Source organism: Malania oleifera, chromosome 13, assembly GCF_029873635.1.
Source record: "Malania oleifera isolate guangnan ecotype guangnan chromosome 13, ASM2987363v1, whole genome shotgun sequence".
Classification (NCBI taxonomy): domain Eukaryota; kingdom Viridiplantae; phylum Streptophyta; class Magnoliopsida; order Santalales; family Ximeniaceae; genus Malania; species Malania oleifera.
Genome location: NC_080429.1, coordinates 14,987,649 through 15,059,737, shown reverse-complemented (window position 1 = coordinate 15,059,737; position 72,089 = coordinate 14,987,649). Strand labels below are relative to the sequence as shown.

The 72,089-nt window shown below is 35.1% G+C and overlaps 4 protein-coding genes and 1 long non-coding RNA gene across 6 annotated transcripts; 2 read left to right on the top strand and 3 right to left on the bottom strand.

The window, feature by feature from the left end:
• Nucleotides 1-2,163: 2,163 nt before the first annotated feature.
• LOC131146565 (uncharacterized) lies at nucleotides 2,164-3,053 on the bottom strand. The gene has a single exon (XM_058096233.1). The coding sequence runs from the start codon at nucleotides 2,802-2,804 to the stop codon at nucleotides 2,472-2,474; it is 333 nt and encodes a 110-aa protein (XP_057952216.1). The 5' UTR covers nucleotides 2,805-3,053; the 3' UTR covers nucleotides 2,164-2,471.
• A 28,183-nt stretch (nucleotides 3,054-31,236) lies between these two features.
• Nucleotides 31,237-31,952, bottom strand: LOC131145449 (uncharacterized). The gene is made up of 2 exons (XR_009134156.1): nucleotides 31,655-31,952; nucleotides 31,237-31,511 (listed from the first exon to the last, which is right to left on the bottom strand). It is a non-coding gene; the product is annotated as an uncharacterized LOC131145449 (long non-coding RNA).
• LOC131145446 (pentatricopeptide repeat-containing protein At2g22410, mitochondrial-like) lies at nucleotides 31,438-36,726 on the top strand. 2 transcript variants are annotated; one of them, XM_058094527.1, is made up of 2 exons: nucleotides 31,438-34,675; nucleotides 36,364-36,726. In XM_058094527.1, the coding sequence occupies exon 1, from the start codon at nucleotides 32,032-32,034 to the stop codon at nucleotides 33,820-33,822; it is 1,791 nt and encodes a 596-aa protein (XP_057950510.1). In that variant the 5' UTR covers nucleotides 31,438-32,031; the 3' UTR covers nucleotides 33,823-34,675; nucleotides 36,364-36,726. The 2 variants fall into 2 exon arrangements, with proteins under 2 accessions (XP_057950510.1, XP_057950509.1); XM_058094526.1 differs by lacking the exon at nucleotides 36,364-36,726 and adding an exon at nucleotides 34,771-35,065.
• Nucleotides 35,226-39,125, bottom strand: LOC131145448 (L-idonate 5-dehydrogenase-like). Its single transcript, XM_058094529.1, has 6 exons — nucleotides 38,607-39,125; nucleotides 37,739-37,806; nucleotides 37,351-37,587; nucleotides 36,793-37,083; nucleotides 36,397-36,584; nucleotides 35,226-35,636 (listed from the first exon to the last, which is right to left on the bottom strand). The coding sequence occupies exons 1-6, from the start codon at nucleotides 38,716-38,718 to the stop codon at nucleotides 35,444-35,446; spliced, it is 1,089 nt and encodes a 362-aa protein (XP_057950512.1). The 5' UTR covers nucleotides 38,719-39,125; the 3' UTR covers nucleotides 35,226-35,443.
• On the top strand, nucleotides 39,107-60,948 carry LOC131145447 (sorbitol dehydrogenase-like). The gene is made up of 6 exons (XM_058094528.1): nucleotides 39,107-39,485; nucleotides 39,676-39,743; nucleotides 40,047-40,283; nucleotides 58,267-58,557; nucleotides 58,975-59,162; nucleotides 60,602-60,948. Exons 1-6 carry the CDS (start codon nucleotides 39,359-39,361, stop codon nucleotides 60,792-60,794), a joined length of 1,104 nt encoding a protein of 367 aa, XP_057950511.1. The 5' UTR covers nucleotides 39,107-39,358; the 3' UTR covers nucleotides 60,795-60,948.
• The last annotated feature ends 11,141 nt before the right edge of the window (nucleotides 60,949-72,089 follow it).

Sequence of the window (72,089 nt, the reverse complement as noted above, 5' to 3'; positions counted from 1 at the left end):
CCTCTTAAATAATATTATATTATTATAAGTTAGTGAAGCCAATCGTGGAAGTCGATAATGTGAGATAAAAAAAACCTCTTGCTTTTAGGCCAAATTATATTCACGCATCAAGAATATGACTTACCCACATTTTGATTGCCAGTAGAGTCACCCTTTTACCTTTCCATGGAGTCAAATCATTAGCATTAACTAAGCATAACTGATTTTAATAATTAAAAGTATGCTCGTGAGCAATTTTGAATTGCAAAATTACTTTTTGTTCAAATCTACAGTATACTTGGATAGATTTTAAATTTGAATTTGAATTTAATTTGAATAAAATATAATATAAATTAGATTCAAATTTATCAGAATCTTTTAAAATTTATCGTTATTACTATTATAACTTTTTAAGCGCTTAAAAAAAAATCAAAATCTTTATTTATTTTTTTATTTTGCAAACCTAAACTAAGGCTAATGTGTCGCCAACATGGGAGATGAATTTTTTGCACCGGCTTTACTTGCGGTCCGACTCAGCTTCTCACTAAAAAAACTTCAAAGTGAGATATCCTCAATGTCATCCCCCTCTTAATACCAACCAGAAATATAAAATGCTATATAATATCTCATTGCATTTGGTTCCACTCACAATCTCGCGATTCCCAAAAGCAGAAATTCCTCATGCCTACCAATTTGCTGACTGCCACCGTTGCCATGTTTTCCGCCGCCTCCCCCTTCTTTCCGTCCACGATCTTTTCATCTTCTTCACGATGATGATGATGATTATTATTATTACCAAATATTTTTTTAATAAAAAATCATCTTATTGTTGAAAATAAGAGAGGCAATATAACCTCCATCATAAAATTTTTGAATGCTTAAATTTAAGCTATTTTTTGAAATTTTAATTGTATGAATTATTATTACCCCTCTCAATGTTTATATCCCAACTAGACGCATGATTGAGCGGGCTTTGGCAGTTGAGTGAAACCCACAACCTAGTGTATATTTAGTTGCAGGTACAAATAAGGATGGTAAAACGGGTTAGCGGGTTGAGTTTAAGCGACTTGTAAACGGGTTTGGGTTTGAATTGATTCGTTTACTAACGGATAAGTAACATATAAACACAAACTCGTCCGTTCATAATTAGGTATCCATTAAAAACCTGTTTGAAAAATATAATTTATTTATTTTTAATTTTTTAAAATATTCTATATAAAGTGACAATTTTTTTTAAAAAAAATATCTTAACAAAAAACATAAAATATAGAAATTAGTACATCTCTTTAATTAATATATTTTTAAATATAATGTATGTGTGTATCAAATTAAATAAGTTACGTACCCAACTGAAACTTGCCTAACTTGTTTATTAAAGAGGTTAGGTTCAAGTTCACCCGTTTATAAACGGAATACCTTCTACTAAAGTCAAACTTGATTTAAACGGACGAGTCAAGGGGCACATCTCAACCTGTTTTCATAGACACAAACTTTCAAAATGTCTATCATTTTCCTGAAATATTTAATAATTCAAATTAAATAAACAAGGTTCAAGATGAAGAATTGGTTAGTTATTACTTTTAGTCCAGCTCCATAACTTTTGTTAAATTATTTGAGTCAAAAATAAACTTTATTCTTTATCTTTTCAAATTAAGAATTATGGTCTCTCCTTTACCTATTTATTATATTTTTGATAAAACCATTTTTATTTTCTAATTTGAGCATAAAAATACTAAACTGCTAGAATTATGTCGAGTTTGAATTTGTGTAAATTTAAGTAAAATATAATGTAAAATTATATTAAATTTCATTCAAATTTTAAAAATTTAAAATTTAAAATTTAAATGTAAACTTCCAAATACAATCTCAATTCCTAATAAAATCATCAAAAAATTGTTCTATTCGAGCTATGATACGGAGAAAACCAAAATTCGGATAGGAAAGAACAAAATGACCATATAAAATAAGAATAAAAGCTGGCCATCTGAATTATCCAAAAATAGAAGAAAATTCAAAAACATAAAACCCAATTCTCTCACCAAGGAAAAAAAGATTTCGCATACGTTATATCTCAGATAACTCCACCAAGAACACACCAAACCAGAAAAACAATAAAAAAACCATAAATTATTACCCAAACCATCTCTATGTTCACACAGAGAGCACAGAAAACAGCTCCAATAATTCCAGCGAGAGAAAATTTGATCGAAATATATTATACAGACTACGAAAAATTATTCAAAACATCATCTTCGTCATCTCCTTTATACAGAAGGAAAAGGGTATGGAAGAAAGAAAAAAAAGCTGAAAATCCAAAATTCAAAGAGTTTTTGACTTAATCCAATCTACATATAGGCATAAACATACATATATATATATATATATATATATGTATGTATATGTTATTATATAATACAACCCTGTCCCCGTATCAATCTGTGAAGCCTTTGATCTCTGTGAATATATATATTTATATATATAATCGATCGCGACTACCTCCTCAATAATTTCCTGTGCTTTGAGGGAGTTATTTTGATGACGAGCCCGGGGAAGACATCATCTGGGTCATGGATGTGTGGGTTCTGCTCCACTATGAAGGGGTCGCCGCACTTGTCGCTGATGGTGTGGAGAGTCTCCCCTTCTCCGACGACATAGATTTCGTCGCACGGCCGGTCGAGAAGTTGGGTGCCCTTCACGGGTTCACTCGCCGGAGAACTCTCTCTCAGGGAGCTCACCAGGATCAGGGCCACCAGCGCAATAGCACAGAACCACGAAGCTGCATCGGCCATCACCACTATTGATGTTTTCATGGAAGGCTTCGCCATGTGATAAAAAACAGAGGAAAAAAGAGATGGGTCTTGGATGAACGGAGGGTTTCTGGAGTCCTTAGCGTAGAGACGAAAACAGAGAGAAGCAGAAAGAAGGGTTTTGGGAGAAGAGAAGGGATTTGGGGTTTATATATGGAACGGGTGAGGTGGGGAAGCGGAGGACTCTGTTTCTTTGGCAGTATATATTGGGGGGAGGTTGGGTTCAACGGCACGGCGACGTGTGCTTGGGTATAAAGTATGAAAGTAGGATTGGGTCAGCTGCATCACTTCCCAACAAATTTAAATGACCCAAAAGGCCTTCCTCCGTTTAGATTAGTTTAACTACGATTTTGGAACCCTGGTCATTAATGTTTAGGTGCCATGTCATTATATGTGTTGCTTAATCAAGATGCTTTACTTAATTACACAAAGATTTAAAATGAATTTTCCCCATTTGAGATGATTCCCTTTTGAACCACCCACCTTCCCATTATTTTTTAGGAAAATAAAATCTAAAATGAAGAGAAAATACTTAAAAGTAATTTTTTTTGATTGAAAAAGTTTCACACACACATTTGCTTTTTTGGTTAATGAAATATAAGTTATTTATAATATGAAAGAACTTGTGCTATAAATTGATAATGTTATAAATATATTTATAACGTATTAGTACTTGTGCATTATTAAATGGTATAACTACCATTACATCTAGCTTCAATATAATGTACTAAAGTAGATGGACGTTAAATTAGGTGATGAGAAACTTTTTGAAAATAGTGTTGAAGTCTTTTAAAAATAATTCGGTCCATTAAAACCTTTAAAATGGTTAGTGCCGTTACATTAAGTTTTGTAGATAGCAAATGAATATTTTGAATGATATTTCACTATACAAAGGATATTGCACTGCTCAAAATAGGCCCAAAGCTCTTAAATCAAAATTTTTTTTCTTTTTAACAATTACTTTTTCCATAAATTTTGGAATGTCATTATTGAAAATATGATTCCCTACATTTTAACATATTTTAAATACTGGCTTCCAATTAAAATATTTTGACGAAAAATACAATTTGGTGATGATATAGTATTTGAGACCTAATTAACTTATACAAATTCATTTACAAAAATTGCACCAAAGATATTCGTTAATCGACTAAGCTAAGTCATGGACAACCTTAATTTGAATTGTCAAAATGCCTTCCTAATGGGAGACTAATTTCAAGAAAAAACTACCATTGTATATGAAATTATTCACTTTATTAAAACAAAGGAAGGAGGGATGAAAAGTTTTGGCACTCAAACTTATACAAGAAAAGTGTACAATAAGATTGAGGGACTTTTGATTGAAGATCTACTTAGAAGAATGCATTTTCCAAAGGAGTGGATTACGGAGAATGCATATGACTTGTCTTTTTCTTTGTTTTTCCATTCTTATTAATGAGGCACTAAATTTCACCTTAATAGGACCCAGTTGGATTCCTTATCACCCTACTTTTTTATAATTGCATGAAAGGGTTTTTTCACCCCTTTAACGTAGAGTTGCAAGGACTACCATTGATATATACCACTGTGATATCGCAATTCTATTTAAATGTGCGACATTCTCATCACTCTATATCGTAAGCATATGTCACAAATCTAATCTCAACTAAGTAGAATAGGAATCTTGTGACGACCTGTTTAATTTTTACATTATATTTTTTTCAAAATATAATAAAATAAATATCACCGATCTCAGCAGATCATGTTCCACCTGAACCTGTGAGTACCAAAGATGCATCAGAACACAAAACGAAAGCTTAAGTAGTAGGAAACATACAATCACAATATTATGAATACGGAAACATTCATCACATTACTATAAATACCGTTAGAGTCACTATATCCACTGTATTTCCATATATACATCCCAAAAATAAGATATAGGGACATTTTCCACAAAATTTAACTGTCCTTACAAAAACTTACCATTCAAAAAGGGCAGATAAACAACATTAGATCAGTGGAGCTTTTCTTGCTCTCCTATCTAGAGTTCCTGAAAAGTTTATAAAATTTTGGGGTCAGACACCTCTCAGTAAGGGAAATAAAATAATACTAGTGTGTGGTAACATGAGTATTCTGTATTCTGCATATACCATACATAACATATTCAGTAACTATTTTGTCAAATCTGAGAAAACATATATATCATTAAAACATGGTAGAACATACTGTATTTTCATAATCATATCTCATCTCATATAATAATAATAACAACAAAACATTCCTGGTAGGTTAGTTGGCTATTGTCATGTATTACCCCCACATGACTGGGTTGTGTGGCTCGAAGGCAGGACCTGAAAATGGTTGGCCGACTACTGCCAAGTCAAAAGTACAGTCTGTAAGTTCGATAGGTCTGCCTGACCTAGTCCGTACACTAGGGGCGCTCACACACTTCTTAAAAACCACATCAACCATCTAATCTTACACCACTTCGTACAACGACATTAATACAAATATCATGATCATGATGACCATGGACACATAGCAACGGTACCGTACAAGTGTTAGCCTAGACCAAGCCAACCAAGTTCTGATATCATATAACATATACTGAAACTGTGATACATGAATATCTCATATCATTAATTATAAAATCAATTATGTTATTTTGCATATATACGTATATCATGAAAATCATCAGCTCGTACGCCGGCATTACACATTTCATCATAGCTCGGCCCGTACGCCGGCAAATCATAGCACAGTCCCGTACGCTGGCAAATCACATTCATAGCTCGGCTCGTACACTAGCAAATCATAGCACAGTCTGTACGTTAGCAAATCACATCCATAGCTCGGCTCTTACGCCGGCAAATCATATCATAGTACAACCTGTACGCTGTCAAATTACAACCATAGCTAAGCCTGTACGCCAGCAAAGCATATCATAGTACAGCCCATACGCTGGCAAATCACATTCATAGCACGGCTCGTACGCCGGCAAACATATATAAAAATCTCGACCTGTACGCCAATTTTTCTAGTATAAAAATCCGTATCATAATCACATTTCCAGAAAACAATATTTCATAACATTTTATACTCATACCACACTAACAGATTTTTCACATATTCAACATACCATCATTTTAGTAGAATTTTTCCAAATATAAATCATATATAAATATATTTATTTTCCTAAAATCAAATGTTACATATATATGTATATGCATTTTCTAAAAAAAAAAAAAAAAAAAACTAACTTAGTTTATCCCCTTACCTGATTCTTGAAAAGCCCATAAGAAAATCTGCCCCGCACCCGCAAGGTTCTCAACTCAACACCCTGGAAATAATATTCCCCAAAACTAAAGTTCAATATTTCTAAACGTATAACACTTTTCTCAACTGTCAAAAATCCAAATATTGAGTAGAAAACCTTACCTTAGATTTGAGATGACGATCCGCTCCAGCAGACTTGCAGAAAACTATCCCAGGAGCGTTGTGGTGGTTTTGGATTGTCGATCCGGAGTAAATCTGACTCGAAATCGACGAAAGAGAGAGAGAGAGAGAGAGAGAGAGAGAGAGAGAGAGAGAGAGAGAGAGAGAGAGAGGAGAGAGATTTCTTAATTGGAAAGTAAAATCCGAATTTTTCTATATTTATAGAACTAGATTCATCGACGAGCTACGTCATTCGTCGACGAATCCTTCAATAATTTCGTCGACGAAATTTAGTCCTCGTCGCGAAGCGTTCATCAACGACATCGACTTCCTCCTTCTGTTACTGTCTCCATTTCCTTTCCTCTTTATTATTTAAATCTCATTATTATTCGGGTCGTTAGAAATCTAGCCTACTCCATTGTTCATCAATCCATGCCACATTTTAGCATCCCACAAATTCTAGTACCGTTCATAATGCCCTAAGCCAAACTCAATCACTACCTAAAAACTTTTAAACTAACCAAGTAACTCAAGGTACCATCTAAGTTATTTGATAGTAAGTTTATCCAAACTTTATAAAATAAAACAAAAAAACTACACAAATCTCCTCTTTATTATTGTTGTGAATTGGACTAAGATAACCAGTTTTTGTATCTAACCGTTTCAAACAATATTTTATAACATACCATACACGATAAAAGAAGTTTTAATTTCCTATCTCATATTATTGATATGATCACCGCAACAAAGAAGGGAATTTTATGTTTACTCTCCCTTTCTAGCATCAACTCGTCAACATTGAGATATTTCTTGCAAATTAAACCTTCCCTATCCGTGTATCTGTTTCCTTAATTATACACTTAATAAAAATGAGTTTCTCTTTGATATTAATGAATGTATGACCAACTAGTCTTACATTTTCCTTAATGTTAGAAGACATGTGACAAATTGACTCTACATTCATTAATATAAAAAAGAGACCCATTGTTAGTAAATATATAATTAAGGAAATAGATACACAGACACGTGGAGGGGGAGAACCCCTGTATAATTTCTCATGAAATTGCAATCCAATATGAAGTATTTATGTCTCGTATCATCAAAACAAAGATGAATACTAAGAGCATCATAAGTAAAGGAAGAAAGAAGGTTATCATGAACCGTAGAGGGCGTTGTAGACAATGCGGACAAGGGCGTGGATGAAAATTAAGAGATTGAAAGACGAAAATTAAGAGATTGAAAGACGAGGAAGAGGTAAAGGTGGGGGAAGGTTGTGACTTGTGAGGTGGTGCGGGTCTTGTGGGGAAGTGGCAAATTGCGTGAAGGAATTGGGATTCCGTAGGGACCTTCCTTCTCAGCAACTTTGAAAAAACGTACTGCTGCGTCTCCCCAACCCCACAACCCACCAACTAACCTAACCCCTCCCCCAACGTATCTTATATTGACATTATTAATTTAAAAAAAGGGTTATTATAATTTTCAATTTATTTTCTTTTCTATTTTATTTTTCAAAAAAGTCCTATTTTTTTTTTTATAAATTTTTAATTTTAAAAATAAAAACTTTATTTAATGAGCAATTTAATAGATCTAAACCCTATCCACAGTAGCTCGACCCTATAATAATTACTCTCGTTGATATATATGTTCCATTAATCAACCTTGAGTCTCCTTTTCTTAATACCATGATGACTGCCAAAACTGACAAATGATAAGATAGTTAAGATAAGATGATTATTAATTAAGCAAAGGTAAGATAGCTTTCGACTTGCATTTTTTCCCCTCAACTCATTATTTATAAAATATCTTTCTTCAATAAATCTAAAATTAATATGTATATGTAATTAGTATATATCCCATAAAAACTTTCCACAACATTTTATTATTCCTAATCTTGCACATTGTGTATCTACTTAAAAACTTTAAATTTAGGAACTGGGAAGGCACTTTATTATTTACTTATTAATCAAAAGATAAATTCAAGTTTTGAGAGTTTCGACTTTTTATTTAAGATAATATCTTGATATTTAAATGGAGAAACGTTTAAGGACAAACTTATTATCTCGATGAATTAATGAAACGCCCAAAGGACTTTAGATACAATTTTTTTTTTTTATAATTCGGGGACTCCAGTCATCATTACGCCACTTTGGATAGAGAAGGGAACAAAATAGCAGATGTCTTGACTCGATAAGATGCTATGGAGAGAAATAATTTGTTTACAAATAATAGTCAACTGCCTAGAGTTAGCAATGGTTTGTATAAATTAGAGAAGATGAGTACGGCTTATATGAGTTATGTTTTGCTAATTTCCTTTTGGTTTTAACTTATACTTTATGTTGTTTATCTTTTGTTTTGTTTTGTTGCGTGAAATTTGTTTTGTAGGTCCTGTTTTGTTTTGTTTTTTTTGGACTTGTAACCCGATTTTTGGCTGGATGTGAGTATTATTTTTTGAGAGGTTTTTAACGTGTTATCTTTCGTTATCTCTCATTGATTGTTTTGTAACCACGGTCTTCTTTCGCCAAAAGTGAAGGGTTATTAATAAATAGATGGAGGTGCCGCCCTTCTTATTAAAAAAAAAAAAAAAATTACGCCACTTTGGATGCTATGGTGTAGCACCAAATCCGAAGGGTGAAAGCCGCCCGCCTATTAACGTTTTCTTGATAATTTATCAGGATAAACTCTCAAGGGTCGAGAAATTAAATTCGAAATCTTGTGGTCACTAAAATCACAAGTCATGGCAAAACAAATATCTAAAAGATATATATGCGTGCACGCGCCTGTGCGTGCATGCAAGAGGCCTGTCCATTTTTATTTGGAACCTCCGGGACTGTGCCTGCCCCATTCCTGAAGCTTTGAGAAAAAGACCTGTGACTTGTGAGCCAACTGACCAAGTCTCTTACCACCTTCCCTTAATTTTGGGTTGCATTGAACGCTTCTTATCAGAGCTAAAAAACAGTCATTCTCAGCACTCGATCCAATACAGGCATGCTTGTTAGTATGCGCATGTCCCTGTCTTGCATTTCTATGCTCTTTCAAACTTTAATTGGAGAATGCATGGCCATTGAATCTGCGAAAGTTGGAGAAGGACCCAGTCCACAATTCCTTCTTGGTGGGTTTAAGCCAATCTTTAAAATTTGGGGATATGACAACTACCAAAATTCTATTCATGCATACCTACCGCTGATACACACATACAAAAAATACATACATATATATATTTGTATTTAAGAGCTCTGTTTAGTTGTGGAGATTAAACAATAGTTTTTATTTTTTATTTTTCGTTTGTTACTAAACATGTCCATAGCTTATATATGAGATGTTATCAAAGTTAGAACTCCAAAATTTGATTTGACTAAGCGGGTTTGGAACAAATGGTTACTGAAGAAAATTTCTGTTTGTATGTGGAAGACTGCTTTTGAGTGCCTGAGTGTTGATGAAAAGGTGACAAGGGTGGGGGTTTATTTGGTTTCGACATGTAATTGTTGTGAGATGAGGCAATCCGAAGATTTGGAGCACGTGTTAAATAAGGGAGACCTTACTTCTGAGGTTTGGAGGAAGGTTTCGGTGGAGGTAGGTGTTCCTTTCCTTAGGCAACAAAGTTGGAAAGAAAGAATCAAAATGTGGTTTAATAGGACTTCTAGGTTCTCTCAACTGGGTTTATTGATGTATTTGATTCCTTATTTAATAGTTTGAAGGCTGTGGAGAAGGAGATGTGTGGCTAAAATGAGAGGAAAATTAGAGAGTAGTACTGATGTATGGTTTTCCATTAAGTATTGGGTGAGGGTTTTGAGTAGGAACATGACAGAAATGGTTCAGTTAAAGGATGCTGATTTTCGGGTATTGCAGAATCTGAAAGTGCAAATTGTGAATAAAAGAATTAAAACTATGCAAAGTGTGAGATGGCTAAAACCGAGGCAAGGGAGGTTGAAACTAAATTTGGATGAGAGCAGCCTGGGGAACCTAGGGCTGGCGGGTGGTGGTGGCATCCTTAGAGACCATAGAGGTTCTTTTATATTTGGTTTTTCAAAATATTTTGGTTCTTGTTCAAATAATGAAACTGAATTGAGAGTTGTGTTGGAGGGAATAAAGATTTGCAAACATTTGGGTCATACCTGTATTGATATTGAATGTGATTCGAATATTGTAGTTAATTGGATTAGAGTCAGGAAGTGCTCATTGTGGTATTTGTGAGATTTTTGGGAGCAGCTTATTGGTTTATTGGAGGGAGTGAATTTTTTGATAAATCATTCGTATAGAGAAGGAAACAAAGTGGCAGATACCTTGGCTCGACAATGTGCTATGGGGAGGAATAGTTTGTTTACAAATAGTAGTAAACTCCCTAGAGTTAGCAATAGTTTGTATAAATTGGAGAAAATGGGTACGACTTATATGAGATATGTTTAACTGATTTTCTTTTGGTTTTTACTTATGCTTTTTGCTGTTTATCTTTTATTTTGTTTTGTTGTGTGAGGTTTGTTTTGTCGGTCCTGATTTGTTTCGTTTTATTTAGACTTGTAACCCGATTTTGGTTGGATGTTGGTGTTGTTCTTTGTGAGGTTTTTAACGTTTGTCTTTTATTATCTCCCATTGATTGTCTTGTAACCACGGTATTTCTCTGCCAAAAGTGAGGAGTTATCAATAAATAAATGGAGGTGCCGCCCTTCTTAAAAAAAAAAATGTCCATAGCTTATATGCGTATTCTGACTAAAAGTACATGTACATGCTGTAAATCTTGAAGGATTGTTTAGAATTGAACAAAAATTGAATCCCAAAACCTTCTGGGGTTCTCGATTAAGTCAACACAAGACAAAAGCGTGTGGAATGTGGAGAAAAATCCGCCCCAATTTTTTTTTCCATGCCCGGCATACATAAATTAATTCTTGAATGGAGTTGTTCAATTTAAGTAGGCATTTAATTAAAATATTTTTATTGTGAAATCACATCCTAAAGTAATGTGCCCCTCAAAAATGAAAAATAGAGAAAATCGGAAGAGAAGAAAAAAAAAAAATTTACATGTTTTGACTATGTGCTTATGTCTAGAAAATCTCTACATAATTTTCACTATCATCAAACGAAAACTGTTCTTAGGGTTTGAACCCTTGCCTACAATATGTATATATAACTATTAGGATTGGAGGAGTCTATGGGTGAGCTTGATACACATGGGTGAATACCAATTTGACCTAAAAACTTAAGCCTATTGGACCCAACCATGTATATAAGCACCCATGATTTACTTTAATTTTTCAATATAGGACAAGCTCACAAGTGAAATTTTCAACAATAACTCTATATGAAAATTTTAAAATATTTCATATAATAATATAATTTCATTACGTCCTAATTCAAACATATTACACTATACTGTAGGAGGGAGAAATCCCTCAATGAACCGCAGTTGAGTTTGGTTTAAGTAGACAATTAGGTTTTGCACATGGAGGATTTAAGGACCTTATGGCCCCATGTCCTTTGCGTGAGACCTTCGGACTTGTAAAAAGTTTCGAGTAAATAACCCTATTTAGTCAAAACCTCCCCAAGAATATATGGTGCAGGCAGGTTGACATTTATCCTTCCTTCTCCTTCTTCTTTTCTTTTTCTTTTTCTTTTTCTTTTTGGGAGCTCACAAATGTATATGCACCACATCTCCCATTAATCAATAATATGAAGCACTTGACCTTTCAAAAGTGGGGGTTGCCGTCTTTTATTAATGCCCTCTACTGCATAATAAACAATGTGCAAGAATGTAGGTATGTACATGCACTGCATTGACTTGAGAAAAGCATGAATGAGTATACATATGCATATACATATGTTGGCCTTTATGGGTGGGTGTCTCTCTCGTGCAGCATGGCATGACGATTGGCATTGACTCATTGAGGGAGATGACTCCATTGCCCACCCTCCCTCTTAATGCCCTTTCTTGTTAGGCGTACCCTTCAATTTAGTCCTGCAAAAAGGGCGGCCAGAAGAGTTATGTGGGTGAGAAAAAGGAAGCAAAAGGAAATAAATGTTCCTGCTAGTAGCTTTCTCGCTTCTTCCCATTTGCCCATGTATTTGATAATTACCTAAAACACTAGTCCCTATACCTAATGGGGTTGTTTGGAATAGTAGCATTCAAGGAAAACTTCTGGGATTTAGATATCATTTCATTTTAAAGCTGTTAATTTGATCTTTACCTTCATTATTCATAATCCCCCCACACAGCCTAACGTTGCCATACCAAAAATAAAAATAAAAAATAAAAAAAAGAGAAAAAAAATAATAAATTTATATGGTTCGATAGTGTGCTTACGTCCACCGAACCCCTATGCAATTTCCCCTAAATTATCAAATGAAAATTGTCTTATGATTTCAACCGTCGACTACAATATATACATATTAACCTATATAAAAATTTTAAAAATAATTTCACATGATAATGCTAGTATATTATGTCCATCGTAAGGCCTCTTGATTTAAGCATTTAGGAAGGTTTTACGCATGGAGGACACAGGTATCATACAAACTGCCTCCTTACCCTCCACTTTAATCCTCCTACTTTTAACAAACTTTAAATATATAATTCCTATGAATATATATATATATATATAAACACAGCTCATATAAGGTGGCACACATCTTATGAAGGCCTCACAAATTTCAATACTAATGAATTCTGACTACTTTATTTGAAATAGGAGTATAGGAGAGATCGAATCATTAGATTTAATAACTAATTTTTTAAAAAAATGAATGAATATTTTTAAAACTACCACATTAAACAATTATACAACAAAATCTTACGTAATCCAACTATAAAATCAATAAAAATATTTATAGCATTAGTGACTTTTTTCCCATAACATGTACAGGTCAAGGGTGACAGGCAGGTTAGAGTGAAAACCCTTAATTTTTAAACGTAGATGTTGAGTTGAAGTGGGCAGGGCAGAGCACAGCAGAGCAGAAAGAAGCCCTAGCTGGCCAAGCCTAGCCTCCATAACTTGGCTGTCGCCAAAATCCTAGAAAGCTCTTCTTATTTTTGAAGAACAGGGGACAGCAAGAATCAATATACTCGGCTAGCTGTACTCGTGAACTCCTCTGTATTAAATGCTTGTGTCAACTAATCTGGAATTATTTAAACTAAGAAGTGATTATAATTATTTGATTCACTTAACGGGACTCGATCACCGTGGTCATGAAGACAACGATAATTATTGTTTAGTAACAAAGACAATGTTTCCAGCAGTGTTATTTATTGATATATTATTTCATTTATTCAGCTATGTGATTGTTATTAATGTTATCAGTTCATGCTAGATTCTGATCTTAGCTAAAATTGGTCAAACTAATATTGCTTGGAGGCTTATCTGAGATTTCTCTTCCAAAATTCACCCAATTCCAATCAGTTGAATTCAAATAAGGCAGATAAGATTGAGTCCAAAGAAAGATGTGGGCCCTCTTTCAAGATTGTGCAAAAAATTTTAAAAAATAATTTGCGGAAAATAAATTTTTTTAAAGAAAGGGGTAGGTAATGTATGAGTCTTAGCCCGATTAATCTATTCCAAATAACAAATAATTAGAGATACGATTCAAACATAACAAATATTATATATTTACATGCACGAAGGTGTTATATAGAAAATTGAGATGAAAAATGGATTATTTATATGAAGTCGAACCACCAATAAACCATTAAAAAATTCGTAAAAAATTTTCTTCGACTGAGAATGATGGCTTGGATCAATCCAAGTCATCATCCACTGTCATGGGAAGAATTTCCAATGTTACTAGTAAAAACACATGCCAAACATTTTTCTTATATGAAATGATGTAATGTAAGAATTTTTTTTTTTTTTTTAGAAATAGCCAATGAGACGTCAGGCACTGTCTTAGATTTTTCTCATTTTGAGATTTAGACACATTTTGAACCATATGCATTGCTTCTATGTTTTCTCTGTCTAAATGTCTAGTTAAACTGACATGAAATGGTTGGCCACCTTTGCTTTATTTCTTTCATTTTAAAACAGAATTAATGCTAGGATTCTTAGTTTTAATTTTTTACATGGTAAGAGAGAGAGAGAGAGAGAGAGAAGCGAGCAAAGGTAATTGGACATTGGATACATGACATTTTGTATGTATGTAAATAAAATATAATATACCGATTAGGTCTCGGATATAACACTTTTGTATAAAATATAATATAAAATTATATTAATTTTTTATAAAAAAATGTACACAAAATTAAATTTAAATACTAAAATTTATACTTATAAATACTATATTAATTTTTTTTTGTGAGAAATTTTAAAATTTGAATTTCGTGTTATATATTGTATTTAAACTTTTTCAAATTTACATAAATTTAAATTTAAAATTCAAAATTTATATTGCTAAATACAGGTAAATATATAAAAAATTTTAAAAATAAAATTAGAATCTCAAAATTATAAATATTTTATGAGGATCAAAGATACTAATCTTCTCTTAGATTTTAAAATTTTCCTAAATCTTTTTTGAAATTTTGAAAATCTTACAAACTTCCATGCATATTAAGTTTTGAAACTCTTATAACTCTTGAAAATTTATTTTATTTTTCTTAAATATAAAATGAAATATTTGTCTTTTTGACAATTTTTGTGAGGTTTGTAAAATTTATAAATTTTCAAATAATTACAAAAATGATATCTTATTTTTCAATTTTTAAAATTTTCAAAGTTCCTAAGAGTTTGAAAGATTAGAGATTGTTCGTGAGGTGAAAGTATATAAAATAGCCTAGAGGTCCGTAAAATTTGTAAATTTTTAAAATGAATTTTTATGATTTTTAAAATCTAAAAAAATTATATATATATATATTTTAATTAAATTTCAAAAGAGGTTAACCTCTTTTATTCTTAAAGAGAATAACCTGCAAATGATGGTTATTATAAATATTGTATTAAGATAAAAGATACTGATATTCTCTTCAGCAATATAATTTTTATGTATTACGTGTATTTAGCAATATAAATTTTGAAATTTGAATTTAAATTTGTATAAATTTGAAAAAGCTTCAATACAATTTTAAATAACACAAAATTCAAAATTTAAAATTTCTCACAAAAAAATTTAATATTGTTTTTACAAGTATACATTTTAATATTTAAATTTAATTTTGTGTATATATATATTTTTAAAAATAATATAATTTATATTTTATATATATATATATATATATATACACACACAAAAGTGTCATGTCTCTCATGTCCAATCATTTTTATTTGCTTCTCTCTCTCTCTCTCTCTCTCTCTCTCTCTCCATGCAAAACCTGGCGAGTTTTAGGAAATGGGAAATAAAGTTCACAATGAATATTTATTAAATATTTTAATATAAAATAAAATCAAAAAAAGGAAAAAGCTCTAATTTCTTGTTTTCCTTGGGATATTAATTTCGTCATTATTTAAACAACCCAAAGGGGGGTTTTTTTTTTTTTTTCTAATTAAAAGAGGGCGGTACCTCCATTTATTTATTAATAAACCTCCACTTTTGGCGGAGGAATACGGTGGTTACAAGTTAAAACCAATCAACCAAATTAGGACAGACAAAATTAAACAAAACTAACAAAGAAGATAAACACATAAAAATAATCAAAAACAAAATGAGATACACCAAACGAAAACTCTAGAGATGAACTAACGACGAATGGAAACAAGATCCCACCTATCCATCCGAAGGATACCTTTCAGATAACGTGGTAGAAGATGTTGTTTTTCGTAAATTACATTGTTTCCCATTTCTTATTCTTTAGGAAGAAAATCAACCGCACTATTGCCTTCCCTATACTGATGCATCACCATGACATTCACTACTTCTAACTCTACCACGAGCTCCTCTCAAAATTCCCAAAGATACCACAAAATATATCTACCTTTCCGAAACTAATCAACTACAATTCGCGAGTCACTTTCAATAATCACATTAACATAATGCAAACATTTACACAAACGAATTCCTTTCCTGATTACTTTTAATTCCGAATTATTATTCGTACCATTGCCAAAATAACTTGAAAAAGCCGCTTTTACCATGTTATGACAATCCCAAATAATTCCTCCACCTCCTGAAGTACCCTGATTGTCTCTACAACTTCCATCACAATTAAGTTTTATCTACCCTACTGGAGGTTAACCCATGAAATAATTTTTTCAGGCCTATCGCAAACTTCCTGATGCTTAATTTGAAACTTATTCAAAATCTTAATATCCGACTTCTTCAATTTTTGAAAAGAAATGGTGCTCTCAGCAATAAAACTAACCCAGAATCGAACACTTCTCCACATCTAGAAAGGGTTGAAACAGAGTAAGGTTTAATTAATGGAAAATGAAATTGCCACACCAAACATGCACCAAGTCACCTCTAGTCACCAAGTGACACTTCTCTTCAGCTTAGTAATTTTGTGGTGCTAAAAACGGATCAAAACCCAATGGGTGATCTATGACCCATCTATTTAAATCGAGTTTAGGGTTAGTAAATGATAACCTATTTATAAACGGATCAATCCGAACCCAACCCGTTTAATAAACGAATTAGTCGGTTTTGGGTTGGGTACCCACTGGGTGAGCCATTTAATTTTATATATATATATATATATATATATATATATATTAGATTATATTAAAAAATATTAATTAAAGAGACATACTATTTTCTACATTTTATATTTATTTTCAAGATATTAATAAATAAAATAAAAGAGTTCTGCTTTAAAAAAAAAATGTCACTTTATATGAAATATTTTAAAAAATTTAAAATAAATAAATTACATTTTTAAACGGGTTCTTAACGGGTACTTGGACTCAAACTTGTTTAATCTTGACTTGTTTACGACCCATGCTAAACCCGACCTACTAACCTATTTTGCCACCCCTATGATGGGCCTTGTTGACTACTTACCTCACATTATTTTGTCGAACCTTATCATGTAGGTTTGTGACATTACAAACTTATGTCGTATAACACAATTGTACATTCATTCATGCTTTTGCATGACAAGAAAAAAAAAAAAAAAAAACACACATTTTATTTTTTAAAAATGGAACTTATATATTTTTTAAAAGATATAGAAGGTTGTCTTTGTTTTTTTTTTTTTCTTTTTTTTTTACTTGATAATAAATTAGAGAATTTGTAATTTGTTGGCCTAATATGACTTACTAATTTTATTTTGATAATAACAAATCAAAGGTAATTTAACATGTGTTTGGTGAAAGTGATGATACTTTAGGAATCAAGTTTTTAATCATGAAACTCATTACAAGACTACAAAAGGGAATAAAAGCTTAAAGGACATGAAAGCATAAATTTTAAAGATGACATGATGAAAGTTTAGAGAATTGAAAAAGCTTAGAGAATTGAAGCTCAAAAGTAAGATGAAATAAGCGAATGACAACCATGACGATTTCAAGCTCAGAATATGTTTAAAGTTTTAAAAGAGTCTCTATGTAAATATTTCATTCAAATGATGATATGATTGGATTTGAAGTTTTTCAAGAAACTCATTGACTTAGAGAACATATTTTGAAAAACTCTAGAAAATCTTTTTTAAAAGTCTTAAATTATTTTGAGGAAAACAAAAGAGCAAAAAGAATTGGAAACAAAATGAAAATTCAATTTTTTGGTCTGCCTAGGCGCCTGGCAATGTTGATCCATGCGACTGACAAATAAACAGAATGATTTTAAGAGAACTCAAGAGGACCTAGGCAATGACTTGTAATTACCTAGTCGACTAATTCTGTTGACCTTTTGAGTCAGATCCCTATTTTGATGCTGACAAAGCGTCTGTATCTCATGTGTACATTTAGTGTGTGAACAAGTCTATATTTTAACATACACATGAGGTAAAAGAAAAATGGAAGTCATAAAGGACCTCAAGATCATACATCTTGGCGTATTTCATAAAGCTTGAAGAGCAAGATAGAAGAAGAAGACATCTACTTTCAATTGTATTGCATTTTGTTTTAATTTGGTCTGTAATAATTGCATGACATGCATGGTGTGGATGTAAGCTCAACATGACCGTAGATTGATCATAGAGAACCAAATGACCGTAGGGTACCTTTCGGTCGACCAACGCCGAATTTTTAGGATTAGCTCTCAATGACCATAGATTGACTTTTGGTCCCTAAACACCACATGAAAAAGTCCCTTATAACTTAGAAATTACACTTATGTGAACCGGGGTGACTTCAAATGAAAATTAGGACTTAAATGCACATTTTAAGTGTACTCGGTCGACCGAACCAGAACCTACAAAGAAGCTTCAGTCGACCGAACCTTTCAGATTCAACTTGTTGACTATTTGGTCAACCATTTTAAATGAACTTGAACTATATGGTTGACCGAACTGACACGTGGATGATTCTCAACGCTCTGGTCGACCGAACCCTTAGTTAAAATTTGACCTAGTCGACTGAACATCAGAACATAGTCAACTGAACCTACCCTGGTTGACCGAACATCGGGGGGTTCAAAATCGCCTTAATACAGTAGATTCAAACCTCAGTTAAAAAATGCCACGGTCGACTGAACTTAGTGATTTGGTCGACCGAACCTCAAATATGGTCGATAGAAACTTTCGGATTGCCCAATTTTTATCACGTATTAAACAGGATTAATTTTTATTAAACATAATTAAACAATTCTCAAAATTCCCATTATGTCCCCAACAGTCATATTTTTCCCAATAAATATATGCCCCCTCATTACTCATAATTAATAACTGATTAGCCCAAAAACTCTCTCAAATTTTATACTCAACATATACTCTTTTTATTATTTCTTTTGTAAAATCTTTCAAGAGAGCTTTGCTTTAGACATCCTTGGGCATTTGTTTTACAAATTTAAATCATTTTTTACTTTCATCCTGCATGTATTTTTTATATCTTATCTTGAGAGTATTATTTTAGTTTCTTCCACATATTTCATTTGATAAATATTCTAGGGAGTTAATATTAGTTGCTTGTGAATCTTGCACATCTATTCCAAGATTCAAAGGTTCATTAGCTTATGCTTGCGAAAATATTTTTGAGTCATAAACTCTAAATTCTCCAATACTTTATTTAGAGAAATATTTTTGAAAAAATTTCTTATTTAGGCATAAAATCTTTGAACACTTATCATACACATATTTATTCAAAGATTATATTTGTGAAAATCACATACTCATATTGAACTTATTTCTGTGCTCATTGTGTACACATTTGCTTAATATAGAAGCATTCTGGTTGTACGACAAAAATATTTGATTATCTGTTGTATTCTCGATATATGGTCGGAAGAGGTAGACTAGCCCTGTGAATAGTCCCGGACTGGTTCAGAGCCGGTTACGAGAATTATGTGCCCCATCATGGTAAGGTATTGTATTAGGTGTCGTTCCACCCGTTAAGCAAGACATAGTGGAATCCTTTTACTTGTTAGCTTGAGGCGGGGATGTAGATAATATTGGCGAAACCCCAATAACATTTCTTGTGTCTACTTTTAAATTCATGCACTTTAATTTCCTACACATGTATGCTTAGAGTTAAGTTAATTAATTATGAACGTGTGCATGATTTAAATATTGTGAATAATTGGAAAATATTTAGACAGACTCTAGGTTGTGGTATACTGCTGTTGGATTGGATAAACTTAGGAATAAATTTTTAAATACCTAATTCACCCCTTCTTGGGAATACACTAATTCCAACACTCCTTCTAACCTTTGAAATTCTTAGTATTTTAATGATCCACGCGACTGACTCCTCATACCCAGTTGACTGACTTTTCGAGAATTCAAATTTTAGAAGTAACGGAAAGTTTCCAAATTTGAGTTTTTGAATTCTAAACGTGATGAAAACTTGGGAAACACTCAAAATCACTTGGGGAACACGAAATATTCTTTTCTAACATCTATAAATACCTCCTAAGGTTAAGAATTCAAAACACCACGCAATACACAACAATCAAAGCTCTCTTACTCTCAAAACTCTCAAAGCTCTCTTGCTCTCAAACTCTCTAAAGTTCCTTGCTGAGTTTTTCTGTGAAACTCTCATGAATTTCTGAGCATATTCTGAATTCTTTCAATCAAAAAAGAAAACTCACAATGATATACTTCTAAAACTTCAAATTCTTTCTATTATTATTTTGAATTGAAGTATATAGTCGTACTTTTTTGTTGTACTAATAAGCTCTTGTTGAGAGTGTCTTTGCACACCAAATTTGTTTTGATTTTTGTAGACGGTTTAGGTTTTGAATCGTTGTTGGACCAAGCGTGGGGTATCGTTTGGAGATGCGAACTCTAACCTATTGAAAGAGAAATTGTAAGGTTGCTCCTGCCTGTAAAGGAGTGTGTCAGATTACTCTTACTCATAAAGGAGTGGTATAGTAAAATCCTTAGGTGTGTTGCCTAAGGTGAGGACATAGGTGGGTATAGCCGAACCTCGTAAAACTCGTGGTGTCACTCTCTTCCCTACTCACCTTTAATTTTTTGCTTATATAAATTGTGTGGTTGGATTTTAATTTTCTGCTCATATAAACTACGTGGATTGAATATTAAATAAACTGAAAATTAATTTGACTTTAGGATTGCGAAAACCAAAAAAGGAGTACGTTGATTGATCAATACTTATTGCGGAAATTATAAGGGAGTACATTGATTGATTAATACTCAAAACTCATTACTTGAAAGTTTATTTAAATTTTGAGTTTTGAAAGAGTGTTGGCAATTTCAATTGTGCTTCATATTGAGAAATCTAATTTATTAATACAGGGATTTTTATCAGTTTCATACTTAAACTCTACTTTGAGTTACTCAATTGCTAAATCTTGGAAGCATTGCTAGAATCATTCCTTATTGTGAATCTTGTTTTTGGTTATCTTGGTTGGATTAAATTAAATTGCTGAAAGAGATATTCAAATTGGTATATTAATTTATAAAAGTTTTAACTAAATTAATTTTCTGCTGAACTTATAATTGTAAATCAACTTTGTATGTGTGATTGCTGAACAAAAAAAGAATTAATTAAATAAGGTAATTTTTTTTAAAAAAAATCCCAATTTACCCCCCTTGGGAATACATCTCACTTTTCATAATCATTTCATAAAAGTCTTTTTAATGTAGCGCCTTTGAACTCAAAACTTAAAATGAATTTGAGTTTTATGAAGTTGGACAACATTCAATATGAGTAAAATTTTTCATAAAACTATATTTAATTTACTTAAAGTCACCCACTTTTTGATAATAGTATTATAGTTTCAAATGCAATCTTAAAAGAACAAGCTCGCATGTTAAGGGTCCTCGGACCTACTTAATAATGGGGCCACAAAACATTTTTCTCTTTTTTAATGACTCGGAACTTTTACGTGGACAAGTTCCTTGGACTCATCGGAATGACACCACCCGATGGAAGAAAACATTATCAAACCACTAATTGACGCATTTTTAATAATTTACTAAGCAGACCACAAGTAGGAAATCAAATCTAAGACTTCATAATCACTAAATTTCGCCTTTATCACTTAAGCAAACCCGAGTTGGGAAGACTCAACTCCAACCATGCTAAGGCACCAATCACACAATCCCATCAACTTAGAAACTTACGGCTATATTAAATAAATTGTAAAAATCTCTCAAATCTTTTTGTTATCATTTTAGTGCTAAAAAAGAGAAAAATCATATTTGATGAGTGAATTGCTTCTTTCGACGACAAATGCTATTCATCAAAACTCCATGAAGACCAAAAGTTAATATGACTAGAGGATGGAATCAGAAAGCAAAAGACCTATGTTCTCTCTTCTTATGACGTCAGTTAGTGCAATATCTGCTAATGCGTAATGTTTTTGATTTCTTTCTCTTGGGATGATCCTTCTTGTTCTTGGTTGACTATTATTCAAATGATTAAAATAATAGTGCATTCTTGAAAATAGTAACATTACCCTTATATTCTGGGTTGACAATCAGTGCTACAAATCAACTAGAAGGAAATAGACTTGTGCATAGCTCACCCATTTGTGTTGAAACATATAAAAAATATAGAACTTATTTATTCTGCTTTGTCATGGCTTTGTCATTAACTAGACCTGAGTATTTAAGCGCATGATTATTTGCTCTAGACAGAAAGAAAATGCATACAATAATTTTGTCATGCACTTTTCATTTTCATTTGATAGAATTATTGAATATAAGGTTAAAGATGAGTATACATTTTTTTTTTTTTTTTCAAAAACCTTAAAGAGATAGTGTTAATATTAAGAAGTTTGAGAAAGTTACATAAATTTTAAAAATATATTATTTTCTTATTGATGTTTATTTATAAAAAAAAAAAAATTCTTTAATTTTATCTTGGCTCATCACTTTTGTTGGTGGATAGAGCGAAAGACCCTAACGTTTATTTCGATTTGTTAAAATGATTCAAACCTCTCTTACCATGTCAAAATATAGCAAACCTCCCTTGAGATTTAATTTTTAGAATACTTTTTAGTTCTTTCATTAGTGCAATATAAAGTTGCCAAAGAAAATTTAAATTATGTCATAAAGTAATTTTTTAAATTAATTCTTCCTTCTATGGCCTTCACATATTTATAATTTTTTTTTTTCTTTTGTGCCTTTGACACAGCTATAATTGAAGGGGTGGTCTCTAATAAGGCTTCCTTGAATCCTACTAAGCATTTGGTAGTTGTAGTTAATTTGTGCATTGACCAAATTAATCAAAAATTTTAGTTACACCATTTTCATTAACCAAATTGAGGATCGAACGGGTTACCAATTTAAGTGTAGTCTGTTAATTTCATAAGTTAAAAAGGCTTTTTTGGTATTTTAGTTATTTTTTATTTTTTATTTATACTTCTATACAGTGAAACATATTACAAAGACGCTTTTGTTTATGATGCTAGTTTTCTACTTTTATTGTTGATTTTTTGCTGTTTGTGAAAAAAAATTGAAAATCAGATTTTATGATTTCAATTTTTTTTTAACAACATATTGCTAGAAATTTTAATATGTAAAAAATAGGTCTTTTGAATTAAATCATTCATTTTATACACTTTTAAACTAAAATTAAAATAAAAATGATCATATAAATTTAAATATAATAATAATAAAAATAAAAAAAATATATAAATTTTTTAAAAATAAAAAATAAAGAAATTACAAAATATTTTTACTAATTTTCAATTGTCATGTCTAATAAAATTTTTATTGTAAAGTAAAATTGAAAGTATAACAACTAAGTGATATAATTATAATAATTTTTTATTTTTATTTTATATATTTTTTTAATGTGCATTATTTGTAATTTTATTATTTTAATCATATTTTTTATAATATTATTTGGTTTAACACTACAAAAAATGCTTTTTTTTTTTTTTTAGTATCGAAAGTATTAGTGACTAACCAAAAATCATTACTAATAATGCATTTATAGTGAAAAAAAATCGTCATTAATAGATAAGCTAATAGTGACAAAAACTATCTCTCACTAATAAATGATCATTAGAGGCTAATAATTATTCGTCACTAATAAGTTTGTCACTAAATGAATGTTTTCACGCACTAACCATGACGTCAATATATTAATAACATTTTTTTTCAGTTAATAATGACGAAAATAATTCATCGCTATTACATTTTTAGTGACGCATTTTGGGTGTCACTATAAATACTTAGTGACGGTTTGCTTCCATTACTAATAATTTGACGCATTTTACATTAACAAAAATTTAGCAAATATTTTTAGTGATGGTTTCAAACCATCACACCGTCACTAATAGTTTCAACTATTTATCTAGTGAATGAACTTTGTTTAGACTCTTTAGTGACAATTTTAGAAGTATCACTACTAGTGGTCATAATATAAGAAATGAAAAAACATTTATTAGGGATGAATCCAAAATTCGTCACTAATTTATTCTATAATTATTATTTTGTTGGATCTGAGATATGCGATAATGATGATGATGACAACGACGACGATGGAGACTATTTTACTTTTTTGTATTTTTATTATGCGGGCAGACCATGTATATGATGTATGTTTTAATTATGTACACTCAAATATTGATCGAACATTTATTCTGCATATGTATATATTTTTCATTTTCTTAATAGTTATAGTAATGGACCAAGAATTATGATGTTTGATGAGTATGTATTTACGAAGTTTTTATAGGAATGTGTGATTTTTTTTAACAAAAATTAATTGTCTAATATGAATTCGTCACTAAAGGTTAGACTTAGTGACGGATCTAAATCCGTCACTAATACACTTTCTTTTAATGACAAATCTCAATCTGTCACTAAAAATCCAAGTAATAATGATGGATCCAACTTCCTCACTAAAAGCTTAGTAGTGACGAACTTCTGACTTCAAGATAGTGTGAGTTTTAGTAACATACATAATTCTTTTAGTGATGATTAGCTTCCGTCACTAATATTTGCATAGCAACTACAGTTTTTAAAATCATCACCAATGGCCAATTGACACGACTACTATAGTCACCAATTTGGAATCATCACTACTAAGCAATCACTAATAAGTAATAGTGACAGTTTGACGGTATTAGTGATGATTTCAGTCTATCACTAAAAGTCATTTTTTTTTTGGTAAGAGTAAAGATGAAAATGAAAATTTTTTAGTTAAATTTTAATTTTGTTTTAATATTATAAATAATAACCAAACTTACGGATTATTGATTTCTAATTTTTAATTTCTATTTCTGATATTTAATTTTCATTTCTGGCCTTTATTTCTATAATTTTTTACAATGATACCAAGTGAACCCTAAATAAGACTATGCAAGACAATTCAATCCTGAAAAAACCATGCCCAACATCTCATCTGGGATACATATGTATATATCTATGAATGTGTATCAATTAGATTAAATTAATCAAATTCAATCAAGACATGACCAAACTGATAATTGAATATCACAAATTTTTTAAAACAAAAAAAGGCAAATCATGCAAATTTCATGCCTTAATTGAATTGTCAATTGGGTCAATTAATTAATTAAAACCAAATAATGCTCAGCCCTTATCCTATCATTCTCCCTTCTCTCAATATATTTTACCATTATAGGGGCATATAAATTTTCTCTTGAGCCAAAAATGTTTCCCTGAAAAAGGAAAATTGTGAAGCCACAAATACATTTCGTAGTCACAGATACCATATTAGCCACAAGAACAATTTTCAAAAGTTTAGCTATGATAGTTCACAATCTCTTACCTTTACCTTTCAATATGAATACAAGCCTCTTCCCCATTCACAAGCACCCTTTGCAGCACATTTATTGACCAAAAAAAGGTTATATATATATATATATTCAAATCAATCACCAAATAATTCTTGGAAAACTCTTTCCCTTCCAGAAGAAATCAAATCAATTTAACATAAAGTGACGCTCGTAATTTCCTAAAATTACAAAAATAATTCTCACAGATTAACTATATAGCAAAAGTCAAATCATCGTGTTGTCACACTTGTCTAAGCATTTGAAGCATCCAAAATTAAAGACAAAAGCTTGGTCATATTTATAGAAACAAGATGCAACAAGGCAAACCTAAATGGATCATATGGTTTATCCACAATCTGTTCATAAAAATTACAATAAATCAGTTGTAAATAGCTGGCCTTTTTTTTTTTTTTTCTTTATCTGCAAATTACATAGCATGTCAATAAGTTGTTCACAACTAGAAAACCGATGCAAAGAAAAAAGAAAAATAACAAATGAAAGGCTCACAAAATATATATATGTATATATATTGTATGTATATATATGTGTGTGTGTGTGTGTGTGTGTCGTTAAAGAAAAATATGCAGCGCGAATGCATGACATATTCAAATTGATCCCTTGTTCTCATTCTCCACAATTGCAAGGTAATGAACTCATAATCATCCTAGCCATCCAAACTATCATTGCCTGAATGTGAGCTGAGATGAAATTAGGAACCCATAAATCCCTAATGTTCCAGCTTTGCTACACTCCCCCAAACTTTTCCAATTAAAAATATGGCTCCCCTCACTAGTTTCTTTGATTCTAAATCTTGCCAGGCTATTTTTATGAATTTCAACTCTAATATCCCACGAAGGCATATACTTAGATAGGTCTGCTAGTCAATATTTCTGCGAGAATCATGTAGAAGTCATATTCAGGCTCTTTGTAGCTCAAGTACGTGTATACTCCTGTTGGAATATGTTGATTTTGTACGTCACTTCATTAGGTAATGCGATAGCATGTATGTGCCAAGGGCCATCACTTTAGAATTCACATTTCTATCCCTTCTTAGATCAAACCCTAGCAAAATCCCTTACTGCTTCCCTAAATTCAATGACATTCTTGAAAGACAGGAAACAGCTCTAGCACCTCCTTCCCACTATCATTAGGTGCATTAAGCTGTAAGAACACCAAATAATATTAACAACTATAACAACAACAACAACAATAAATTTATCTGAATTGAACTGTTGTATTATTGTACTAATAGCACTGCTATGATTTTCAAACAACTGGTTGTAAGTCATGTCAGGAGTCAGGCAGAGCCCGCCAAAACACTCAAATGACCATTTTTTTCACTCCCCCTATTTTGAACAAAACAAAGTGCACATGAAGCCTTAATCTAGCAAGAGCAATTTTCCCAGTTAAACCCCTGCAATTTCTTCCTCATTATTCTCCAATATTTCTCCTTGTTGAGGCTTATCCTCCAATCAACCATTATGAAACAAACCTCCTTCCTCTTAGCATCAACAAAGTTGCTCGACAATGGAGCAGCATCTTCCTCTTTTTGGTTTTTTTTTCCTTAAATAAGTAATGCTTGTTTTTTCCCCCTTTGCTGCATGTACCATGAAATCATTGTTCATAATCAATAAACCAAGCTTTAAGTCCCACTAAGTAGGTAAGGATTCATATCATAAGGATGTGACAAGTTTTGCGTTACTAATTGTTCATGCTTTTTCTTTTTTAATTTTTTTTTTCCTTCCCTTTGATACAGTTGTTTAAGTGACCAAAATTTGACATTAAAATGAGGATTTTTCTTTTCTCCCTTCGTACCATGCTTTGTTGCTTTTTTCATGGTTCATTGTATCAATGAATTTATATATCTATTTTATTAATGAATGATATAATGAAAACTAAACAATTTAATAAATACATGAAAGATTTGTGGACTAGGGACGCCCTTCACCTTTTTTAGCAAGTTCCATATGTCCAATGTTTATTAATTATTAAATGGTTACACATACACACACACACACATGAATTCCTTTTTTTTAAAAGTATACATAGGTTTATTTACATAATTGTATTATCATTTGGCTTCGATAGTTTAACTGTTATACAATATCAATATTTTTAATGATCCTTGCTAAATATTAAAAACATAATTTGTATGTCTAATGATGATAGATCATTAATGAAAGAAACAACAAAGCATGTTAGCAGAGGAGAGAAAACATAAGTTAAAGTTGTTTAATTGGGATTTCAATGAGGAAAGAAAAAAAAAAAAAAAAGCAAAGCTGGTCAACAGCATTAATGAGAATTATTGCTTTTATAAATATGTGAAAAGTAAGAAGGTTTTTACTAAATGGTCAAAACCTTGCTCTTTTGATGGCAAATGCATGTCTGTAAACATATCTTGAGTAAAATAAGATTAAAAAAAATCCTCTTAACTCCATGGCAAAAATAGTTGTAAAGGTATGATTAGTTGTGTTGTTTTAGCGATGAGTGATATGTGGGTTGTTTCTTAGTCATGCTTCAACAGAAACAAAATTGTTACTAGTTATTTTGGTCATTTAGCATTATGTGCTATTGTCCTGTTAGCATGCATGAGTTAGGAGTATAATGGTCATTGTTATATGCTTGACATATATTATAAATGGAGGGAGACCTATCTATCATTTTGATTAGATATTTCAACTTACCCAATACTTCAATATGGTATTGGAGAAAGATCCAACATCAACCTTTAAGTGCATAGCTGCACAAACCGAACCCTAAATATAATCATCCTATACAAACATGCAAGTATAGGAGGATCAACCACACAATTAGAGATCAGAAATCAGAAACGTTGGAAAACAAAGCAGTTGCAGGAAAAATTCCTATATGGCACTGCCGTTCAAGAATCTTAAAAATCCCTTAAGATTTTGCAAAATCAACCCCATGACTCGCCACAAAACCTTCCAACCTATGGGACTGAAATTTCACTGCTTCCAAACCCACGGGCCAGCATGTGAGAAGTTCTTCCAGCCTGTCTCTGCTCCAATTTCCTCCAAAATGTATTAAATCCTTCCATACACCATATATATCAAATTGTTGGTCATGTATCTTGCTCAAAGATCTAACCTTTTTCAATCAATCACTCATGGAACTTTGTTTATGGTTATTTGGTACCATTAGGGTCATCGGTTAATCAAAATTCAACAAAAATGGAAATCGAACCGAGTAAATTTAACCGAACTGAATTGACCGAATTTATTCGATTAATTCGATTTTAACTGAATTATGCTCACCTCTAGCCTAAACCAATGCCTAGGCTAACCATTAACAATCGTTGATATATTACTAGAGCAAAGGCACCTAGCTATCTGATTCCTCCCTGCTTCCCTAGGGGCCTTCTTACGCATCACATTATCTAGAAAGCCCCATTTCACCATATCATTGACCTATTCAAAATCCAATTTAAAAACCAAACCATTTTTACCCCTTATATCTTCAATCCGCATCATTTCGCCACCATAAGTACAAAAATATTTGTCCATTTTAACAAAAATAGACTAGGCCATCATTCCCTTGTTTCTTAGACAAGACCATAGTTAAAACCTTGTAAATAATGGTTGCCAAACTAATTGGCTTGAAGTCCTTCATCCTCCTCGACCTCTCCTTCTAAGGAATAATGGCAATAAAGGTTGAGTTCCCACTATTTCCCCCATCCCATCAGATGAAACTCCCCAAAAACCTTGCGATATCATTTTGCAAGACCTTCCAACTATCCTAAAGAAGGACCATCATAAAACTAGTAGGAACTAATGCTTTATCTTTATCCATATCAAACACATTCTTAACTCCCTCTAATTCAAAAGACAGCTCTAACCAACAAGCAATATCCTCGACTTCAATCAACACCTCCATCATCAACCTACTATTGCAATCATCAATATACAAAAATTGATAAAAATGTGTTGTCTCATTCCCAATTTGTTGATCCCTCACTACCTCCCCAAAATCAAACTTCAGCACCCTAGTATGACTTCTTCTCCTCCTCCTCCTCCCATCAGCTAACCTGTGAAACAAACCAAAATTACAATCCCCTACCTTCACCCATTGGATTTGCTTTTTGATCTTCCATTAGCCACAATGTGAAACAGACCAAAATTACAATCTCCTTCCTTCACCTTCACCTCCACCTCATTGCAAAGATGAATCCTCTTAGTTCTATTCTCCTTCCCTAACACAACCTGGACTCCTCCCATGTATCTAACTCAAAAATATCCGAATTTTTTTTTTTTTTGCTCTCTAATATTCTCAAACACCTCTTTGTTCCTTGACTTTAGCTTATCTTTTACAACAACTTCAATTTTCTCATCACTTTAAAACCTTCCTGCCTCTGAACATGAAATTCCCTCCATAAATCTCTAACGCAATCTTGTAAATAAAGACGTGGCAACCACATCTCAAACTGAAAAGGAATATGACCCCCATTGAATATTGGAACCAATTGCACTAGGCAATGATTAGAGATCGTCCTAACTCTTAACTAGCACTTCTCACACAATCTTTGAAATAGTCTTCTCAAGCATTGGCAAATAGAAGTCTATCAACGCAACATAAGACCTATATGTCCCCAAAAGCTTCCCAAGTGAAAATATCATTATTCAAGAGCATATCCATAAGGCCACAATCCCAAATACAAAAAGTAAGTAAATAAATAAATTTCCTTATATTACTGGTCACCCTCAAACCCTAAACTTATCCCTAGAATTTCTATTAACATCAAATTCATCCACAACCCAAAGAGGACTACAAAGAAAAAAAAAAAGACTCAAAATACAATATCTAAACATAGCAACCCTAGTATCCCAAGCTACATACCAACACAACTACCTTTCACAAAGCTTTTTCTCAATTTGCAAGGTTAGCATCCGACATAAGTCTATCCATGCATGAGAGTCAACCCCTCAACAATCATATGAAAGTTGGATGTCCTCATTTGACTGCAACATACATCCCAATAATACTGTTTGACTGTCTAAATAAAAGGTGCAAGGGTCATCCCATACTTATTTCTTAAGTATCTTATGTCAAATGTTACTGCATCGAGAAACAGATCAAAACATCCAAGTCTCTAAATATATTCTTGTATTCATCCATATCCAAAACCACAAAAGAACATGGAAAGGTGTGATATGATAGAATTCAACCCATGGTTTTTGTATCATAGATTTATAGCCAGATTTGTTTGTGTGGTTAGACAAAGAGACTTATTTTGATAGACCTCAATTTTTGGCTCAAGGGCAATATAACCCACGTAAATACATTTGCCATTGGAAGTTTGGAACCACTTATAAACTCTAATATTATCCTCCTTGTTTTTCGTATGTTTAAAATATCAAGAAAGCTCATTAAGTGAGTCGAAATTATTCTAACTCAAGTGGAGAAACCTTTATCTCACTAAATTCCCTTGGTTATCACTAACATTTATGCTTTTCCCCACTCCTAATTCATCGCTAAACTCTTTCCCACTCAAATTTCCCTTGTCTAACGCATCACCAATGTCTCTACTTAAACCAATATATTACTTTTCATTCCTATAAACATGTTTAACTAGTAATGTTATAAAATACAAAAAATATTCATCCACGTCATTAGATAAAAGAAACGTAATAAAATCAGAAAAAGAGAAGGATGGAGGAATGAAAATCTCAATTCAATAACTTTAACAAAATTTATGTTGGGAATTTGAATTTCATTCAAAAACTCACATGGATCTGCAAATGATTGACAGGCAGTAAAATATCATATTATTTCACTATTAACGTCAACACTTGATAAGATCAATAAATAAATAAATTCGTCAATTTAACGAAACATCATGAATGCAAGAGGGAAAAACAATTCTCATTCCAGGGAACTATTCTGGTCGATAAAACATTCAAACAACATATGTCTATAATATAAAAGAAAACAAAGGAAAAAGAAAAACAATGAAATCACCCTGTGTGATTCAGGTAGTAGTGCGGGCTGTGGAGTGTCTCTCACGAGGTCAGGTGTTCAAACCCTCTCAGGTTCTTTTTTGTCCCTGAATTCCTGAAATTCACCTCCCTTTGAAGTTGTGGGGTAGGTTGGTACAGAATTAGTCAAGTGAACCATAAAACGGACATATGAAAATCCGGTGCGTAATCCAAATAAGTAAAGGGGGATGCGTAAACCAAAAAAAAAAGTAAAGGGGGAAAACCAGCCCTAACCTGCTCAATAAGATCGAAAATGGTAAAGATACAGCTATCGAAGGGAGGACGTTCCTTTCGTCTCTAATGGCGAGCGGAGGAGAAGCTTTCAACGAAAGAAAAAACTACAGCCATCGGAGGATGGAGGTTTCTTTCGTCTCTAATGGCGATTGAAGGAGGAGCTTCAATGAGGAAAACCGCAGGAGCTGAAACTGGGAAGTGGGAACTATGGTGTCGTTTTAAAGATGACAACGGAATTAATTTTAAGAAAAGAGAAACGAAACGTTCGCGGGTGACGCGGCGAACCCCCCTGTCACTCGGCACGCGACGCACGAAGAATAGCTCTTTAAATATAAAGTGGTACAAAATTACACAGCTGCGTCACTGCTTCGGATATCATGAAACGCGCGAGACCCAGATCGCGTCTCTTCAGCAGCTCCTCGGCGACCCAACCGTCGGAGCGAGTACCCAATAGTCCAGTCTCCCTTCCCGCCAGTAAAGAGCTCCACGCCCACCTCATCAGAACCAAAGTGCACACAGACCCAGCTTCGATGGCAGACGTTATCCGCTCATATGCACTCTCTCCCGCCAATATCCGCAAAGCCCATCTCGCTTTCGATCAGATTGAACGACCCACATTGTTGGTTTGGAACCATATTATACGGGGATCGTCACAGGGTGACCAACCCATTGAAGCAATTCACATGTATGATAATATGCATCGGCAAGGATTATCCGTTAATAGCCTGACGTTTATATTTGTTTTCAAGGCTTGTGCACGAGTTTCGGATGTTGTACCTGGCCAGCAGGTTCATAATCATGTCTTCAAACTTGGGTTTGAGTCCTTTCTTTACGTGGCTAATGCTTTAATTCATATGTATGCGCATTGTAGTCATTTGGGTTTTGGACAGAAGGTGTTCGATGAAATGTTTGTGAAGGATTTGGTTTCATGGAACTCTCTGATTTGCGGGTACAGTCAGAGTAATAGGTTTAGGGACGTTCTGGGTATTTTTGACGCGATGCAGGTGGCAAATGTGAAGGCTGATGCAGTTACAATGGTGAAAGTTGTTTTAGCTTGTAGCCATTTGGGAAATAAGGAATATGCCAATTCTATGGTCAAGTATATCGAGGAGAACGGCATTGAAGTGGATGTTTACCTGGGAAATACTTTGATTGATATGTATGGACGGCGTGGATTGTCAGAATTAGCACAGGGGGTTTTTGATCAAATGCGGGAAAGAAACATTGTTTCTTGGAATACCATGATCATGGCGCATGCAAAAGCAGGGAATTTGGTTGAAGCACGAAAGCTTTTTAATGATATGTCTAAAAGAGATGTGATATCTTGGACTTCTATGATTACAGGTTACTGTCAAGCAAACCAATTTTCTGATGCGGTTAGGCTTTTTCAAGAAATGATGGCTGCTAAGGTGAAACCTGATGCAATTACAGTAGCCAGTGTGCTATCTGCTTGTGCCCATCTTGGTATGCTTGATTTGGGAGAGGCAGTTCACGACTATATTTGCAAGCATGATATAAAAGCAGATATTTATGTGGGGAATGCTCTGATAGATATGTACTGCAAATGTGGGTTGGTTGAGAAGGCACTGGAGGTGTTTCAAGTGATGAAAGTGAAGGACTCTGTATCTTGGACTTCAGTTATTTCAGGGCTAGCTGTGAATGGTTTTGCAAATGCTGCAGTTGAGCTCTTCTCGCAAATGTTGAGGGAAGGTGTACAGCCAACACATGGAACCTTTGTTGGGATTTTATTGGCTTGTGCTCATGCTGGCTTGGTGGATGATGGCTTGGGCTATTTTGAAAGTATGGAAAAAGTTTATGGATTAGTTCCAGAAATGAAACATTATGGGTGTGTTGTCGATCTTTTGAGCCGCTGTGGTTTTCTAGACAAGGCATATGAGTTTATAAAGAAACTGCCAGTAGTTCCAGATGTTGTAGTGTGGAGGATGCTGTTGAGTGCATGTAAGCTTCATGGAAATGTGGCCCTAGCTGAGATTGTCACAAATGAGCTTCTTCAATTGGATCCGTCAAACAGTGGGAATTATGTTCTCTTGTCGAATGCCTATGCAGGTGCAGATAGATGGAATGATGCTATAAAAACGCGTCGAATGATGGAAGAGAGTGATGTACAGAAGCCATCTGGTTGTAGCTCTATTAAGGTTAATTTATAACACCAAATAACTCTTGAGAACTACATATTTTGCAAGCTCAAAAGAAAAATGGTTTGAGCACAATATCCAGAAAGAAACAGAGGGATATTCCTGGATCTGTACATCTTTGTAGAGAAAGTTTGCTTTCCTCTGAGGAAATAACTGAATAGTCAGAAAATGAGCAAACATGAGCAATAGACTCGAATAGACACCAAAACCTCACTGTTGTATTTAACCAAGCTGTGTTCTCTGCAGTGTGGAGCTATTAGTTGCCTTACAGTTCTACTATGTTGAAGTTCCTTTTCAGTAAGGGAACAGATTGAATAATGATGGTTATGGAAGATTAATCATAATGCAAACAGCTTGATGGCTATGGAAAGACTGGTTATGATGAAGTGGTGAAACAGATTTCATGAAGATTTGCAGTGGCAGGTGATATGTTGCTTCTTATATGCCTAAGAAACCATGGTGACTAGCGGCGATGGAGCCAGCATTGTAATATAATCTCATGTATCTCAGTATCATACATGAGCGAATCCTGAGGTGAGTCCTTTATGGGCAGGCCAAGGCAGCTTTATATCTTTTGAAGCAAAACTTGATGGTCACCTTAGCCCCCCAAGCAGGGCCCCTTCCTCTTTTCTTTTCTCTCATTTCAAAAGCAGAGGAAACAAAAAGATTGATTGTTCCAGCTTCTCTTTGGAGCCAATACATAGGTTTATTCATGATGTGTTCACAGAAATTTTAATGAGTTGTATAGGGTGATATGCTTTCCCTTGATAAGTTAAACTGGAGAAAGAAAGCACCATAGCAGCAGAAGACAAGTGATTGCACTGTTTTTAGAGAGCATTCAAAGAAAGCCTTTGGCCAGCCTCAGGTCAGAGTGAAATAGAAAATTGCAATACTTGCAGACATAAGCTTCTTATTTCTGGAGTTTAAACTGGTTACATTGTTCTTGACATTTTGCTGCAGGTTATTATGTTGCGTCCCTGTTTGAAAGTCTTAATGTCTTTTTGGAGCAGATATGCAACTTAAATCATAATTTTCAGGATCTACTGGCCCTCCTTAGCGGCTCCAACTGTTGTGGCTCCAGAGATCCATAGATTGGCAACAGTGTATCCAGAAGTAGAAATAGGTTGTATATTATGGATGCTATACGTCCATTTTTGTACTGGAATGCCTTAGAAGGGCTATCCTGTGCCATTTCTTTTGTTCCCTATGAATGTACTTCCTTCTCTGAACTTTGAATAAACCTCAATTTAGTGCAGCTCTTCTGATCCTTGCCTCAGTTCAATTCATATAACTCATGTGATAGTATACATTTTAAAGAGACCTTCCAATAAGTACATTTTTGAGGGGAAAAGGTACAAAAATGAAAATGAAATTTGTGATAGCTCAGCCTCACTAGCAAGAACATACAGGGCAAATGAATAATAGAAGTTACTTCTAATCAATTGATACTGTTGAGAAAGCTACAAATGAGGTAGCTAGAATCTTTGCATGATTAATGCTGCTTCAAACTCTTGCTTATCCTACTAGATTCATACAATTCACCCTCCCTTAAATTAATAGACAGGTTAAAGTCTAAGCAACATGCTTCAAACTACACAGCTCACATCCTCTGGTGAAGCATCTTGTGATTGTGCTACATATTAAACATGACTTTAATGGCATTGCTGCCATGAGCACTGGTTTCAAATGCCTTTTCTACCCCCTCTTGAGTGAATCCGAACCTGTGGGTTATGAGCGGCTTAACATCAATCTTACCCGTCCTCAGAAACTCAATGCAGATAGGCCATGTGTTTCGATACCGGAATATGCCAATTACATCAACCTCTCTGTCAACCAAAAGAATTCACAATCAAGAGTCTGAATCAAAATTGTAACAGTGAAAAGCAGAAGATGTATCCTTGTTTTGTTAGAAAATGTAATATGAAGAGGAGGTATCAATATCATTGAAATGGGGGTCTCAATGCAATAGGCTTGACAATTTGTATAGTCTTGACAGTTCATTATTTTCTGAATATATGCATAACTTGTGAAGGATATGGCATGCATAGCCAGTCCATTTTCCAATAAAATGATACTGCACCTGGTGACTCCCTCTGAGGGAGTGGCAGAACTTCATTTTACTCTGTTTATAATTGGAGATCATTTTGTCTGCAGCATAATAATAGATCAATTCTACCATGCTTTTCTAATTATAGTTTATTGCCTCTTTCATACTTGCCAAGCCACTTTCTAGTAACCAGGGTGGGTGTACCAATTGTAATCATCTCCATTTAATTTAAATTCTTCAGTGATATAGCTTGCCAAAGCCATCTTAAATTTTCCTTTGCTAGAAACAGAGTTGTGAGAGATGTAACCATTGTTATGATAGTTTTTTGTTCCCTGGTGGATTGTATTACTATGACCAATTTTAAGACCTTGGATCACACATGTAAATATTATTTTCCCTGAAATTTCAAATTAATTTGCTTGTTGCCATTTGAATGAAGAAAGAAAATAGGACAAACAAGATCCTTCTAATTTGTTGTTTGTTTAACTTTTTTTTTTTTTTATCAGGCAAACTAGAGAGCGAAACTGCAAGTCAAATACCTTGCTGCAGTTGGAGTAAGAGGAACAGTCATCTGACTCTGGCCCAATCCTACCAGGCACACTTTGCCGCCTGCACGAGTGGCATTCAAAGCAGTCGACATGGTTTTGTTAAAGCCAACACAATCGAAGCTCACATCAATCTCAGAGCCTATGGCATTTTGTATTCGTGCTACTTCTTCACCAATATCCTGCAAAATCATCTCCATGTTAAACCCAACATTATTTCATTGAACCAAACCATTTCAAGCTGAAATGATTTCCCAGAACATAATACCACAAATCTTAACATTGTGATTGCAGGTGCGAGATAAATTTATGACATGAAACAAGCTTTCATTAATCCTGGATATGTATGCTTAGCTGAGGAGATGCTTTTTTAACAGGAAAACTGAAAACCTCTATATTGGTTGAAACTTGTATGGCTTCATCCACACTGAGGTCCTTTGCAACAGATAAACGGCAATCATCAACATCAACAATGACAATTCTGGGAGCTCCAAAAGCACGAGCAGCCAACATGGTAACAAGGCCGATAGGTCCAGCTCCTACAATCAGTACATTTGTCTGTGGACCAATGTTTGCACGGCGACAAGCATGGACACCAACACTTAGGGGTTCACACATTGCTCCTTCCTCCAAGCTCACGTTATCAGGTAGTTTAAAGCATAGACTTGCGGGATGCACCACCTGGTACAAGGAAGATCATGTTTGCTCAACTCTCCAAATACTTACTAGGCATATTAACCCATATTTTATTTTGAACACATGAACACAAACCTGTGTTTCCTAAAAGATTTAGATTCCTAAAAGATTTAGATGATGGGCTTATCTTTGTTTTTTTAAAAAAATATAAGAAAATATGGCTGCTCAGTGAAGCATGGTTGTTCTATGTTACTGCCTTTGTATTAGATGCAGCTGTGAATTCTAGTTTGAATCACTGCAATGTTCAGCTACCTTATTAGCAAGAGAACCATTAGTTGGAGGTGATCCAAAAAACTTCATTTCAAGGCATAGATTGTAGCGACCCTCTTTGCAGAGATCACACTTCTGGCAACTTATTCCTGGCTCCAATGCAACCCGATCGCCCGCTACAAGAGACTTAACTTCACTGCCAACTTCTTCTATGATCCCAGCACATTCATGCCCGATTACCATCGGCTTTTTGACAATGAAATTGGCACATCTCATTGTCTAAGAACATAGAGAGAGACCCAGGGCAATAAGAATTAAGAAGTTAAAAAGAAAAACATATCATGCTCTAGGAATGTCATGACATTTTTAATGCAGTCAGAAGTAAACAAAGGTATGACTGTATGAGCATGAGAGTTACAAAGCGTTTCACCTTGAAATGATGAACATCACTTCCACAAATACCAACAGCCTTCAACTGGACTTTAACATCATGAGGGCCTAAAATCACAGACAGTTCAAAGGATGCAAATGAGTTGTCTTCCTTTTTCCTTATGTGTATGAGCAAATGAGTAGTCATCCATGGTTTAAACCACTGAACAAATTAAGTTGGTCCTCCGAATGGTGGATGATGTGGATCCATTATTCCTTCTATTTGAAGGATCATTATTTTATTATTATGCTTTTCTCACACTATATCCTGCAAATATTTAAGCGGGTAATTCAATTTAAACTAGCCTAAATTATGTATACTAGCTTGAGCTCAAGTTGGAGGATCTATTCTGGATCGACATAAGACATACGACTTGGGGTCTTTCCCCTACGCAGACCTGGTGAGAAGCACACACCAACCATCCCCCACACCTTATAAAAATATATTTTTGAAGGAGCAAACAGAGCACAATTGAGAAACACAAAACAGGTCTGACTTGCAGAGAGTTTCGTAGGGCAAATTAGATGCAGGTTACATTTGTCCAATGTTTAAGTCCTTTGACGAACATTATTACTTTTAATTTTCAAATTATAATTTTCAATTAAATTTTGTTCTGCCTAAACAGAGGAAGATGATTCAGGAAAGGAGACTCGAGCAGTTTTTTAAAACTCTGCCCTTTAATTCTTGGCTTAGGGAGCTGCATTAGGGATGTTTTCAACGGAGAAATTTTAGCATATTTTGATCACTTTTCTATTTTCAAGGAAAAAAAAAAGCCAATAAGTGGAAATATTTCAATGCCAAGGCAAAACAAGCCACCGGTTCAGAATTCAACAGCAAAAGCAAGGGAATTAAAGCATTAATTAATTACCAAGAGGAGGGAGATTGTAAGGTTGGATTCTAAGTGTTTTGATACCAAGAAGCCAAGCAGCCATGTTCTCTGCTTCTTCCCCCTGCTTGCCTTCTCCACCATCTTGTGGCATCCCTCCTTTCCCTCTCTCTCTCTCTCTCTCTCTCTCTCTCTCTCTCTCTCTGTGAAGCTGGGTTTGATCTTCAATGGAGTTCGCACTGACTTGAGGAGCACAAGAATGTCCTTGACACTTTGTTTCTACGTACAACTGTTCTCTTAGCTTTGTCCACCAATCAAATTCTCGGTGGAATGGTGAATAGGACCTTCCAAACAGTGATTGGCATTTGGCATCCGGTTAATTTTTGTCCGGTTTGATACGATGCCCAATAAGACCTCACCATATGGCATAAAAAATATAGAATCTCACCTATGGCTGAATGGAGCCCAAGCTGTAAGATAGATTGGAATAAACACACTGAAAGCCGCCCACAGAAAAGCCAGTCACCACTGTGTAAGAAAAAGACTCATCACATTGTGTATGATCTTTAGATTAAGATGACTCATCGGTATGCTTATCCTTACGCTTGATTTTTTTTTTTTTTTTTTCTTTTTTGAGGGCTATCCCGACACTTGTCTTTCCGGTATTCCCACTTTCTTCCCATATATTTCTTGAATAAAACGAACCTTAAAATAGACTAAACCTCCACTGTCCCAGACTCAACTGTACGAAGCTTTAGAATCAATTTTCAGTGTGTGAGAGAGAGAGAGAGCAAATGGGTAAGGGAGGGATGTCTCGAGGGAGTGGTGGGGAAGGCAATGATGGAGGAGAAGAGAACATGGCTGCTTGGCTAATTGGTGTCAACATCCTCAAAATTCAACCTTTCAAGCTTCCTCCTCTTGGTACTGAATCTGCTGATCATTTTTTTTTTATATCATTTATTTCTCGATATTCATGTAAATTCGATCAAATGATTTAATGGGTTTCTACCTTTTCGGAATATATTGATTAAATTTTCGTTAATATCACTGATTCATTGATTACACTTACGTTCATAATGTTCGAATAACTAATATTTGCATATTTTGTTAGGACCCCGTGATGTTAGAGTCAGAATGAAAGCTGTTGGTATCTGTGGAAGCGATGTTCATTACCTCAAGGTGGAACTCCCTAAGACTAATCAGCTAGTGTATTGTTCACTGTTAATGTAAAAATTGCTATCGGATATATCATGTGATTTTCCATTAAAATTCAGGAATGGCAATCGATTTCAAATGAAGTAAATGTTTTTTTGGGGGGGTAAGTGAAATATTTTATTGAGAACTAAAATAATTTTTGCTTGTTATCTTATTTTTCAGGTAATTTTCCACCATAAATGGGTTTGCTTTGTATATTTTCATTCCCATCTTGCTGTTCTGATTCCCTATAATAATTACTGTTTTTTTTTTTTTTTTCAATTCCAGCACTTGAGATGTGCAGATTTTATTGTGAAAGAACCAATGGTGATTGGGCATGAGTGTGCTGGGATTATAGAAGATGTTGGGAGCGAGGTGAAATCTCTGTTGCCGGGTGATCGTGTGGCATTGGAGCCTGGGATCAGCTGCTGGAGATGCAACCTCTGTAAAGAAGGCCGGTACAATTTATGCCCTGAGATGAAGTTTTTCGCAACTCCGCCTGTTCACGGTTCTCTTGCCAATCAGGTTAACCAAAATTTTCAGTTATCAATTAGGAAGTTCATTGGACATCATTTATAATTGAGTTGAATCTATTTGTTTGATTTAGTTTTTGTGTCCTTGAGCAACTGAAATTACTTAATATGCAGCCATTGTCAGCACATCATTAGTTCTATTTGATGGCTGTAAGATATTCATTTTGACCTCTTTGAGAACATGTTCTTAAGCATAAAACCTTGATATAGAAATCTTGGTTACCATGTGGACTATCTTTGTTATATTATTGGAGGCATCTGCCTTGAGGCTTCAGGTGTCAGCTGTGACAAAAAAAAAGTCAACTTGAAAACTTTGAGAAAATTTTCCTGATAGCTGCATACTCTAGTGTACATCACACATTTTATAGGAGCTAATTTCAAGGACAACCCCATGACTGCTTGACTATTTCACATGCATTCTAATACACCTGTGTCAATGAATAAGTTTCAACAAATGTTTTACCTGTCGTCCTCTGGATATTGATTCCAGCATTGGATTCTTATGTGTGATGAAACTACAGTTCAGAACTTTGTTGGGAGATCTAGAAACAACAATCACACACAAGAAAAAAAATTGAACACCAAGATTTAACGTGGTTCGGCCCAAATTGACCCACGTCCACGAAGCACACCAATCTCACTATAACTGGGAAAAAAAATACAAGGAGGAGGAGCCACTGCTCAACTCAACTCTCTCTCTCTCTCAACAACAATTCCACTCTGCCTCACACTTCTTCCACACTCTGTTCTTGCCACACAGATCACACACACACACATCTCCTATATATAGTCATGGATGGGGGTGGAATTCAAAGGGTAGTTGGCTTAATTTCAACCATTATGGGCAGGGTTGGTGGAGGTGGCTACTGGTCTCCATTTACTACAGCTCAATATTTCAACGGAAGCGCTGGGGTTGGTGTTGCCGACGTCTCCACCTACTGCAACTCAAAAATTTCCCACTTAGAGATGAGGACACTATCTCAACCAGTGTATAGGTAAATGATGTGCTCACATCTGTCTTCAAGCATGAAGACTAACTGAAGTTGAGCACAACTTTAGCTTCTCTGTAGTCACCACCTTCGTCAATATGTCTGCTGGATTCCTGCTACCTTGAATTTTTTCAAGTGCTAGCACTCCGTCCTCTAATAGAGATCTGACGAAGTGATAACGAAGTCTAATGTGTTTGGTTTTGGAAGGAAATGCAAAGTTCTTTGCTAGATGTATTGTACTCTGACTATCGCTGTGCAAAACTTTCCTCTTCTGCTTTATTCCAAGCTCTGTCAAAAAATCTTGAAGCTAAATCATCTCTTTGCTGGTTTCTGTCACTGTTATGTACTCAGCTTCTGTAGTGGATAGGGTAACAATCTTTTGTATCTGTAACATCTAACTAACAGCTGTTGTGCCAATAGTTAACACATATCCGGTGGTGCTTCTACGGTGATCAACTTCACCAGAAAAATCGGCATCTACATAACCTTTAATTTTCATGTCTCATTTTCCGAAACATAAGCACTTATTAGTAGTGCCACTTAGGTACCTCAAGATCTACTTCACTGTTTCCCAGCGAGTCTTCCCTAGATTTGACATGAACCTGTTGACAACTTCCACTGCTTGGCCAATGTTTGGTCTGGTGCAAACCATGGCGTACATGAGACTTCCAATGGTTGAGGCGTAAGGTACCTTAGCCATGAAGTCTTTCTCTTCATCTGTCTGGAGAGCCTGATCCTTGGAAAGGCGGAAGTGTCCGGCCAATGGTGTATTTACCACTTTGGCGCTGCTCATGTTGAATCTATGTAAAACACGGAAAATATACTCCGACTAAGATAACCGCTTTAGAGATCTGCATTCCAAGTATCTGTTTTGTTGAACCCAAGTCTTTCATGTCAAACTCCTTTGACAATTGCTGCTTCAATTTTCTGATCTCTTCTATATCTGGTCTTGCGATTAGCATGTCATCGACATATAACAACAAAATGATATAGGTAGACTAGTACCTCTTGAAGTAGCAACAGTGGTCGGCGTTGCACTTTTGAAAATCTTTCCTATGCATAAAGTCGTCAAATTTTCGATACGATTGCTTGGGAGCTTGTTTGAGACTCTACAAGCTCTTCTTCAACTTGAATACAAGATCCTCTTTACGTTTCACTGAGAATCCTTCTAGATGGTACATGTAAATCTCCTCATCTAGTTCACCTTGAAAAAATGCCGTATTTACATCCAATTGCTCGAGATGTAGGCCTGCTGAGGCAACAATGCTAAAGACTGATCTGATGGTTGTTAGCTTCACAACTGGTGCAAAGATGTCGGTGTAGTTGATTCCTTCTTTCTGCTCGAAACTTTTAATAATTAACCGGGTTTTGTACGTCTTGGTACCATCATACTCCTCTTTGATCATGTACACCCATTTGTTGTGAATAGTTTTCTTACCTTTGGGCAACTTAGTTAGTTTCTACGTTTTGTTGAAGGTGAGGGACTTCATCTCGTCCTTCATCGCAAACTTCCATTTGCTCGAATCTCCCACCTGACATGCTTCATCATAGCATTCGGGCTCTCCTCCATATCTGTAAGAAGTAAATAATCCATATACCTTTTATTTGGTACATGGGGCAGAAAAGATCTCCTAAGCTCCAGAGCTGTGTGACGATCTGTTCCACAGGTTCCTTCGCCTGAGGAATCTCGGCATTTTGCTGTTGCGTCCCGACACCTTCTAGGACATCATCCATGTCTACATAGGTTGTTTAATTCTGAAATGGTTTTGTGGATTTTATTGTATGTTTGTCCTTGTACATCACCTTTTCATTGAAGATCATGTCTCTGCTTCTGATCACCTTCTTGTTTTCGTCGTCCAAATGTGATACCTACACTTATCTTTACCGTAATCGACGAAAGGTACATTTCCGAGACTTTGGATCAAGTTTGTTTTTGACATGATCACTGATATGTACATATGCAATACAACAAAAAACTTTCAAATGTGAAAGTCTCACATCTTTTTCACTCCATACTTCTTCTGATAGACAGTAGTCCAATGGTATTGATGGACTCTTGTTAATCAAGTATTTTACTGTGCTGACTCTTTTTGCTCAGAACTGCTTTGGTAAACTTGACTGTATATCATGGCTCGAAATCACGGTTGCGGGTAACGTCGTGAAATGGTCGCGGGTGTCGCGGGAGACGCGGGTGTTACGTAACGGGAAGCGGGCGTAAAGGTCGTGAATTTTTTTCACGCATGCACAACCATGCCAAAATTAAAAAATAAGCATGAAATCCATTAATACATGATTTTTAATGAATTTTGAAGGCTTTCATTCAATCTACAAATGCTTTTTAATAGGCATTATGATTTTTATATTAATTTTAGTGCGTTGTTTACAAAAAAAAAAACATATTTTTTAATAGTTTACATTACTTTAATGAGTAACAAGATGTAGAAATGTAAGAATCAATCAATTAAAGTCATAAAGTTACTAAAAATGAATCAATACTCATTAGACTTAATACTTAATATACACATTACACATACATGAATTTAAAAAGTGATTAATATCAAATATCAATAAATAGTTGAAAATACATGAATACAATATTACAAATTTATAACATAACACATGTCACCACCAAAAAGAATGACGTGGAGGGTCTTCATAATTTGCATCTGTATCTTGAGATTGGGATGGGAAATTATCTCCCCATCCTTGTGGAAATACATAGTTGAATGAACCCAAGTTTGCGTCATTTTGTTGTTGCTCTTGAAAATGTACTGGTGATGAAAATTCTCCTGAATAATGTCTATAAGTTGGGGCAGGGGCTGGCTCTGGGTAGTGTGTAGAAGAAGACTCACTAGATTCTGAGATTCCTGATCCACTGGGATAAAAATCTGAGTCCCGAGATACATAATGTGGATATGTTGGATGAGATCCATATGATTGTGATGATGAACCATCTAAACCAAAGTCGCCAAAACTACGAACCACACCATATGAATCTTCAGTAGAATCACTAGGGTCACCACAAGCACTCCTTCTCCAGGGTTGTGAAGATTGGTTCCTTGGAGGAATACCCAAGTCATAATTTTCAGGTATGTCATGTAGTCCATAAGGATCAGAAGGATATATATCCCTTGCAAATGATGTCCCTGTATCATATCCATAATTATATTATACACCGCCGCCTCCGCCACCACCACTGCCACCCCCCCCAACCCCAACTCTAGCACCACTATTACCATCATCATCACTTGGTGGGCTCAAATCAAGATTGTCATCACTTTGTGTACGTTCAGGGCTTGAACTTGAATCATCATGCGCGTTTATTGGTCGTTGATCACCTCCTTCTGTAGTATCACCAACTTCTTCATTTAACCAATTTGAATTGTCCTGACCGTCGAGTAGTGGTGTTTCTCTCTCCTCTAACCATTGACTTAAAAGATCATCTTCTTCGAAAATGTAGTCCAAATTGATAGGATTGAAATCCTTTTCAATTTCTCGTTGGCTTCTTCTCATTGTATGTCTTAACTTAAACCTCATGTTGTAATGTACGAAAACAAGTTTTTGTAGTCTCATGCACTTTAATCTATTTCTTGTTTTCGTATGGATGAGGCTAAAGGTGCGCCAATTACGCTCACAATTCAAAGCTGATGTGGTCCGGCTAAGAATTCTAAGCACACAAGCCATAATGAATCCACCATTCAGCTGCATGAATAATTAAAAAGAGTTTTATGTTAGTATAGCGTATATTTCAAAAGTCAAATTTGAACACAAAGAGAGAAAATAGAGTCATTCTCCATTATTTAGCTATATAGCCATATTTACCAGGATTTGTTTGTTTCACTGCCCTTTGTGCCAACAGGGTTCCAAAAGTCTCCTGCCTATCTCGATATAGCAACAACTAAAAAAGGATGATTGTGAAATATAATTAATTAATTAGATGTATTAATAATTATTCTTGAAAATATTACAGAATATTAGAACAATTCATTATTCAATTTAATGGAATCAATACTTACTTGATTAATAGCCCGAATTTGAGTATCTATATCGGGTACCAACTTGGTTATCACTTTTTTAACTCCATCCATGACTTCTCTAGTAACTTCAGGAGAGGGTGGGGCACCATAAAGAAATTGTGGGTTCAAAAAATACCCTACAATTAAATTTAGAAACATATTAATCAATAGTTTTCTAATGCAACTATGCATAATTTAAAAGTTAAAATAATAAGAAATTGTATTTGTTACACTTACCAGCAGTGTGCAAATCTTGGTGCAACTGAAAACTCCACCGGTTGTCAATAATTTTTCAATAATCTTTGTAAAACCGGCAATCTTTTTGAATGGCCAACTTCGCCCTATCAATTGCCTCGTATATGAAGCCCATGGTTGGTTTTTCATCACCATCAACTAATTTAAGAACTTTCACCAAGGGTTCTTGCACTTTAATTATATCAGAGGCCTTTTTCCAAAACTCTTTGTCTAAGATAATTTTCTTTGAATCATATGCTGAGCCTGATTTTGCCATTCCAAACTTTGAGTTTTTCCAAACATTGGATGTAAACATTTCCCTTAGAGCTTTTTTATGCCTGACAATAGTCTTCAAAGCAATGAAATTTGTGGCAAATCGAGTGATGGCAAGGCGAAGTAACTCTTTATCATTTGTGAATTTCTTCATGAAATTCACTGTCCATGTGTAGTTGTAAATAAATGAGGTTATTGTTCTTGCATCTTCTAAGACCTTCTTCATGTTACTTTTCTTACCAATATCTTCAAGAATAAGGTCTATGCAATGAGCTGCACATGCTATCCAATAGAAATTGGGTCTCTTCTACATTAATAATTTTTCTCCTGCCTTCATTGCAGCTTCATTATCAGTCACTACTTAGACAAAATTCTCCTCTCCAATTTCTTCAATCACCTCGTCCATTAATCTGAAATGAAATTATAGATTCAATAATTACTACTATTTAATTAAAAACATGCAAGTCCATAATACTATTTGCATATACAATTAAAATTAAAAAATTACCTGAAATAATATTCAGTTGTTCTGCTTGGCACATCAGAGGCATCAACTGATTTATGAAACACTGTGCCTCTATCGCAATAAACTAAAAAGTTTATAATGTGTTTTCTAGTTGGTCCTGACCAACCATCACACATAAGTGTTACATCTCTCTCCTTCCAAATTCCAGCAAAAGAAGCTATATAATTTTTCATTTCTTGATACTCTTGCTCCAAATAAATTTCAGATATCTCGTAGGGTGATGGACCCTTCACCCCATTTCCAACCTCTGCAGCAATATCAAGCATAGGCTGCATAAATGGAGAGTCAGCTACATTCGCTGGAATCCGATTATAAATTAGGAATTTTCCAACTGCTTTTCCTAATTTACTTCTTAAACCTTTCAGTAACTTTGTGTTGATTTTTGATTGTTTCGCACTCTTACTTCTTTCTAAAATAGGATCCATTGCCTTTAGTCTAGCTTCAGGGGCATCAGGATTGATCCATTGTCGTTCACTACCTCCAGCTTCTCGACCACTATATGATCGAGCTCTTGCTTTATTGAAACCACTGGTAGCATCACTGCCAGAGCCACCTCCCTCTTCATAAATATTACCCTTTCCAGTTGTTCTTGCTCGAAATCTTTGTCTCTCTTCCCATTGTTGTTGTGATCGTATGCTTTCTTGTCGAGCAAATCTCATACTTTCTTCTTCCAAGTCTTCTTCATCGCTCAAATTCTCAAAATCTCCTCTAATTTGGGCTTCTGCTTCTTCTTACCTTTTTTGTTTATCTCTTTTCTTCTCAGCATACTGTTGTAGATATTTCATCATTTGTTCTCTTACTTGTGTGGTCACATTTGAGCATCCAGCTACTTGACCCTTTTTATGTGCCAAGTGTTGTTTCAAGCGTGTAATGTCCCCTTTGATTATCTTCCCACATAACTTACACACAATAGCATGTCTATTACCGTCCACCGCAGTACCAAAATGCCATCTAATATCCTCACTAGGTAAGTTTTCATTTCCTCTATCACGTGACATATTGATAGACTTAATTTGATGATCTCTACACAAAACATTAAGAAAATACAAAGTTACAACCTTTCTACAATGACAGGAATAATATAATTAGTAATTTAGTAAATATTAAATAATAAGTACTAAATAGACCTAATTTTAAATACTTATTATGTAAAAATAAAGTATAGTATTTGATTAAAAATAATAAGTAATGTTTATTATTTTTATATTTAAATAAACAAAATTTTAAAATATTAGATATTTTATTACAAAAAAAATATATTCCTTTATCTTTAAAAAGATATTTTAATTATTTTTTATAGCTTGATTTTATTTTCATTTATAACTATAAGAAATTAACATTGTAATTTTAAAGGTAAAAAAGACTTTTGCTCTACTTTCATATACATCACAGCATCACAAATAGAGATCCATACATTACAAATTGACTATTTAATTTTTTAAGCATTTTCTCAGTATATGGATTAAAATTAAAATTTTCTACAAATTCCAGTAGTAATTAGTAAAAATCAGATTTATTAATGTATTAACTATTTAGGTTAATTTTTTTTTTTATTAAGTTATCAATTTTTACTTTATTTGATAACTAAAAACAAAAAATAGATGTAAACATTTATTTTACCTAATTTTAAATTTAAGGTCAAAATGATATTTTTAAAACTTAAAAAATATTAATAAACAGGGTCACCCTACTCAAGAAATGGCAAGTAGATACACATGTAACATAAAATGGGTGACAGATGTTATTTAATTTTTTTTTCTTTTATAATATGAATATTATTAAATATTTTTTCAATAGATGGGAGTGAATATGATATCTTCTTTATCAAAATGACCACTTTGTCCTGCTAACATAAATAGTATGTTAGCCAATTGGTGCCATGAATTAATTTTATTTCTATAAGTTTCGCAAATCCTAAGACTAAATATTATAATAATTGTGCAAAGTATTCCTTGGAATTCTTTAAGAATGGTGAAAAATAGAGCTCAATTAAGCCTAGATAATATAAAATGCCATCACATGGATGTCTTGTGTACATACATTATTTTAATGCTTTGTTTACGATGGTGAATGCAGTAGTGGATATTCAAATATTATTATAAAAAAGGCTTCAATTATTATTGATAAATATTAATTATTTACTAACCTTAAAAAATATTAATTATATACTATTAATAATTGCTTGCTATATCATGGAATTAATTTTCATAATTATCTTTCAAAAAATATAATACAATTAAAATATTTATAAATTAAGAAAATTTTATTTTACATAATTATTAATGATTTCTAATTTTTTACTTTATTAAATAACTTTTTTTTTTTAATTCAATTTAACAAACCTATTTTACAACAAAATATAATTTAAAAAAAAAAAAAACATACTGATAAGTGTTGTGGGTGTTGAGTGTTGAGTGTCTTATACGTTGGGAGTCGAGTCAGACTGAGAGAGGGGAGGGATTTGAGGGAACTCGGAGGAGCCTTGAAGGAGCGAAGGCTGCGAAGCACAAAGCAGCAATGACTCCAAGCTCCGAAGCTGAAATCGAGATGCTGGCTTGTGGCGACTGGCGGAGGAAGGTGCCGACGGGCTATCGGCGACTCGCAGGGGCGGCGGAGCTGCTGCAGACCCGTCGCTGGTGACTCGCCAAGTTGCTGCAACTGCAAGTCTGCAATTCCTGAGTCCTGGAAGGCTGCGAAGTGCGAATATGAGTAGTTCTGCTCGGTGTGCTCACTCTCAGGCTTCGAAGCCTTCGTATTGCTTCGGCCAACAAATTTTCAAGGTCAGTTTTTAATTTTCCATTTTACCCTTTGAATGGCAAATGGGTGTGGGGACTGGGGAGAGGGGGAAAGCAGCGCTGCTGCCTGTTGCCTGCAGCAGAAAGCCTTCAACGAATCTACGACCTGTCGGCCATGTAACGGTCTGTTACGACGTGTAACGTTGGGGTATCGGCCGTTACGTGCCGTTACGTCTTCGTAACGGCCGTTACGGCCGTGAATTTTTTCCGAACCGCATTATCGGCCCGTATTGGTTTCGGGGCCTCCGATTTCCGTTACATATCGGTCGTTACACTACGTAACGGCCGTTATTTAAAACCATGGTGTATATGCATGCTTCTGACTCTTTTAGTCAATGATCGGTTCATCCGCTCGGCTACGCAATTGTTCTAGGGCGTACTTGGCATAGTTCTTGCCATCTTGATACCATGCCCATAGCAAAATTTCTTGAACCTAGTGTCTTCATACTCACCACCATTGTCAGTTCTTAGCTTCTTGATTTTTAAACCAGTTTCATTTTCAAGCATTTCTTTCCAAATCTTAAAGGCATCAAAGACATCTGATTTATGTTTCAGAAAGTAAACTCATACCTTCCGAAAATGATCGTCAATAAATGTGACGAAATAATTCCTTCCGCCTATGGATGAGATGGTCATCGGTTCCCATACATCTGAGTGGACTAGTTCTAGTCTCTCATTCTTTGGGGTACGGGTGTATGTCTGGAAACTAACCCTCTTTTGTTTCCCGAGTATGCAATTCTCGCACATGTCAATCTCTACTGACTGTAGACCACTTAATTTTCCCTTGGAGTGCATTACACTGAGTCCCTTCTCGCTCATGTGACCGAGTCGTTGGTGCCAAATGTTGCTATCGTCATTTCCCATGGCAACTGAAATAGACATGCAGACATTGGAGGTTAGATAAAGTGTTCCAGTTTTCTTACCATGTGCAATCGTTAGTGCACCCTTTGAAATCTTCCATTCATCGCCAATGAATGTAGTGATGTATCCCTCATCTGCCAATTGTCTGACTGAGATTAAGTTCTTTCTCAGGTTTGGAATATATTTGTTGAAATTGGTGTGATCATAAGAGGAGGGTGAATTGGAGATTTAAAAATTTCTCCCCTAGGTTCAACTAATCCAACAACAGCACAACCTAGGGTCTTTCTAAAATAGACTCAATTCCCCCAAGCAAATATGTATAAAAATATTTAAAGCAATTAAAATATTCACAGCAGTTTAAGTACAAGCATACATGTGCGGAATTGAAAATGCGTAAATTAAACAGAGAGTCGACACAAAATATGTTATCGGTGTTCGGTCAATACAGCCTACGTCCCTGCCTTGGCTCACAAGCACAAGAATTCCATTACAGCTCACTTAACAGGTGGAGCAACACCTAATACAATCAGGTCAAATTAAAGCAAGACTGACCTCAACCTTTACAACCAATCCTTCCAAGCTAGATTAACGCCCCCTCAGGCCATACCTGGAATACAACCAATTCAAAATACAAAGTTTGTACACAATAAATGCTTCTCCAACAAGTAGATTTGTACTAGTATAATCAACACACTACAATATGATAGGATATGATAAGGTCAATGTAGTTTAAATGTCCACTCTAAAAAATAATGTAAGTATAGCAGTCAGAGTGTAAGAGTGTATGTTTAGGGATCTTTGATTCAAAATAACATTATCAATCACAATGCTCAATATCAAAGATCTGAAATACCCAAGTAAAAATCTCGTAAATATTTTTCAAGGATAAGCTCATGAGATATTTAGAAAATTAGCTTGTCAAAAAATATTTTCTTCACAACAAAGGAAAAGCTCTTGAGTATTGCAATGATTATGAAAAACTCACAAGCTTATGAAAGTTTCCCCATGAAATAGATTTATGGATTAAATCAGGGGGGAAAACTTTTGGCTTACTTTCAATAAAATCACAAAATCAATCAACACAAATGGGAGTGTAAGCTTGTAATGGCAGTGTAGATTATCTAAAAAATACTCTCTCACCAAAGTAGCTTTTGCAAAGGAATGAGAATGGGTGGAGTATGTAAGCTTGAATGTGAAAATAGGGCTTAAGAAATTTCAGAGGATATTTTGCTAATGATATTTGCTAATCAGGTACTAATCCAAACAAATGAGGGGGTATATATAGACACCCGAAAAAATGTAACTGTTTGGGACCTATACCTTATTTTTGAGAAAGTTTACATAGGGTTAATAAAAATTAATCACGTTTTAAACTCGATAAAATTTGAGCAACTCGAGAGGTTCGGTTTGGTCGACCGGATAGCTTAGTTCGGTAGACCAAGGGATTTTTGAACTGTGGTGTTGGTCAATCATACTTGAGGCAATGTTTGAACCTCCGAGGTTCGGTCAACCGGGCTAAGTTCTGTTGACCGAAGTTGAATGTTCTGTCGATCAGGGCCATTTTACAACTGGGAGTTCGGTTGACCAGGGCGTTGGGATTTCCCACGTGCCAATTCGGTCGACCAGTGCGTTGACGCTCATTTTAAGGACGGTCGATCAATTGGTCAAATCATTGACTCTGTGGAGGTTCGGTCGACTGAAGTGCTCTGTGTGTTAGGATTCGGTCGACCGAACACACCAACTTTGTGCAATTCAGTCATATTCTTCTTATGAAGTCACCCCTATTCACATAATAATTAATTCTAAGATTATGGGAGACTTTTCATGCAACATTTTGGGTCCTATGGTCAGTCTAACGTCTTGAGAGTTCATTCCAAAAGTTCGGCGTCGGTCGAACGAGGGTGCCCTACGGTCATTTGGTTCCCTATAGTCAATCTAAGGTCTTTGAACTTATTTGTCCTATCATACATGCAATGCATTAATTATTACAGACCATTAATATTTAAATATTACAGACCCGAATAAAATGAAATATAAAGTACAACAAAAACTTTGGGTCTTCATTTTCTTTCAACTGTGCACCATATGATACTCCCAATTGATCCTGCACACAAATCCCCCTTTTTGATGATGACAAATACTTTATGCAAAAGTGGGTACAGCCAAGAAAGACTCCCCCTGAAAGTATGCATAAGAGAAATGTAAAGATTTTAAAGGTTCAAATATTTTCTTCCCAAGTACCCAATTTTGCCTCTCTTCTCCCCCTTTTGGCAGCAGCAAATAGGACTACTGTGAATATAAGACACGAAAGCAAGGCATTGAGTATGAAATTTATATGCAAGATATAATGGGGAAATTTTTTTGGAAATTTCGGCAATATACCGTTTGAAAATAGAGCATTTTCCCAAAAATACCTTTATAGAAATGACCTGATTGAGTTTTAAATTAACAATTTATTCACAACTACCAACTTAAACAACTCAGCATGATCAAGATAGAAAACATAAATGTAACTATCAACATCCAAGAGATATAATAGTTATGCAGCACAACACAAACAAACTCACAAAGTATAAAGCAAAGATAGATTTAATCTTTTCAGAGTCGTAGATTTTTAGAACAAGTAGCTCCCCCTTTCAATTTGAAAGCAAGCTTGGATGCAAACAATTTCTTATACCAATTAAGGATGATAAGTGCAAAATTATATAAGCAAATAGTCTTAAATTCTTAAATGCTTTTAATGGATATAAGATTAAGCCATTTTTATTCATCTAGCAAGTTTATTCCTGTAGAACTCATGTGCATAAGAAGACCACAATGTAAGACATGCAAAGTTCATAAATCCCAAGAATAATCCATATCATCTCATATTTCAAACAAAACAGGATATGATGCTCATGGTTTTTACAAGAGCCTTAGGCCAAAAACAAATGATGATCCGATGCACATGAATTCACAAGAATGTTACATAAAAGCACTTTTTCCTAATGATGGAGCTCAGCTCCCCTGTATATCCTCAAGCACGCATAGGTGTATTTCAATTCAGCATGTGATAGTCAATCAAGGCAATTTTCAAAGATTATGAAAAAATTATGCAGTAGGGTTTCACAATAGAATGACAACTCGAATGAGTGTGTGTGAGATGAAGTATTTTCCCTATGCCATGCAGTTTCCCTTAGTTCATGGATGATCATCTAATAATGTGATATTAAATTAACACAAGATGATAGATCATTTTGGTCCTGAATGAAGTTTAGAATTTTAAAGTAGAGACCAAAAGAGTTGATCCATTAGCATGCAATTCATAAGACACTGCATCAGTCATGCAGTTGGCGTTCCATATAAGCATGCATGCACTTATCCATCTTATGCCTTTTCTTATTTTTCAAATTCTTTAGCTAAGCGATCTAGATTTTTAATGACATATGCTTGACTTTGGATGAATAGGCTTAGAAGACAAAAAAAAAAGAAAAAAAGAAAAAAAGAAATTACAATCAATACCTCTTTAGGGTCATAAGCCTAGGATGCCTCTTTTCTTACGAATTTCAATATGTGATAGAGGCCCAAGTTCAAATGGCTTTTAGATATAACTGCTCGTGCACAGGTTTCTTTTGGAATATGAATTTTATTTAAATTTGAAACCTAGTGCAATTAATTTAGCCATTCAACTTCATTTAAGATATAAAGCTCTAAAGGATTTTTCTTGAGTTTTGAGAGCTTGTGAAAGAAGTATAGGATAAATACTCTTAAAGATTAAATTTCTATTTTGTTCAAAGGAGTATTCCGCTGAAGTAGGACATTTTTCAAAATAATTTCGTGCTAGTGATCATGTCCAGGCTTGAGCAAAGAGTATCAAGGAGAATATGAATACTTTTGAACAATGCTCTTAGGAGAGTGGCAAATACCCTTTGGATATGATCATGATTTCTATCAGGATACGAGCCGATGGATGCATGGAACTTTACCAGATGTGATTGTGATTTGGCAAGAAGTTCCTATGGAGGAGATGGTGAACCAAGATTAGAGGACTTTTATATTTAAGATCAAAGAGAACATTTTGATTAATCTGTGAAACTAGAATCCCTTTAGTGGTTGCCTCTAATTTTGATTATGAGGAATGTCTTGTTAATTAGCACTAGTAGATATGAAATTTATTATCATTGGTGCTTATACCTAGAGTGATGACCAAATTTTGATTAATGAAATTAGGGTTAAAGATATATAGAATATGATGGATCCCTAAAGCTCATATCTGTGTAATGGACAACAGTTGCTTAACTTAAGATGTTTTATCTTTAAGCATGTGTTAAACATTTAGAATTGATTACGTGGTAGATATGCTTGGTCCATTTGGAAGTGGAGTTTACTTTAGCTAGCTATAGCCAATATATTTTTATGTTTTACCGCATCATTATGATATATATGAATTAAATTCAGATTGGATAAAACACTTAAATTTTCGTCTTGGCTTACTTCTCTATGGTTCTTAGTATAATAATAGTAGTGAGTGCATATACTAAGATTTGACATTTGAAGTCCAAACCTTTTCCCAAGTCTATAGTCATCACTACCCCCTATAGCTAATCCTAAATGATAAAGAAGAATTGTGTGATCATGTAATTCCTGTTTGAGTAAATTTTTCCTTGAATTTCAAGGGGTTTTCTTTCTTAACAACCCATATCATTTTTCTGTTTTTGATTCTCGATGGGTTAGGAGTCGGTGATTCTTTGACTTTCCATACTCGTTTGGGTTTCACACATTTTCTTTTAGACTGGCAATCAAATTTTATGTGCCCCTTCTTTTTACACAAGATACAAGTGGTGTGAGTGTATGGTTAATTATTGCCTTGCCGACTATGTCGCAAGGTTGATTATGCCAAGGTACACCTTATCGAAATTACCTGGTGTATACTCCTCTAGATAATCTCTGCTGCAAGTGGTATGAAATGAGGCTCTGGAATCTAAGACTCAAGACTCCTGCTTACTTTCCAAAGAGTATATCAGTGCATCTCCTTCTCCTAAAAAAGAGGCGAGATTTGCTTCTGTCTTCGCCTCATGTTCTTTCCTTGGACCTTTGCACTGGTTTCTGTAATGTCCAGTCTTTCCACAGTTCCAACATTCAATTTTCTTTGTGCCCTGGGAACCTCTGGGATTTCTGGATCCAAACCGCCTAGTCCTAGATTTTCCGTGATTGTTTGATCGTCCATGCCCGCTTACTTTCCCTCGGCTTTCCACGTTCAAGGCTGAGCTTGAAGTGAAGGCATTGTTTGACTGCATCCTCATCTCTTCCGTCAAAATCATGTTGATGACCTCGTTATACTTCAACTTCGATTTCCCTACGGAGCTACTGATCGCAGTAACAATACCTTTCCAACTCTTAGACAACTAACTAAGAATCAGTAAGATACGGATTTCACTATCAAATGTAATTCCAATTGAGGCGAGTTGATCCGACAGCTTGTTGAAATTATTTAGCTGTCTACTAAAACTTTCACCTGTGGACATGTTCATGGTACTTAACCTTTTCATTAAGTGTACCTTATTGGTGGTTGATGGTAGCTCTATATGTTGGAGAGCGCATCCGTAAGAGACTTAGTGGTTGTCATGTGCTTGATATTGAAGGCAACATACTTTGCTAGCGTTATCCTGATAGCTTCGAGAGCTTTTTGGTTAAGGAACTCCCACTCACCCTCCTTCAGAGATTCTAGTTTTCCCTTCAATGGTAAGTGCAACTTCTTACCAAACAAGTAGTCCTCAATTTGCATCTTCTAGAAACCAAAATTGGTGCCATCAAACATCTCGATATTTGAGCTCTTTCCAATCAACATCTCGATTCGCCTATCTAGAGATGGAATCAGCTCAAATGGACAGTATGGTTGGATCTGGAACATTTGAAAGCTTAGAAATTGTTCAAGTTGTTCAAGAAATGGACCTGAAATGGCTCTGAAAATTTGATCAAACTTTTGGGTCATACTCCGTTAAACTTAACGGAATATTCTCCTCTTTAATGGAATATGCCTGATGTCGTTACTGACACCATGGTTTTAAATAAAGGTCGCAACCGTTACGTAACGCCGTTACGTAATGGTTTTTTTGGTTATGAATACCGTTACACATCGCGAAATTGGTGGGAAGAAAAATCACGGTTGTAACAGCAGTTATGAACCACAACCGTTACGTAAAGGCCGCTACCACCATTATGTAACTGCTACTGGACTGTTACACCACAAAATTTATTTTATTTTTTATTTTTTCTTCTCACTTTTTCCCTCTTTTATAAATCATTATCAATATACCATGTGGCAAGAGGGGGAAAAGATCATAATAAAGATGACAATGATACAAAATTTACTAATTCTTTAAATATTCACAAGAGATGCATTATTCATTAATTAACAATTTAAAAATATTAACTTGTTAGGAAAATATTTCTATTTTGATGATATTAGTAATGTGATATTTATGTTCTATATTTTTCAACTTCAATCTTCTTTCTTTTCTAGCTAGTTTACATTTGCATTATTCGTATTTCCTATGTGTCTGATAGATTAATGGAATGTATAATGTATACATAACAATTTATCACAAATAAGAACAAGGAGAATATAAATACGCACACACGTAATTTTTCTATCAATGATGGTTTAAAACAAATGTAAACTTGTTGCCCTTACCAAATAACTTAGTCGAACTAAAGGATCCAAAATACACTGAAACTCTTCGTAAGAAGGGCTAAAAGCTTAAAACTTGCAAGTACGCTAATATGCACAAGGTTGTGCGTGCTTCAAAAAAATTCACGGCCATTACACCCGCTTCCCGTTATGTAACATCCGCTACTCTTGCTTCCCGTTACACCCTTTACCGTTACGTTACTCTACCCACTACCACGATTTCAAACCATGATTGACGCCGTTTACTGACGTGGCAATATGGGGCCACATGCTGATGTGGCAGCTGACGTGGTACATGTGGGTCCTAGTGCTGATGTGGCAGTGGGTCCCGGTGCTGGCATGGCAGTGGGTCCCGACTGCTGACCTACGGTTGACGTGGCAGTGGGTTTTGGCTGACTGGACAACATGTGGCGTGACGTGGCACTGCGGAGTGCTGACTCAGACACTGACGTCAACCTTCAGCTCTCACCATGAGCTCGTCGGTGCGTGAAGCTACACGCATCTGGAGGCGCATGGAAAAGATGGCGTACTGCCGGTGGCGCGTGCGGGCTCGTCTGACCTCCGTTCGAGCTCTGATTTGCACTGTTGGCTTTGTCTCGATGAGAGGAACACATTGGTGGGCTCAAAACTCAGTTTTGAGTTATTGAGCAAAGGCTGCAATGTGGTGATTTTGCTCTGATCTAGCTCTAATACCAATTGTTGGGGGATCTAGGAACAACAATCACGCACAAGAAAAATGTTGAACACCAAGATTTAACATGGTTCGACCCAAATTGACCTATGTCCACAGAGCACACCAATCTCACTATAACTGGGAGAAAAAATACAAGGAGGAGGAGCCACTGCTCAACTCAACTCTCTCTCTCTCAACAACAATTCCTGTCTGCCTCACACTTCTTCCACACTCTGTTCTTGCCATACAGACTACACGCACACACACATACATCTCCTATATATAGTCATGGATGGAGGTTGGAATTCAAAGGGTAGTTGGCTTAATTTCAACCATGGTGGGCAGGGTTGGTAGAGGTGGCTGCTGGTCTCCATTTACTGCAGCTCAATATTTCAACTGAAGCGGCTGGGGTTGGTGCTGCCGACGTCTCCACCTACTGCAACTCAACAAACTTTGGCCCCAGATTCTTTCTTCTATAAAGGAATGATGTGTGTGAATGAAATAGAAATTGCAATAAGACTTAGGTCCTTTCTTTTGGAGGTGCAATGGAGGGCCTCAGTCTAGGCAACCTGGTGTAAGAGCTCAAGGCCAAGCAACTCCAATGGTTGAGTTTTTAGTTAACTTGTAAGATGCACATCTCACAGACTCATAAACTAGGTTTGCACCTCACATGCACTTATGCTTTTGTGACCCTCCAGTGTTACTGTTTGATCAAATATGATTGTACCATTATTATGTGTTATTTCTAAATTTTAGCACATTATACTGTGAAGACTCTCTGAACTGTGAAATCTTATGATTGCTACAAACTAATTGAACTCCTTGTGTACTACCATTTATGCCGGCTTTCGTCTTCAAGAATGTCAATGCATGTCTTATTGCCAGCCAACATTTGAAAATGAGAGGCAATGTTAAAAATTCAATGTTTCCTGGAACAGGTCGTGCATCCTGCTGATTTATGTTTTAAACTGCCTGAGAATGTGAGCGTGGAGGAAGGAGCAATGTGTGAACCTCTGAGTGTGGGTGTTCATGCTTGCCGTCGTGCGAACATTGGTCCAGCGACAAATGTGCTGATTATGGGAGCTGGACCCATTGGACTTGTAGCGATGCTAGCAGCTCGTGCTTTTGGAGCCCGAAGAATTGTGATTGTGGATGTGGATGAAAGCCGTTTATCTGTTGCAAAGGATATTGGAGCGGATCAAGTCATTAAAGTCTCAACAAATATTCAGGTTTCTACCAGCCTATATGAAAAATGTATCATTCCAACAGAGTACCATTCCATTGGAGCCTTAATCCCTCCCCTCCTTTGCAGTGCTAGCTAATATACTCAAAGAAAATAAATAACGAACAATACTTGGAATTTTTTTTTGTCTCACCTTGTGCATTTCCATTGTACTATTCTGCATGGCTTTTACTTCTTCTAACGGAACGAGAGAGGTGGAGACCACTAGGATGGGCAGCTCCCCCCCCCCCCCCCCCCAAAAAAAACACCCCCAACTCAAATCAACACCACCAAACCCCTAAATTCTGGAAACATCATGTTATAATGATATGTGTTTTGCTTACTCTATCAAGATGTGTTTAGTTTTTATTCTAGTGGTTTTGCTTGTGCTCTATTGCTATTTTAAACACACAGCATTCTACAGGATGTGGCTGAAGAAGTAGTTCTGATCCATAAAGTTATGGGGGGCAGAGTGGATGTGACTTTTGATTGTGCTGGGTTTGAAAAAACAGTTTCAACAGCTCTTAGTGCAACTAGTGCTGGTGGCAAGGTGTGCCTTGTGGGAATGGGCCATAATGAAATGTCTGTCCCTCTTACTCCTGCTGCTGCAAGGTACTTAATTTTCATTTCTTTGTTTTCACTAATTACTCATATTTTCATTCATTATTATTACCCAGAAGGAATGAGGAATGCTTCTTAGAATTTTTTTAATCTATTTGTGAAATTTACATCTTATTGATGATTATCTGTTGTCTGCCTTGCTTAAAAACCAAGCCAGTGATGTGTCAGATAAATACCCAGAATCTTTTACCTATTTGAGAAACTTACAACTTATTAGTGGTTATTGATTCGCAGCCATGCCCAATACCAGAAGAATTACCAGTCATACTTGAACTATTACCCAGCCATGAAACTAGGTCCTCCTTTTTGCTATAAATAAATAAATAAAAATTTAAGGTCTCAAATGGTTATCTATGCTAAAATTCTTATTTGTTTTCCATTCCAGTCCAAAGATTGTGTCTGTGAGTGTGGATTTTAGGCCCCGGATTTGGAATTATATGGATTTCAACCAAATGCAATACAAGATTATATTGAGTTTCATCCAAACGTACACAAATCCAAACCCATGCCTGAAATCCATGTTCCCAAGATCAATAAAATAATTTTTTAAGCGAATTTTCAATGTGCAGCTCACATTTCCTGCTTAAAATTTTCCAGTCATCTCAAAATATTCCACCAGCATGAGTGCTAGGATAAACCAAACAAAATAGTTGGGCCTAAAAATTCAATGTCAAGAAAGAAGGGTATACAAGTTTAGAGACATCCCTTTAGAATAATAATTTATTCTGAAACACTGTTAGTTGACTCAAATCTAAGTCTCTGGTTACAATGGCCTAAAACTGTGTTTTTTTCATGCTAAACCGGGGGGCATGCCCTCCATATATTTATCAAAAACCTATAGAACATCTCATACTAAGTTATCATGTTCTTACACAAGTCTGTTTCATACTTCTTGACAAGTCTGTGTGTCACGGTGAGTTTGCCACAAACATTGCACACTACACATAGCATTAGAAGGAAACTACACATGTGAACTACAGATTCAAGTATGCAACGCAGGCACATGTATGTATGCATATGTACATAGTGGCAATGGCACCAAACATATCTCAAGCACGCCTGTGAACAAATCCAACATCATCTTCAAGACTTTAAGCAAGTTCCTTTTCAACCTTACCTCCCAAAAGAGTAGATCCTCTGAAAATGATAATTTAGGAATATGAGAAACGCAACTACGCTTGTAGATCCCTTTGAAAGTTCAACCAGTTTTTTATGGTTTTGAAGAAAATTATACTTTTAGGAAATAAAACTTTTGTGTCAGGATGCTAACTAGAATTTGGTAAAAATTTGTCATAGAAGTTGAGATTTGGAAGAAACAAACATGTGAAACTCATCACGAGAACTTGAATTATTTTATAAAAGCATTGGATGCCTTCAATTATTTCTTGATTTTTTTGCATTACTCCTGATATTTCATCTGTTACTATCAGGGAGGTTGATGTCGTCGGGATATTTCGATACAAGAACACATGGCCACTATGCCTTGAGTTTCTGAGGAGTGGTAAGATAGATGTGAAGCCTCTTATCACTCACAGGTTTGGATTCTCGCAGAAGGAGGTAGAAGAAGGCTTTGAAACTAGTGCTCGCGGTGGCAATGCCATTAAGGTCATGTTTAATCTGTAGATGCTGCTATTTCTTTCATGAAGCTTCTGCTATGTGGATATTAAACTTATAAGAAGAAGAAGAAGAACTTAAAATTACATCATTTAACTTCTTGCAACCGTCAATCCTCGTATTATTGTTGCTAATAAAGCTCAGATGCCAATGCCTTTAGATATTTTCTTGCTTTTAAACACTTGCATCTTTCTATGTATATTTAAGTGCAAAGAGGTTCACTTATAATGAGTTTTGATTTATCATTAAGTAATACGATCATCCTCCAACGTCATGGACCAGCAACTAGGAAAGCAGTTGCCTAATTTTTTATTTTTATTTTTTTTCACTCTGTTTTACTTTAGGCTTTCTAAATTATGTTTTTCTATCTAGCACAAATTTCAACACAGTTGGGCCTAGTTGGCTTGAATTCCTTAATTTGTGCTGAATCTTAACAACGTGCATGGAATATAAAGTCACATTTGACCTTGAGATTGATTGTACATTTTTCTGCAAAAAACATAAAAATGTAACTCTGCGTTGTTACATTGCCGATGGAGTATGGAAGTATGGTATTCGCATTTTGGGTACATAGCAGCAAGTAATCTATTTCTCATTGTGTACTTTTTTCCTCTCTTTCAAAAGCAGAATCCAAAAATTTTGACATAAGCATTTCTATTGTAAGTTCCAACTAGTGGGATGTGCCGAACCTCAACCGATGCTAGGTAATAGATAAAAGTTACATAGTCATGACACTCTGCACATAAATTTTGAACCCGAAAATAGAATAGTAAGAAATTGGCTGATAAAATTTTGATTTTTATTAAACTAAAGAATGGATATGAAAATTCTGTTTGTGTATTTCTTACCCAATAAAAACAAAATGTTTTAAATCAATCTCCTTGAAAGCTTCTATAAGAGTTAACTAGGATAGTTTGATCATGATTGAATTTTTTTTTGTACAACCAAGCAATAATTTGGTAGTTGTTAGAAAGGGATGGTAATTATTGGGAATGGCTGGGTTGATCATCACCAAAAAAGTAAGTTTTGATCGATGACAAAGCAACTTCATAGGTTAAATTTGTAATGGAATTGAACAGATTTAATTTTTGTCAATGAGACAACAGTTGATCATATGTTAAATGCACAGGGAAATTACGGGCTGTTTATTTTTCACAACCTTGAGAGTTTTCTTCTTAATTGAGTTGATGCCAAACGATGCGATTAGTCTCCGTACGATCCTTTTGCAATGGAGAGAGGGTGCTCTCATGGTCTTAAATTTCCATGAAACTGTCGAAATTTTCAATTTCCATCACTTTCGAAATCGAAATGGCAGTCGATTTCTGTCTTGGATAATTTCCGTCGAAATCTCAACGAATCATCCAAAATTTATCGAAACCTCGAAATTTTAGCGAAATTTGTCGAAATTTATCGAAACCTCGAGAGTGAAGTGAAATTTCTCTTTTAATTTGTTTTATTGAAACAAAAGGTTATCACAAGTGCTTTTGAAATTATATGAAAAAATAAACTCATAGTAATATTTTATTTATTTGTTCATGTCTAAATTATCAATATTTGTATAATAAATAATATTTAAATGATTTATGAATTTTATTTGCATTAACTAAATATGTTTGATGTACATTATCTTACAAACATGTTTGATACACATACTATTTTACGACTTTTCCACCTCATACAAAACATAGATGTATTTAATTTGTAATATATTAGTCTTAAAACTTATATTTTTATGTTTGTTAACCATTTCTAAAGTTTCACAAAGAATTCCACGCTTTATTGCTAGTTTCCGTTATTTTTTCAATTCGAAATTGAAATCGACACCAAAATCGAAATTTCCGTCGAAATTTCCATACTTTTGGAGCTTCAAAATTTGAGTTGAAATCGAAATTTAAGACCTTGGGTGCTCTATTCAAGAGAGGCCTATGACTTTTAGGTTCAAATCTTGAACCTTCTCTTATTACAATTTAAAATTTTTGCCAAAGCTACTTTAAAGTTAAAGCTCCAACTTAAGATCTAGCTTGAACTTTCTCATTCTTATATATAATTTAAAAAAAAATATTTGAAGAAAAATGATTGTTCACGTAGAATTTAAAATTCACCAATTACATGATAATCTCATTAAAAGTGATACACCCATAATTAGTATACCCAAAATTGACAGATATGCCCATAGGGGCAAATAGTGGTAAGGTCAACATTTGGCAGCATTTGATGTATTGCATAACCGCCTATCCATAACCCCCAATGCGATTACAAGAGCTGCTATTGATGTCTTGCATAATTGCCTAAAGTCACCCATAATCCCCTTAAGCATAATGACATGCTTATAAATGCCAAGCTGAAGAGGAGTTTGCATTCAACACTATAAAAAGGGGATCTCAGGAGGAGATAAGCATCTCATTCTCACTCACTCTTCAGTTACTGTTGCAATCTAAACCTCTCATTCCCTAACTTAGGCATCAAAGTGATCCCCCAGAGTACACTTCGGGTCCTCCAAGCCATTCTTGTTTGATTCTTATCAGGTGGTTGTAGTTAAAGGATGGAATAGCAAAAGCAATTCAATTATTGGCAGCAACAATTGGCACCGTCTGTGGGAACTCTTGGGAGGTTTTTTTTTTATCCTTGACCATGATCACATTACATAACTCCAAGTCAGAACCCACTAGAGGAAACCAATCACCCCAGTTAGTTCATTCCACTCCAATAAACAACTCAAGTGTGCCATTAAGTGACTTTCTAGCCTTTCAGAAAAGGGTAGAAGACATGTTTACTATGATCTTGCATTAAAAAAGGGTCACGGGAAGCATGGTCTAGAGGCTAATCGAATAGAAGTAGTGTCTGATGGGAAGGCATTTGCCTCACAAGAACTTGTTGTGAAGGCCTCAGATCCAATAAAGAAGGTAGAAGAAGCAAATGGTGTGGGCATCGATGAACAGCGGTCTCGCGAGTTAGATGAAAAAATTGACCAATTAGAAAAGCTGGTGAAGGAAGTATGCAACTACCCCTCCGTGGGGGAATCATGAACTAAATCTTCGGACCCTCCTCTTACCAAAGAGGTAATGGAGATCCCTTTGCCAGGTAATTTCAAAATTCCAAGTGTTGAAGGGTATGATGGCTTGATCGATCCTTTGGACCACCTAGACACCATTAGGGTGTTGATGCAATTGCAAGGCGCGCCCGATGCAATCATGTGATAAGCATCTACAGCCACCTTAAAGGTGAATGCTAGGGGTGTGGTATCGAACCCTAAAGCCTGGCTCTATTGGATCCTTTTTTTTGAAATTGAGCATTAGTTTGTTAGGCATTTTGTTAGTAGCCAAAAATTGGCAAAAACCTTTGCTCATCTTATGAGTCTTGTCCATAGGGAAAAGGAGACACTTAAGGAGTTTAGGCACCGTTTCTTCAACACCACTTTAGAGATTTGAAACCTGGATCACGAGGTAGCGATAATAGCTTTAGCAACATCTCTTCAACCGAGGGACTTCTTAAAATCTCTAAGGGAAAAATCTCCAATCAATAGAGGGGAACTGGTCACACGAGCCTAGAAATACATCAATCTATAAGAAGTTATGGTCACAAGAAAGAGTGATATGAAAAGGAAGAGTTTGAAGGACATGGATGAAAGTGGCTAAGGAGGGGAAGGAAGTAACTTATAAACTCACAGCATGCGAACGCCAGTGGTGTGAACCCTAATGGCGCAAATCCCAATTATGTGAATCCTAACGGGGTGAATCCAAATAGCACAGGTCAATATGCCTATACCTATAATGGCCCATCTAATGAGCATAGGTCATGAGGCCCTGAAGACTTGCCCACTTGATAAGCACTGCTTATAAGGCAATAAAGGAGTGAGCACAACTCGCCCATAATGGCCAATTTGATTAGAAACACTCATAAGGTGACAAAGAAGTGAGCACGACTCACCTATAATGGCCCATCTGATGAGCACAACTCATAAAGCATAGAGGAGTGGGCATGGCTCACCCATAATGGCCCATCTGATGAGCACAATTCATGAGGCCTTGAAAACTTGCCCACTTGATTAGCATGGCTCACCTGTATTGGCCTATCTGATGAGAAGAGCTTATGAAGCCCCATAGACCTACACACTTGATGAGCACCTCTTATGAGACATATAGGAGTCAGCATGGCTCACTTGAATGGTCTGTTTGATGTGCACAGCTCATGAGGTCATGGGGACTTGCCTATTTGATGAGCCCAACTTATGAGTCAACAAAGCGGGGGCGATCAGCTGCATACTAGCTAGCTCGGATTGAGCCGAGTAATAAAGAGGTCAGCCCCGATTGAGACGAATAGTGAACATACTAGCTCGTATTGAGCTGATAACGATAGATAGTGGCTCAGAGGGAGCCATTCACGGTAGATATCAGCTCGGATGGAGTCGGTTATTCAAATCAATAATTGTAGGCACCAGCTCAAATTGAGCCGATTACTGTATAGTCCAACTTGGATTGAGCTGATTGTCATAAACTCCCACTCAGATTGGTAGTTGATCGAGGGACTTATTAAAATCTATAGGGAAAACCCCCCAATTAATATAGGGGAACTAGTCACATAAGCCCAGACATACATCAATCTAGAAGAATTCATGACCACAAGAAGGAGTAATCTGAAAAAGAAAAGATTTGAGGGACCTCGATGAAGTGGCTAAGGAAGGGAAGGAAGTAACTTATAAACTCACAGCACGTGAACCCCAGTGGCACGAACTTAATGGCGCGAATCCCAATTATGTGAATCCCAATGGTGTAAATCCAAAAAACGAGAGTCAATATGCCTAGACCTATAATAGCCCATCTGATGAGCACAACTCATAAAGCCCTCAAGAATTGACCACTTGATGAACACTACTCATGAGGCAACAAAGGAATGAGCATGACTCACCCATAATGGCCCATTTGATGAGCACAACTTATGAGGCGACAATGGAGTAAGCACAACTTATCTATAATGGCCCATTTAATGAGCACAGCTGATCATAAGGCACAAAAGAGTGGGCATGGCTCACCCATAATGGCCCATATGATGAGCATAGTTCATGAGGCCCTAAAAACTTGCCCACTTAATGAGCATGACTCATGAGGCATATAAGAGTGAGCACGGCTCACCTGTATTGGCCTATCTGATGAGTAGAGCTCATGAGGCCCCGTAGACCTGCCCGCTTTATGAGAACATCTTATGAGACAAAGAGGAGTGAGCATAACTCACCTGAATGGATCATTTGATGTGCACAACTCATGAGGCCACGCAGACCTACCTCTTTGATGAGCCCAACTCATGAGTCAACAAAAAGGGGGGGGGGGGGGGCGATTAGCAACATACTAGCCAGCTCAGATTAAGCCGAGTAATAAAGGGATTGGATTTTATTGAGCCAAATGGTGAACATACTGGTTCGAATTGAGCTGAGAACGATAGATAGTAGCTTGGAGGGAGCCAATCATGGTAGATATCAACTTAGACGGAGTCAGTTATTCAAACCAATAACCGTAGGCACCAACTTGGATTGAGCCGATTATCGTATAGTCCAACTTGGATTGAGCCAATTTTTGTAAATTTTGGCTTGGATTGAGTCAAATGGTGAACAAATCAGCTCAAATTAGTAGGTTACGGTAAATTTTAGTTTGGATGGAGCTGGTTACAATAGGAAATCAGCTCGGTGTACCGAAAATGGCATGCTAGCTCAAATCAGGTTGAAGAATGAAGAAGTTGGCTCAGGTTGAGATGAATGGTGTGAATGCTGGCTCGAATTGCGTTGGATGGCATAGCATCTGACTCGGTTAAAGTTTAATAATTAGACCACCTAATAGTTCCAAACTAGCATGCCTTAGGCACGAAGCCTTATAGTCAGCTCTTTAAGTCACTCGAGGACCAGCAAATTACTACTCTTGAATAAGAGAAATTTATTTTAAATATTCGAGAGTATTATAGAGGGCAACTGATACACTCAAAATTGACAAATATGCCCATAGGGGTGAATAGTTGTAAGGCTAACATTTCACGATATTTGATGTCTTGTATAACTCCTTCAGGTTATCCATAATCCTCGATGCGATTACAAGAGCTACTATCGATGTCTTGCATAACCGCCTTGAGTTACCTTTAACGCCCCCTACGCATAATGGCACACTCATAAATGTCAAGCTAAAGGGGAGTTTGCCTTCACCACTATAAAAAAGGGGATCTCAAGAGTAAGTAAGCATCTCATTCTCACTGACTCTTCACTTACTGCTGCAATCTGAACCTCCCATTCCATAACTTAGGCATTTGAGTGAACTCCCTGAGTACACCCCAAGTCCTCCAAGCCATTCTTGTTTGATTCTTATTAGGTGATCGCATTCGAAGGATAGAATAACATAAGCAGTTCAATTCTTGGTAGCAACAAAAAGGAATAACATTAATTCCATGCTTTCTACTAGGTTGTTATCATCAAAACAAGACAATTAAACTCACGTAACCTCCAAGGCTAAGATTCTCTTCCTTTTTTATGATGGCAAATAATTGGTATTCTTTATAGGGTAAATTTAATGATCCCCCCTCAAATTATGCATATTCTATAACGGGACTAAAATATGCTTCTCCTTACTATATGCATATCTACAATTTGCTCTCCCTTACTTTATGCATATAAGTCATAAAAATATTTAACTATATTTTTCATATTAGAGCTTTAAACATGCATATTATAAAATTGAGTTCATATGCATTCTACCCCCACATACATTTCTCCCTCATATATGTAACACCAACAAAACTTTTCCCCCTTTGATCATCATCAAAAAAGGAGGGCCAAAAAAAATAAAAATAAAAATAAAAAATTTCCCCTTTTGTTTCCATGGTGGTGAGGTGAGTATGTGCCAAACTCAAATTCATGTATGGGATAGATTATGTTGTGCTTTAGAAGTTTATACTATATATCCAAACAAAGTATATATCTTCTGTGGGCCTAACATGACTTTCAAATCTTATTTTGATGATAACAAATCAAGGTAATTTAACATGTTGTGGTTTAAGTGATGATGTTTTAGGAAATCAAGTATATAAAGTTCAAAAGTTAAAGTATTATGAGTTCAAAATCACAAGTGTTATTAAAAGCTCATATTCTAACAACAAATGATCAAAAGGAAGCTTAAAAGGTCAAAGACAGACAAATCCTATGAAAGCTTAAAGAATATTGAAGCTTAAGACAAGATTGACTCAAAGCAAAGATATACATCAAGACTTCAAGTGTAGAAAGTTTTGAAGTCTTGAGGAAGTCTTGTATAAGTACTTCAACTAAATATCAAAATGAACGCTTTGAAGCTCATTATGGTTAATCATGGACTTAGAGACCATATTTTGAAAACCCCAAAAAATACTTTCAAAAATATCAAAACAAGTTGGCAAGAGTTTTTGGAAACAAGTGCTAAAAATAATGTTTTAACTGCCTAAGCGACTGACCCTTGTCTGGTTGGGCAAATGACATTTATGCTGAATTAAATTTGGGAAGATAGTATAGGCCTTGGCGACTGACCCCTGTGAGTCCAGGCGCCTAACCCTATTTGACTTTGATATTACACTGAATTTCAAAAGCCCATGCAACTGACCCCGATGAGCTCAGGCACCTGACGTTTGTAAAGACTATTTTTAAACAACGTTTAAATATTTTCAAATTATGTTGCTTGTGCCCCAAACTTTGTCAGAACTTGGGAAACACTCCAAGTAAGTTGAGCAACACGAAAATATGACTTTCTAAGTTTATAATTACATGATTTCACAAATCAAACCGATACTATAACGACTTGCTTATATACTCATATAATATAAGAAAAATAAATAAAACAGTCAACCTGAACCCGTGGGTAACGGGGACACTTGTCATTTACAGCGGAAACCTAAGCAGCAGTAACTATAAATCACATTTTCAAAACCATAATATACATAACATACTAGAGTTAATTATAATCCATCTCGTTCTGTATTTATATACAATCTCCAAAATACTCAAAAACACCAAAAAGTATTTCCTAGAATCCTATAATGAAAGCCATTGATCCTAGTACAACACTTACCCTCCTAGCGAGGTTACTCAATAAACTCAGTAGCGGCCACAACCCGTCGGTCCTTCTGGGTTTCCTGAAATTCATTTAATGTTCGGGGGTGAGACACTTCTCAATAAGAGAAAATAAACTAAATACAACTATGTGGCAACATGAATACTTGATGATAATATAAATATATAATACAATCATCATATCAGAAAAAATTCATCATTTAATAATTGCCAAAAACATTTACTTTCATATTTCTAGTAAATCATACTAATCATAACTGTCTGGTATAGCTAATAATACTGAAAACATACTCAGGATGAATAGTTAGCTGATGTCATGTATTACCCCCAATGACGAGTTGTGCAGCTCGTAGGCGGGACCTGATAATGGCTGACCAACCATTGCCAAGTCATAATACTTTTCACGTAAAGCAATATTCATGCTACACATTTGCTGTATAAAACCATACTTCATATTCTAAAATCATAATTTCTTGCATCTCATACATATATATACATTTCAACATAATAGTAGTATTTTCCCAAATGTACATTTCCTTCATAATATATTGATATAATACATACTTTCCTGAAAATTAATTTACAGATGAATAATAATAATTTGCATGGAAAAATAACTATTTTAATTTATTCCCTTACTTGGCTACTGAGAAAAGTCCCTATAAACTCTAATCTCACATCCGTATGATTTCCTATTTAACACCCTGAAATCAACAACTCGCAGAACTAAATTTCAGTATTTTCATGTGAATATCATTTTTTATAACTATGGTAGGACCAAATTTGGCATAAAAAGCCTTACCTAAAAACAAAGACGAATTTCAACCTTGCCCCACCAACGATCCGCTCCAGCAGATTTGGAGAGAACTTCCCCAGGAGCGTCGTGGTGACCTCAGATCATCAATCCAGTGAGCAACAGAGTCAGAATCGAAGAGAGAGGAGAGAGAAACCAAAGGGGGAGAGAGAGTGTGTGAGGGTTTCTTATTTTCTGCGTAAATCTGAGTTTTTTGCACTATTTATAGGGTCGAATTCGTCGATGAGACACGTCACCTCGTTGATGAGTCCTGTAGAAAGTTCATTAACGAACCTGCACCTTTGTCAATGAATTTCAGACTTCCCAAAAAACCCTCTCTCGGTAACCTCTCGTCGAAGAAACTTGTCTTCGTCGAGGAGGCCCTCTTGTACCCTCGTCGACGAATCCCCTATGTTTGTCGATGAGGACTTGATGAATTCCCTCGGTTAATACTCCCAAAGTGCAATGTCGTCGAAGTCTGTTGCCTCCTTCTGTTTCTATTTCCATTTCCCTTTCTCTTATTATTTAAATATCATTATTCTTCGGGTTATTACAAATACCAAGAATTCATAATAGCAATCAAGCATACAACTTTCTTACTCTTCCAAAAGCTTTCTTGCTCATATACTTGTTGGAGTTTTTTTGAGATTTGTTGAGCTATTTTTCACCAATCTTTGAGCATAAACTCTGAGTTTGATCAATCCAAAGAAAGATCCCGATGATATAATCTCTAAGCTTCAATTCTATTCTTTATTGATATTTAAATTGAAGTATTCTTAATTGTACTTTAACTTGTACTAATCTGCTCTATTTGAGAGTGATTCTTGTACGCAAGAAGTGTTTCTTGTTTTCTTGTTTCCTGACGATTTAGGGTTGTTGAATTATTGTACTAAGCGTGGGGTATCTCTTGGAGAGGAGGGGTCCAACCTATTGAAGGAGTATTGTAAAGGCTTACTCCATCCGTAAAGAGTGGTATAGTAGAATCCTTAGGTGTGTTGCTTAAGGCAAGGACGTAGGCAAGTATAGCCGAACCTCGAAAAAACTCGGTCTCACTATCTTCCCTTACTCTTTAATTTTTTGCTCATATAAATTGCATGGATGTTTTTTTTTTTTTTTTTTGCATATATATTTTTGCATATATTTATTTTGCCAATATTTCAAAAAGAAATAAACCAATCATTGATATATACAATTTAAGCATCATATCGGTTTCAACATTTGAACTCATCAACATTGGCTTGAGTCTTCCAAAAAAAAATTCCCAACAAAGTAATCAAACAATTTAAATGCATAATCTAGGATTTTTAAACTTTTAACACATCAAATACTTTTACCTAGGTGGGTTAAGTCTACCTAAAACCTATTTTCAAATCCTAGGTTCTAAGGAAACAACAATTCAAAGATCACGTGTTTTCTTTGGGTACCCATTCTTCCTTGGGTGCCAATGGGTTAATTTTCTTTAGTACCCATTCCAACTTCTTTTGTTTGCCTCTATTTCCTTTATAAGGGCAAAAATATCTTATGTCACTCTTTCTTTTACAATATTAACAAATTTTGTTTTCATGTGAGGGTCTTGACTTATTTGCATTATTTTTGCTCGTTAAGGCATGTCCATGTGAATTACAAGAGGATTTTAAAATCCTTTTAGAAAGATTATTTCTTCTAACTCCCAAGATTTTATTTTCTTTTCCTCTTGTGCTTTTGCCATGATTTTCATTTTTCTTTTTCAAGCAAGTGTTTTCTTTCAAGACATTTGCAATTTAATTTTTCAAAATTCCTACTTCCCCTTAAAGAATTTCATGGTCTTTTTGAGCTTTTTCCATAAGCTCATCATTTTCTCTTTTTAAGGAGCAATTTTCTTCTTTCGAGATAGAACAAAGACAAGGTTCTTTGCTTTTGGATTTTGACAATTTTCCTTCCAAAATTTCTATCTTTTCTTTCAAAGTTTCATGCTTTCTTTGAGAATCTAAAACAAACTCTTCATTTTTCCTTTTAAGGATTCATTTTCTTCTTTTAAAGAGGATTTTCGTTACTTAGACATAGCAAGATTTTTTTCAACATTTTTGTTCCTTTTTTTAACTAAAATTAATTCATCAAAAAATTTAACATAAATTTCTACTACTTCATCATATGAAGGAATATATTCATCATCATCATCATCATCCGAACTTGTTCCTTCTTCTTCATTACCTAAGAAGCAATGTGCTTCTCTTAGAGTGTAAAGACCTGAACCCATAAAATAAGAAAAGGGTAAAAAGAGAATTTTGGTAGGCTTCGTTGACGATGTCTAGGTTCTCGTTGACAAAGGCCCTCTTGTGCTTCATCACCAAATTTTAGAGTCTCGTCGACGAAGAGATCTCGACCGGTAGGAAAAATATCAAACTAGGGTTCGTTGATGAAGGAAGAGGCTCGTCGACAAAGAGCCTTCAGTGGCTCGTCG

Bases quoted from the DNA above. Each gene is read 5' to 3' on its own strand.
- LOC131146565 (XM_058096233.1), bottom strand. From the start codon at position 2,804: ATGGCGAAGCCTTCCATGAAAACATCAATAGTGGTGATGGCCGATGCA.
- LOC131145446 (XM_058094527.1), top strand. From the start codon at position 32,032: ATGAAACGCGCGAGACCCAGATCGCGTCTCTTCAGCAGCTCCTCGGCG.
- LOC131145448 (XM_058094529.1), bottom strand. From the start codon at position 38,718: ATGCCACAAGATGGTGGAGAAGGCAAGCAGGGGGAAGAAGCAGAGAAC. The intron at 37,588-37,738 runs GTGAAACGCTTT...CTATGTTCTTAG, and splicing joins GTGATGTTCATCATTTCAAG to ACAATGAGATGTGCCAATTT. The intron at 35,637-36,396 runs GTATTTGACTTG...TTTGGTTGACAG, and splicing joins CTTACTCCAACTGCAGCAAG to AGAGGTTGATGTAATTGGCA.
- LOC131145447 (XM_058094528.1), top strand. From the start codon at position 39,359: ATGGGTAAGGGAGGGATGTCTCGAGGGAGTGGTGGGGAAGGCAATGAT. The intron at 39,744-40,046 runs GTGGAACTCCCT...TTTCAATTCCAG, and splicing joins GCGATGTTCATTACCTCAAG to CACTTGAGATGTGCAGATTT. The intron at 58,558-58,974 runs GTTTCTACCAGC...AGCATTCTACAG, and splicing joins AAGTCTCAACAAATATTCAG to GATGTGGCTGAAGAAGTAGT.